Source organism: Labrus bergylta, chromosome 3, assembly GCF_963930695.1.
Source record: "Labrus bergylta chromosome 3, fLabBer1.1, whole genome shotgun sequence".
Lineage (NCBI taxonomy): Eukaryota > Metazoa > Chordata > Actinopteri > Labriformes > Labridae > Labrus > Labrus bergylta.
This window is the reverse complement of record NC_089197.1, coordinates 4,850,507-4,922,595: the sequence shown is the minus strand read 5'-3', so window position 1 is coordinate 4,922,595 and position 72,089 is coordinate 4,850,507.

Genomic DNA, 72,089 nt, shown 5'->3' with positions numbered 1-72,089 from the left:
CTTTGTCCTGTTTGTTAAAACAGGATATATATATACAGTATATATACAAAAAAACAACAACATTTTTTGTACAAGGCCGTAAACATTCTGCTGTAAAATGGACACTCTGACATTGGACAGGCTTAGCCCCAAGTGGTTAGTTGGGGAACTGCAGTTTTTTTCACTTCTGCATTGTCTCCATGTTCAACACTAAAGGATGCTGCTTGGCCTCTGTAATATTTGACTTGGGGTAAGAATCTATTGGCACCTGGCTCAGGGTACCTTGTTGTCATTTTTTGCTGTATGGTTTTGTAAAATTCAAAATCATGTGATGATGAACCATAAATACTCTTGTTGTTTTGAGGCAACAAAAAACAAATCTTTACCAGGACATCTCAAATTAAATATGAGGCTTTTGTCGGTGCATCTCATTGCTCACATGCAGAAGTGAAGGTGGCACGTTGGGTGCTGTAAATCAGAACAGTGAGCTGATCACTGCATATGTCTGTAACTGGGTTTAAATGTGTCTAGCTGTTGTGTTGTGGCCCTGCAACGCATCCTGTGTGATAATAGACCTGGCAGCCGACAGGGCAAGGAAGGGGGGTGGCAGGAGGATTTTGTGAGGACGGGTGGGGGCATCGACGGGACACTGTGCGTGTGTGGCATATACATATTCACTTGGGTGCATATACATGTTTATATGCAAGCGTGTGGTTGTGTGTGTGTGTGTGTGTGTGTGTGTGTGTGTGTGACTGGGCTCGTCGGTTACCAGGGAAATGGATGTGTTGGCCTCATCAGAGAGTCTCCAGCTGGTGGAGAGGCTTCGGAAGCGGCGCCTTGGCAGCCACCCGGTCAGGGGGGAGTTTGCATCTGTGCTGCCTTGGCACTGGACGGCATTGTGGTTGTGGTGGATGGAGGTAGATGGAGTGTGTGTGTGTTAATTTGTATGTCTGTGTGTGTGTGTGTGTGTGTGTGTGTGTGTGTGCACTTTGTATTGTGTTAAAGGTTGAGGGGGGGCAGAGGGCCATCCCTTTTCACCTCATGACAACCTCTCACCTCATCCTGCACACACACACAAACACACACACACCGAGAACACACACTAACACACACCGAGAACACACTCACAAAAACACACACAAACACACTTTACTCTTAATAATCACAACTAACTCTTGCATTACATGCAATGATGTTTTTGGCCACTTGGGGGCAGCAGAAATAAGTTGCAAACACAACATTCACATGTTTCCTTTTATAGTTGATATGGGGAATTCGTAAATGGTTAATGGGTTGTATAGTCCGGTCTTAGACTTCTGGCACACATTCCATATTCATCCACTCACATCAAATTCATACACTGATGGCAGATGATCCAATGCTAAATGCTAAATGCTATCCGGTAGTCACCAATCCCATTCATGGACATTCACACACTGATTTCGCTAATTTGGGATTCACTGTCTTGCCACAGGACACTTCCACATGAAGACAGTAGGAGCTGAGATTGAACAACCTTTCGGTTAAAACAACATTATAGAAAAATTTGGTTTTGTGCGCTTTGGCGCCACCAGAGCGTCTGCACTGTCATTACACATAGAGAGAAAAGGAAACTGCACCATTGGGGCCTGATCGCGGGGGCCTGAAGGATTGCGCTGCTTTTACAGGCACTAAACCTGCAGTGCAAATGACAGAAATCGATAGCATGGAATCCACAAAGAGAGAAATGCACACAAACTTTAAAGGCTTTATTTGCAATTTTTTGATCCAGCAGATGTCGCCCTTGAGCACCAGAATAAAACTAAAACAACTCACAGTGCATTGTTGTGTTAGCATGCTAATGCTAGCGATCTTTATTATGCTGGTATCTTCACACTGCATGTAAATTTACCTGAAATGAGCGTGATCTAGAAACACAGTTAAGCAGTGAGTACAGTATGTTATTCTTCTTTTCTCTAGTCCCTCAATTAAACAACTTTTATACACGAGGGGAGGAGTCAGCCGGCCATCCCGGCGATGTAAACAAACTGAAGATAGGACTCTGAAAACTCTGAAAACATCACAGACAGTGGGACTCGGGTGTTACACCCATTGTAGACAGTCATGACTCACAGAGTTATTTTCAGAGGATATACTTGATTTATATTACATTTAAGAGTGAAAAATCACATAGAAAGCCTTTAAACTTAAAAAGTTAGCCCAAATGATCAGTAAATCAAGGGGGCGGGACATGACAGCTGTCACTCATTTATAGATGGAAGTGAATGGAAGAGGAGGTTTAGCCCTGCTGGCCCATTCATGCAAGTTGTCCCTGTTCATGACGTAACCTGCACTTATTATTTTTTGTTCATGCCTTTAGAGACTCGCACCATGAAGACAAAAGACAGGAGAAGACAGCGTTAGACAAGATTTTGTTCTTTTACATTTACTCTGTTACCCTATATTCTCCTCTTTTCTCCCTGGCGCCACCGCTCAATCTGGCCTCCCTTACTTTTTTTTCCACCTTTGTTTTCCTCTCCTTCTCTCCATTTTTCAATCTTTCGCTTCACCCTCATTTATCCTTCTTTCCCCTCTGTCTGTCTACTCTCTTTCTGCTCTTTTCAGCCTCCTCTCATGGTAACTAGCTATGTGTTAACTATACTTACCCGCCTATACTTACCTTCGTACTTACCTACAACACGATTTTTTTAAGTCTATTCGAATCCCCCACATGCTCCTCTCTATGTATTTCAGAAGAATATCTTACTTCTTGCTCATTCATCCCTGACCCAGCTGTTCCTTTCCGACGACGACGACTGTCGATTATATGTTTTTTTTCCACCACATGTGCTGTGGATTAGCCGGCCTGATGACAGCGATGATAGCAGGAAGTTGTCTGGGATCAGCGTTTGTGCGGGATACGGCTGTAGCGGTTTGGACGGGCCACGTATGACAGGGTGAAACACAAGCCGCCAGGAAATGAGCCTCAACAGGATTGGCTGACCTCAGACCCAAAACTGCTCTGCTTTGTTGTTATGGTGTGAGGCGTGTGTGCGAATGTGTGATTGTTTCCCCTTAAGTGTATCTACGAGGGGTAGAAATTAAACCTGGGTGTCTTTATATAATTTAAGATAGGGAGGTTGTTTGCTCCAGATGATCTATCTTTGTTTCTGTACATGTGGGGTTATAAGTAGAGGAAACGCTCGAGTGGAAGAGTTAGGAAAAGGGCATCAGAAAGGCAGCATGTCAGTTTTCTTCAATACACACACACACACACACACAGCATATCATGTACCCTCCCCTTCATCCTGCCACTAACCACTCACCGGCCTGGATCAGACATATTTCAGATTTTCAGTGCACACTTGTTGTATCCAGCTGAGCCCTCTTTGTTTCATGTCGCTGTGGCCACGTTATAAAAAGAGCGTGATAGTCATCATGTGGAAAAGATGAAGGGGAAAGTGGCTGGATCGGGATCAAGAGCTGCGATACACCCTGTCCCTTCAGATCAACATTTAGAAATCACAACCTCTCCTCTCCTCTCCTCTCCTATCCTCTCTTCTCCTCTCTTCTCCTCTCCTCCTCTCCTCTCCTCTCCTCTCCTCTCCTCAGGATGTGTGTGTACAGATTATATGCGTGTCCATATGTGTGTTTCTCTGTGCCTCACACATGTTTCTCAGTAGAAATGCTTTTCATAGTTGCCTTTTTGTGAGAGGTACATGCGTTTAGATCAGAAACAGATAGAAGATGTGAACTATGCAGGCTCGGATATTATACCGCAACACCAATAACTCAACACAGCTGAAGCTTAACGTTTGCATTAGATTTTCTTCTAAAGGCAAGATTGTATGATGGCTTTAAAAAACAATAATGCTCAGATATTTAAATAATGTGTTTGTTGTGAAGTGCTGCTAAAAAATCAAGGAAGGTAAAATCTTGACAACTATTATAGGAATTATTTCAGCATTTGTCAGGAATTAATTTTTTCCAATGATTAAAACTCAATAAAGTTAAATACCTCTGGCTCAAGCTCTGCAATGTATTTAATGCACTATTGTGTGTCAGCAAGGACAGAGACCATAACGAGTTGCATCCCTGTCCCTATACGAGGGGTTAATGTAAGACCATCCTGTAAAACCTCAGACTAGAGCTTTTTGTTTTCCACATATGCACTCCTAAAACTTTCAGGACAGTCGTGTACTGAAGTCTTCCTGGACTGCTTATTCACACATGGAAAGAAACACATGGTTAGAAAGGTGTCCAAGTCTTCCAACGTACCGGTCGGGTATATCATCCGCCAGCTTGTTCACACTCACCATGACTTCACGCAGACATTAAACTAGGAGGCTTGCAGGATTAACTCTAGAAATAGTGGTGGTGAAAAATGTTGTGGTCTGTGTTCACATGTGCAGCTCTCCGAAAAAAAAAAACTCCGGACATTTTCAGGGGTTTTGTGCATGTATGAAAACATTTTTATTTAATACAATGCAATAGGAATGGTGTACAATCTGTGAATATTGGAATACAAATGAATAATCTACACTACAGGAAATCAAAATCTGATCTTTTCTTGACTTGTTTGTCAACCTTGGCTTGTCATTCTTATCATTTTGTTTTACCAGTAGTTGAGTCTGTTTTAACACTTTAGTTGCCAAAGTACAAGAAAAGATCAGATTTGTGTCATCAGAGGAGAGCAGTACAAACAGTTCAGTCTGTGACGCTTTAATCACTTAAAAGGACAAATATCAGCAGAAGGGCATTCTGCATGTATGATCACCACCGTCCAACATTTAACCTGGCTGTTGAGTTGGCCTCACATTCTGCCCGATACCATTTTATACAAAATTCAAAATCATTTAAGTTATTAAACCAGTAGCCTAACAAAATATTTTGGATCAAGTGTCAAATCAAAAATAAGTGCTGTCACATGAAGTTGACTTCAATGTTTTTTAAATGTGTCAAATATAAATATCATATTTGGGTCTGGCAGGGCAGATATCCAATATTAAGGAATCAGAACAGGGTATCAAACTCCCTTTTTCATTCAGTAATATCCCTTTATGATATCATATATCATACTGTACAACACTTGTGGATAAAACTAAGTGAATTAGTAAGTAAGTTTCATGAGATAACCATAGTCACAATGTAGGCCACTGTGCTCTGATTTATTTAGGTCAATGCAGAAGAAGAAGAGGACTGTACATATTTTTAAAATCATGTTTATGTTGAATTACTTTCCTTTCACAGCAATGCTTTACACGATCCACAGCAGGAATACAAAGGACATGATGCATTTGACAGGTTTTTTCTCTTTTGTTAAAAAAAACCAAAAACACTACTTACACATGTAAACGACTAATCAGCAAAGGGATGAAATGTTCTACCTCGTCCACAGGGGGCGCCACAATCATTACAAACAAAAAGTTCCTGACAGGAGCTTTAAAGATCATTCTGAAAGTTTGTGCAGATCGCCTCGATTTTCTGCCTCTAAGGCAACTCGATGCAACTTCACTGCAGGACTTCACGTAACTCACATGAACATTTACACATTCAGAAATACAACCGCCCTGCACATCACTGTCTGATACACTCTTCTCTGTGACTGTGAGCAGAAGAAGTCTGAAAATAGAACTACGACTGCACAATCCTGCATTTCAAATCCATAGAATTATTTGTGAATGCATTTCAGTCTTTCTGTACGGTGGAGCTTTTGTTGCTCACCGGCTAAAAGTGAGCTTCTGTACTGTATGGCACCTTCCGATATTTCAGTGTGTGTCTGTGTGTGTGTGTGTGTGTGTGTGTGTGTGTTGACGGGCTGAGGAGAGAGTTTCTGGTGCTTCCCTTCCATGTTCAACAGCATGTTTGCGTGTCTCAGCTCAGAGCGTCTCTCAGCCTAATCCGTCCTTATCTCCCAGTGCGACAACACAACAAGAGGATCTTTAAAGAAGACATTTCTCTTTTCCACAGCGCTGAGCCGCTCCACTGATACTGTTTTACTGCTGTCTGCTGCCGCCGCCTGTGTGTGTGTGTGTGTGTGTGTGTGTGTGTGTGTGTGTGTGTCTCCTCTTACTGATTCATTTAAGCACATATAATAGTGCCTTTAATTCTGGAACAGCCAAGTGTGATCGTGCAGGCCCGAGCTCGTGCGCGCGGCGTTGATGTGTATGTTGTTGTCATTCCAAAGCTCCTCCAACATCAAACTCAGACTAAAGGTTGTCTGCACGTCTTGACATTAGATAAATGCCTGCTCTGGTTGTACACACAGCTGTACCAATTCTCCGATAGGTCTCTCTCTCTTTCTGTCTCTCCGCTCCTCTCTCTCTCTCTCCGTCCAGGCTGATCTAATGACTCATAGGAATGCATCGAGCCGCTTGTCAGAGATCAATCATCTTCGTCAGGTCGTTCTACCGATTGTTTGAGTAGAAGGCCATTAGAGAGGAGCTGTTTGGAGGTGTTTTGTGAACCTAAGCGGCTCCAAAGGTCAGCGGGAGAGAGAGACAGAGGCAAGAGCGAAACAGACAAAAAAAAAAGAAGCGTGTGTGTGTGTGTGTGTGCGGCCGCTCAAGAGGAGAAGGAGGGGCAGTAGACAGGTGGAGGTATGGAGATAGAAAGACAGGCCTTGTCAGCCTTGTTGCGTGACTCCACTGGCCTTTGTTAGTCTGAATCCTTAAACAGCTCACCGCAAGTACAGAACCTGAGATTAATAATTCCCACGCACCGCCTGACATCCATCCCTGATCTGAAATATGCATGCTGGAGAAAAGAAGAGAGACGAGAGGATGAGGAGGAGAGGTGGTGGTGGTGGAGGGTGGGGGGGGAGGACCAAAAGGGCCCGCTGGATGGAGGCTGGTGAGCCTTTTGGAGGAGCAGCACATTTCTGTTTTATGTGGCCTGTCAATAGCGCCTAATGAGGAAGCCCACCTGTGATTTGCGTTGTGCAGAGAGCAAAAACCCCTGGCCGTAAACTGCTAACACGAGGTGCCATCAACTTTTCAAAAGGTCCTTACCTCCCCGAAACAGACGCGTCGCCTCTTTTGAAATGAAGTTGTGAGACGGTTTAATTTAAAGTTGTTCGCTAACAGGATAGAAGATGTTCCCCTTTTTCTTGATTTTGAAAGAGATGCGGTGTGTGTGATTTCGTCAGCGTGTCTCTCTCTCTGTGTGTGTGTGTGTGTGTGTGTGTGTGTGTGTGTGTGTGTGTTACGCGGTCTGTCCTTTGAAAAGAAATGGACTGGGATTTCAGCAGAAACAACAATTGATGATTAAAAGGTTTTATTGCCAAGCTTTTTCTGCAGAGTTACAAACGTAACGCTGAGGTCATTTGAAGAGCCTGAAAACTTTGCTGCTCACCCGTGTGTAGCTGCAGGAAGTAAAATGCTGCGGCAATCTCATTTTATAACACAGAAGACGCGAGCACGCTTGACACCAGATATGAAGCCTGAATTTCTGTCGAGGTTCGGCTTTTTAAACCTGCTGCTTTACAGTAATCTGACCGCTGAGGTTGAAGTTGTGTTTTAAAACGGGAGCTGATTTAAGGCGGTTTGCGTCGTGCCAGTAATTGGCGGTGCAGACCCGTCTCCTGTCAGAAAGAAACACTTCACAGGAAAACGCTGAATTAAAAATCAGCTGGTTAGCAGCTAATGTAAAGCTATGGTTCCTTGTTGTGAACTGTGAATGTGATGACGATTGTCAAGTTTCAAATGCAAAAGAGAGGGGAGACAGAGAAGAAGGAAAAGTGTCTGCGGCTCATAAAAAGTCTGCTGGCACACAAAAACTGCAAAGTGAAGGTCAGCAACTCATCATTTCTCTGGAATATGAATGCTAAACAAAGTACATGATAAATACACAGCTATGCAATTATCTTATTTCCTTTGGCTGCTGGTTTATTTTCTTAATGCTACTTTAATCTATTTTTTGTTTGTTTATGCATTTCCCCCACTTGTTTTTCATTTTTTGGTTGTTCCTTCTCAGTTCTCACAAAGGGGGAGAGGAAAAAGTAGGGCGCTCACTTTGCAATTACAACTCAACCCCCCGACTACTTCTTTATAAGGCACTGAATTATTTTTTTTAAAACAAACAAACAAAAAAGCGACTTTCAACCGGGGAAGAATATTTAATTGTTTTTTGATTACTTAGGAATGGGCCATGGGAATAGGCCTTTGTAAATATTTAAACAGATTCAGCATGATGCCATATTTCCATTCTGCCATTAATGTTTTTAAATGATTGTTATTGTCATCTGGGTTTGACATTCACAGAGAAAATGATTTACTAAAAACAGAGGGAGCAAACTCAAAAAACACACAGGCGTAGTTTTCTTCTTTCTGTGTCAGTTCAGGCGAGGTTTTTTTTGAAAACGAGATACAGAAGAGGAGCTGAGTGAACGGCAGCTCGTGTTGCCTCCTGCACTTCCTCCGCTCTCCCAGTGGGGGGCAGGAGCGAGCAGGCTGCCCTAACAGAAGGCTGCCACTCAGTGATTATAATTTATGATCCATTTCTATTATAGGTGGGGTGTGCGGAGACAGTTACAGTAATAATTATCTGGACTGAAGTGTTTCCAAGGCAACCAACGTACCCTCCCACCTCTCCTTTACAAGGAGAGGGGGGAATGTGTTTATGTACACACACACACACACACACACACACACACACACACACACACACACACACACACACACACACACACACACACACATACAAACAGTGACTTTGGATCATACTCTCTCGCGGCCTGCCTGAAGAAATCACTGACTTTAACGTTCGGTTTTTAGCTTTTGTTAAAAACCAGCTTGTTTAAGATCACAGAGAGGAGGTTTCTGTTTTGATCCTTCAATAAATGAATCAAAGAAATTAACAACACACAAGTTCTTATCTAATAGATTTGAAGAGAGATTTAAGAACAACAGTGTCTCGACGTACTCGTGTCACCTTTTTTATTTAAATGTTCCCATCTTAAATCCCTCAGTCTGTGCTCCTTGAAGGATAAATCCTCGAGTGTTTTTTTTTATGTAAAGGTCTGTTCATGATTAAATAAGGATTATGTTATTTCCTTAACACAGCCGGAGGAACTTTCATTCAACTCTCCAATCGCTCTTAAATATATACTTTGATTCCCTTGAAAGCGTCTCACACAATGAGTAATTACAAAAGCACGGGGAGAGCTAAGTAGAGGACACAATATAATCACGTGTTATAATTCCAGCTCCGGAGTGCTGTTACAGGGATCTCTGAGTTTAACCTTTCAACCTTGTGGATAGAATGCAAACTAGCTCGATACATACACTAAACCAGCCCCGCATACGTCATAAACCTGAGAATATGATCCCCGTTAAATGGACTATTTAACAACTACTGCATCCACTGAGGTTCAGAGTAACAGAATGGTGACGGGGGTTCATTGAGCTCATGGTTGGGTTCACACAACTTGAATAATAAATCCCTTTTAACACACTACTGGAGATGTGCACGTTTTCTTTTATGCTATTCATTGTCTTTTGTCATTTGCATAAAGGTGACTTTGGTAATGTTGATAAAAAGCTTTATGCCGTTATTTAAAGACAGAATGTGCAACATTTTACACATAAATATAGTAGAGGACAATATATCTCTGTAAATGTGTCTCTGAGTCATGACTGTCTACAATGAGTGAGAAGCTCGAGTCCCACCAGCTGTACTGTTGTTAGAGCTGTGTTTACATCATGTTTCCATGGATGGGACGGCCTTACGTAAAAAGCTGTTTTAGTCAAGAACTACAGAAAAGAAGAATAACATACTCACTGCTTATTTGGATGCTACGTAAGTGTGTTTAGATCTCGGTCATTCTGTGTCAATTGATGTGTGATATGAAGCTACAAGCTAATGTTAGTGTGCTAACATTAGCCTGCTAACGATACGATACGATACACTTTATCATCCCCTTGGGGATATTTGTCTTAGACTCACAGTGCTGCCAAACATTCAGCTGCTTCCACTCTAATCAACAAATAACAACAAAAGAAAACCCACTTCTGCACAGAAACAACCTTGCAGGACACAGCAGTTGCGGCTCAAGCAAAGGACAAATGCGCAAATTGCCACGCGTTGTTAGATTACCGTCCTTTATACTTTGTGATGACTGCCCCAAAGCTTTCATCAGAAGTATTTACAACTGGCACCAAAGTAAACTTAAAAACATGCCCCCTCGTCTCCTTGCTCATCGTCGTTACAGCATGTGAGCAAAGTTGTGCTCTGTCAGAATGAGAGCGCAGGTAGCTTCCCTCAACATTCAGACGCAAAACAAGAACAAACGGCAACTCTTAAGGCGTGTTTGCATCTGAATATCATTAGCAAGAGCTGCTTGGTGAATGACACCTTGAGAAGAAGGAGAGCTTTTAGTGAATGAGGTCTTCAGTGTTTTGTTTAAGTTGCAACTTTTTATACAATTTTAGTTCTGTACACAAGATGCACACAGGATGCTAAAACGAGGCAATTTAACCCGGGAACTGGAAAAAAGCACTTCCCAACCCCACCTCTATTCACCTGTGAAGCCTACTTATACCTGGTAAGCACATCCTTATGGGCAGCTGTGGATCAACGGTAGAGTCGGTCAGTCGTCTCTTAACCAGAAGGTTGGTGGCTCGATACCCAGCTCCTGAACCCTGAAAATAAGAGCTGCTGTGGCGTATGAATGTGTACGAATGGATTGATGGACACTTTCCATAGCAGCCTCTACCATCAGTGTGTGAATGTGTAGGTGGGACCTGCGGGGTGAAAGCGCTTTAAGTAGTCAGAAGACTAGAAAATAAATCTACAAGCTCAAGAAGAAGAAACGTCTTTCAACAATGGAGACTTGCAGTTCCTTTACTGCATCAAGTCAGAATTTTTATGATTTTATTAAGGATTTATTTTTAATCAGGGGCGGCATGTTGTATCTGTTTTTCAGGAGGCTTAAGGACTGACTCATCTCCACCTGTTACTACTGTAGGATGACCTAAAGTTAGGTTAAGACAGCATTTCCAGTACGGCCACGGCTATCAATGGACTTCAGAACTGCTCTCTAGAAACCAATGGGTGATATCACTGTGGCTACGTCCATGTTTTATACAGTCTATGGGGAAAAAAAGTGCAACTGTTTAAACACATTGTTGTGCGTCCTAACAACACCTGTGTTTTATCAGCTTCACCAAAACGAGGGAGAGCAAGTGAGCAGCAGCAGGAGAGGGAGAAATTAAGAGATATGTATAAATAGTGGCTAACAGGCAGGTTGGTGATGGCTCAAATGAGGGGTAATGGGAGCAAATGAAGACAAGGTGAAACCAAATTAAGAAAACAGGACATGATACAGCACGATACAAATCACTGAAGTATACACAATCAAACCAAACATGATGCCAGACAAGAATCACTTAGGTCGAAATGTTTGGATTGGTTTTGTTTTTAAAGATCTAATTGGAAAGATAAAACAAGCAGAGTCGGTGCTGCATTCATAATGTTTGAGGTACATTATAAAGCACTGAGGAACATGGTTGAGATGTAATTAAATAATGAGGTGAATCTTAGTAAAACTAAGACTCATTTTTGGATTAAAAAAAAGAGCTATTGGATTTCAAGCTTTAAGAACGGTCGCTGTATTTGTGCAGCTCATACATGTATTATACATTTTTGTGGTCAATGGGGAGAGATATATGGTCTGAACAGAATGCTAGTCATTATGCATGGCCCAGCCCACATTATCGTATATGTGGGTGTTGGGCTGAGCAGGGCTGGGCAGTTCTCTGAGCAGATTGTGAGGGAGCTGGTAGCGGCTGGCATTAGCACTGCCAGCAGGGGTGAATTAGAAACAGGATCAGTGGCACGGCTTGGCCTCAGGCATCGCGGGGTTAATGCCGCCTGGCCAGACCCTCCCCTCTCCTCCCCACCCCTTCTGCCTCCCATCGTTCTCATACACTAACACACACATACACACACTTTTTTGTCTCCCTCTCACACACACACTGCCCCCTCGAGCCCCCATCCTCCAAGTGTGTATGTCACTGATGGAGGCTCTTGGCTGATGTGACACCAGCGGGCATGCAGATGGATGCTAGACAGCGCACCCCAATGAGAACATGTTGGCACGCATAAACACAAACAAACCAGTGCAAAAGCATGTGCACACGCTCACACACACACTTACACAAACATAATCATATTATATTATATGGTGCCACCACAGTTGGGGTTTTCAATGACTTGTATTGTAGTTATTTTAATGTTTTAACTGTTATACTGAGTTATTTATAATTGTGTTAATAGAGCATCTTATTGCACAAAAACAACAATCCTCCTTAGGCTTTAAGAACAATACATTTTCTAGTCAGGTTTGGAAGCATATGTCATGTGCCAATACTGACCTAAGTCAATATAAGTGTATCTAATACAAAACAAACAGAAGTCACCAATTTACATACACAACTATTTAATCCTCACTATTGTCAAGAACATCTACCCAACCCCACTATCCACCTGAAGGCTCTGACTGATGGGTTTAAGATATCTCTCATTGATACGACGGTGCACTATCGAGAGGAATAAATGCAGATCATCTGACACATGCGGTATTAACGAACACTTGCTTGTGTTCATTGTCAGTGCACTCAGCCAGCCTCAGTTATGGTTTAATGACAGATATAACTCCAGTAGTGCATCCCCTATTTCTGGTTCAGGGGATTTGTTTTTAGTTTGAAGAAGTATCAAGTATCAGGAAGCACAAATATTGCTGAATTTGTACGATATACTGTGAATATTAATGGACGAAGCCTGAATGATTACATCCATCTGTTCCTGCAGGGGGCTCTGTAGGCTCATCGGCAGCAGCCGCCATGCTGGAAATGCTGTCTCAGTCTAACTGTCAGTCAACCTAATGACAGGCTGAGAGCTGGAGCTGAGGCGGGTTTTAAACCTCTTGACCAACCGATACATCGCGCCGACCTGTCAATCATGTCAGCTACGCGCCTATGGATTATTAAAATCAAAATAGAGCGGTTTTTAAAAAATTCACCCCGTACATTGTGTGCCCACGAGAACAATAACAAATCAGACCTGTTTAGTTTTTTGTACCAGGCTGTAAACATGTTCATTTGTTTTAAAAACGATTGTTTTGCTGTCATGTGTAATGGGACTGGTGTTCCTGCAGCCAGCCTCAAGTGGACACTCGACGAACTGCAAGATTTTGCACTTCCACATTGGCTTCATTTTTCAAGTCCGCTTGATATGTTCATGTTTTTGTGGTTTGAATTGATTAATTCCAAAGAGTAATATTCCCAGTACAAATGGTACCATTAGCTAGTACTTGTGTTAAGGTTAAAATCTCAGTCACTGTATACTATTTTCTTCCACTTTCTCGTAATCTTTTTTGGTTCATAAGTTTCTGGATAAGTCATCTTTTTGCCAAAATCAAGATGTTTTGACTTTTCAGTTATGCCACCATGCTCTATTCATTGCACATATAGTGAAGATGTTTGTCTGTGTTTGCTTGCTTTTCTTCACTTCATAGGAGGCATATTAAACGTCAAACGTCATCATTCAGCTTCAAATACATTAACAGCTGTCTCGTGAGTAAATCTGTTTCACATAAGTTTCCATTGAAGCAGTCAAATTGGTAATGCTGAGGGACAAACTTTAACACATTGATAAATGAAACTAACAAAAGGTTTGCAGACATGAATCAAGCTGGCAAGACATTTAGCGTCCTTAAAGGCAGGGTTGGTAATTTTCGAAAACTAGCATGATTTTGAAAGTAGCATTAAAATAGCATTCCTTCAGTGCTCCATTTTTAAGGTTAGCTATAATTGCTATGAATGCTATTTGATATTGTTAATGTTACATGTTAGTGTCTTTGTTGTTGCGTTGGCTAACTTGACCAATTTGATTTTTTATGATCAGCTGTAGCCTGAGTTGAAATATACAAAGAAATAGTCACTTAACATTTGCAAGGCAGAGACTGTCATGGAAAACATGCTGGAACTGACACATCCAGTTTCTATTGCGGAGTTAATTTAACAAGAGTTCAAAACGTCCGTCTTAAAAACCATTATATCTCCACATCGTTCATTCCTTATCCACCTCCTTCCTTCTTTTTCTGCATCCTCCTCTCTCTGTAACTTCCCTTCTCATTTCATCCTCATGTTTCTCTTCTCTGTTGTTAATATGTTTGTTTTTTTGTTTGGGATGTTCTGTACCTTTAAGAGAGCAGTGTGCCAGCTACTCTGGGCCTAATGTCATTACTCTGTACAAACTTGGTGTGACAGAGGCAGGAGGCGCCCACAGATTGATGACATTTTATTGTTATTGCAGCGCCACTATTAAACTGTTCACCACTCCTGCTTCTGCTGCTGAGGGCTCCTACCTATAGCGAGAGAGAGAAAACACAAAAACAGCAAATTGAACACATCGGCAGACTGATACAGAGAAAAAATGATTAATTTAAGTGTAAAATTGCTATTTTGATGTTGTATTTTTCTGTTGTGCATTTCCATACTATCATATTACAATCCTCAGCAAAGATCTGGTGCACATTACATTGCAAAGAGAGAAATATTTAATTTGCGTTGGAGGATGGCTTTTACAAATGGGCTCCTATTTTAAAACATGGTGGTCAGGATTGCTGCTAGAGATGAGGTGTAAATGGTACACTCTGTGCTATTAAAACACAGCAACATAAGTGTCTCTAATGCATAGGCTGCGGTGTGATTGACAGATATAGACGGGGCTGGCTTGGCACTGTAGCTTGGTTTGGCATATAAGGTGCAATAAAAATAAAACCAGTCAGATAATTCTTTCCTATGAGTAATTGAAAGGAAATGTTTGATTTTGTTTTGTCATACAGCCACAGAACTGATTCCCTAAAATAAAATGGTTTTATGTTCTCTAAATGCAGAGATTGATTTGGGTATCTCTTCACTTCTGATCCACTCGTCTGCCCGTGTCGATGCTCGTACATCAACTCTTCCATCCATTCCTTTTAACTCTCTGAGGAGAAACCAGGGACATCTTACACTTCTCCAACCTGACTTCACATTGACCCCCATCTTGTAATTACACAGAGGTTAATTCCCACTCTGTGGATCAACAGAGGAGGAAGGGGATCAGAAAGAGAATACAAAGAAACAGGAGAGAAAGATGTAAAAAAAAAAAAAAAAAAAAAAAAAAAATCTGAGATTCATTTAAACCGAAAAAAGAAGAAAAGAAATCAGTTTTTCTGGATTTTTTTTTAATCAAAGACTATAATCTATAGCAGTGATTCTCAACTGGTGGGTCTGGACCCAAATGTGGGTCGCGAAACCCTTTTCAGTGGGTCACGAATCTGTTCCTGGGAGAAAAAAGAAAGTCAAACAGTCAATGAAGCACCTTTTAAACATGTTTGTTTTGTTCTGTTTCTTTATTGTGTCACATGTTTTGTACCTTCTGAGGTCGATGCGGCACCATTTTTCATTAAATAAATCTGATTGGTTGAAATATTTCAGACATTTGGGTCACGAGTTATCGTGTAGGAGTTGGTGGTGGATCCTGAGGCTAGACCAGTTGAGAACCTCTGTAGTCTACAATATAGGCTGAAGCCAACTCAAAACTTTTAGGCAATCTTCCAGTCAGTTCACAGTTGGGTGGAGCTGGTGTGGAAGCTTATCTTTGAACTGTGTGCCATCCAACATGGATCCATAATGGAGCAAGTCCATTCTGTAATTCTAACAGATAAATAGATCTTCCTTTTCATTACAACATCAGAAGGTGGTTTCATAAGTCAAGCCGAAAAGAAAATGCTTTGTGTTCTTAACATTGGCCAGCAGGGGGCGACTCCTCTGCTTGCAAATTTGATTGTACGTATATATGATAAGATCCATAAATATTGATTCATAATTTTAGTAAAAGTTTTCCATACATTGATGCTCTCAGTGGTTAATTTTACTCTTCTTCAATATAGCATGTTCATCCAGTGAGTTACCGACCAAATTAGGATAAAATTGATGATACAGCAAAGAATGCCACCGCAGATATCTGTCAACAAGGATAGGAGACGAAGCACAATATAGCCATGCAATCCTCCCATTACGGTCACTTTTGGCACCATAAATTATAAGCTTGATCCAAAAGCAACTGGACTTGGATCAAGCACTGAATTTACCATGACCTGGATGAGAACCAACACAGACTTTTGGCACCGTAACAACAACAAGTCAGACAAAGTACCGCACTCTAGGCTCTAAAGTGTTAGTTCACAAAAACAGTTGACAAAGAAAGTGTGACTATGTGGACTTCTTATACAGTCTACGGTTAAAGAAAGGTGCGTTCTTGTTTAAAGTAATACTCACAGATGTATACATTTTCATAAACCAACGTTGGTTTATGTAACGCCAATGATGAATGATGAGAAAAAAGAAACTTCCTTAACATAAGCAACAAATGTAAGTCAGTCCATTTAATCTTTTTTTTCTCTTTGGCATTGGTTGGGGTTCAAGCCAGTGTTTGTCACTTTGCTGTTCAAGCATTCTCAATAAATCACAATGCTGATTGCAGACTAAAAGACTCTTCTCATTTAGGAACTTCCTGTTTGAAAGCCACAGACAGAAACACAGGCCAGTGCTGCAAAAAAAAAGAAAAGAAGAAAGAAATGGTCACATTGCATGGCAAGTTAACCCTTAGAAGGCACCGAACATGACACAAATTATACAATTTCACAGTTTGAGTTTCTTCAGAGTGATTTTCACACCGGCACTGTTGCGAAAAAAAAAATTAACCAAACAACGAGAACATAGCTAATGCTCCTAATTTGATAACTCCACAGCTCCCTCTAGAGGGCAGCTGCCATGTTTTATCCCGCCTCCTCTCCTTGATTGGTTGAATGGCATTTCTGCCTCGGCATCTGGTTGTCACGGTCACCCACAGCCTGACACTGATTCACCACCCTGATCAGAACTGGCACTCAATGACATCATCATTACCCATCAGTCAGCCCCCGCTGTTACAATGAGTGTCCCTCTGTATGCCACTCGTTCAGACGAGCAGTGGGAGGGTTTCACGCACTGATGGAGCCGCAAATGACGAGGTGAGCAAACTATGACCTAAAATATTCATTGTCTTACTGCTAAGGAAAAACAAACAATAAAAACATGATAACAATTCAAACATTTCAGACTTTTATCCACTCAAAAGCTTAAAAAAAACATTGTTTCCTCTCCCATTGAAAAGTAAGGCTTATTCTAAATTAACATAAAATATCAGGTTTTGGTTTTATATTTGATGTTCCACAACATTTATAAGCCTATTTATATATATTTTTAAGAGTAAAATGTCATTATAAACAATGCCACTTCCAATGGATGTTTAACAATGTAAGTTTATATAGTTTTTGGGGTTTTATGAGTCACTTGTCAATTGTTTTTTTTTTTGTGTGTTATTTTTTGGGGGCTTTAAGCCTTCAATGGGCAGGACAGCTGAAGAGAGTCAGAAAATATGGGAGGATAGAATGGGGGATAACTTGCAGCAGAGGGCAAAGGTCACATTCGAAACCCACGGCCAATACGACAAGGACTATAGCCTCCACACATGGGGCGCGCAACATAACTGCTAGGCTATCTGACGTCCCGGGACTTGTCAATTGTAAGAGTATTAGCGACAGGAGATAATGGTCGAAGTGGCCTTTCAAAGGAGAGACGGGTTGGAGGCTATAGGCTACACAACGCTGCTGACTGGGCCATCCGTGTCACTTAATTTAGCTAAATCTAAGTCATTTTTTTATTTTACCACTCTTAGTTTGAAATTCACAGATAACTCTATGACATCATACATACAGCAACAAATTCTGATTGGATTTTTGCCATCACAAAGCAAATATACACATAACACTCACCCTGAATGTTGTTGATAAATATTGCATATACAGTTGCAGTACCATTTTTGTGTTAATTTCTAAGACCTGGAATAGCAGAAGGACAACTACCACCCTAAAGATTTAGGCTAATGTTGCCTCTGAGAAGATGCTGATATGATACAGAAAATGAAAGACATAAAACATAGCACTTCTGGCTATCAATTCAGCGACTGATTTCAGACAAAATATGCTTTTATCCAAACCTTATTTTCTATGCTTTGCACTACTCTCAATCTGCGTCTGACATGAACATCAGATCTCTCTTGTCATACACGCGACCTACACCATGTGTGTTTACCTCTGACGGATCTTTATCTTCACACATTTATCTGCGGTGCTATCCTCTTTATGTTCCTGCATTGTTATTACTGAATATTTGTTGTATTTGCTTCATATAATCTATATCTGTCCTGTTCTTATCTACAATATATTCTTCTCTGTGCTGCTGCAACAACCCAATTTCCTCACAGGGATCATTAAAGTCTGATCTTATCTAATCAAATTTCTGTTTATTTGCTGTGGAAAATGTGAAAGTTTCTGTCGAAAGCTCAGAGCTGTGCTGTGCGCTTCTCACAGAAATTAGCAGCAACTTTCCATTCATTCTGCCGTCTCCAGATAATACTGTCCTGTCCGCTTGTTTCTGTCAGCGGTGAGTGAATAACTGTCAGGTGGGTAATTCTACATGGAGCTTGTATAAATGATGTTGAAAAGTTACAAAGTTTGTGATTGCAGTCTATGAGTGGCATTTATAGGAGAGAGAGAGAGAGTCGGACAAAGAGAGAGAGGCAGAGACAAAGCGAGGTGTAGGCCAGGGACAGACTTGATGGGATTTTAGAAATCTATGAGGCTGATGATGAATGTCTGAAATAGGTTTGTCTGCCTATTGAAAAGCCATTTGTTTTCATTAGCTCCCACTGCTAGGGAAAGTCTGTGGTGGGTGGAGGATGGGTGGCTGAAGCTTCTGGTGAGGAGAGTCATTATGTGATGGACCTTGCTAGCTAAAGGAATTAGCTCAAAGCTGCACTGTTCTCCATACCTTCAGCCTGGTGGAGCTCCAGTGATGTAAAGGTGGAAATAACATGGCTGTCAATATACTGACTTTATGTCCTTGACTTGTCTGGATTCAACTTTGTGCAGCTTATCAGCAAATCCACAGTGAAGTCTGATCTGTATTCTAAAGTCTGAAAACCTGCTTCATCTCTAACCTGAGGTGTGGACTCGGGTCACATGACTTGGACTTGAGTCACATATCGAGTTGGACTCCACTTGACGAAGTCATGAAAGACTTCCAGCTCCACTTGGACTTCATCACCGATGACTTGTGACTTCACTTGGACTTGAGCCTAATGACTCAGAAATACTTTGAGTCACAGAGTTTGACAATGAAAATGGAATCAACTGTAAAATGCAGAATTGTGGGATTTGCCTCAAGATGGCTGTGATTTACTCATTTTTTAAAATGTTTTTTAGAATTGTTATTAAGAATATGCTGAGTTTAAAGCGCGTTAAGGGAACCCGCAACTTCTCGCTTCTGCTCTGCTGCTGTCTGCATGTTGCAGGGGAACACGGCCCGTGATCCATATGGGCCGAGTCTTTATGGTCTGGAAAGCACGTGTTCTGGTCAAACGGTCGTTTGGATTTTTCTCTGTTCACGTCTCATCTCACAGCCTGATGTAGTCTGTGATCTTCTCCACACACAGACTATTCAACAGGGTGAGGAGGGCTGGTCTGGAGACTACGACGTTTAAAAAAAAAAAAAAGGCAAGCAAACTTATTCTTATAATTCCTCAATTTCCTGACCTGATCTAATAAAATGATCCAAACCATTGATATGATCCAAGGGAAAACATCTTTAAACACAGAATCTAAAAAATTAAAATAAAAAAAAAAACAGGAACAAAATAAAACAGACAGTCACATTGGTATTATTTGAATTTACGAAGGAGGATAAATAAAATCATTCTAATAGCATTCATGATTTGTGTAACAGAATTTTACTAAAATGACATTTCATTCGGTAAAGAGAGCTAATGACTTATTTAAGACTTGAAATGTGAAGGTTAGGACTTTTGACTCAACTCGTGACTTGCCTGTCTTTAATTGGGACTTGAGACTTACTTGTGACATGCCGGAAAGGAGCCACAGGTTGGATTTGAACCTGGGCCGCCCGCTTGGAGGACTATGGCCTCCATTCATGGGACGCTGCCCCACCAGCGCCCCAGAGAGCCCCATTTCAACAGAAGAAATGTGTTAACTAAAGCGTGTTGTCTGCTTACATTTTGCAAGTTAAGACGCACTCATAGTTCTGTTTAAGGATTATTATAAATCAAACCGTCTGTTGGATGAAAGCATGTGAGAGTGTGTGATTCTGGGTGTGTGTCTGTGTGTACTAGACTGAACACGTATTAGAGCGTACTTATCAGAAAAGTACTGATAGACCTCCATGAAAGTCTAGTGCCGAAACGTTGCCGATAAATGTTTGTTTGCAAGTTAGAAAGAAAGCGTGAGTTTACCTTTCAGTCTGAGATTTTGGACTGGTCATTCATGTTTTGGAAGGTGTTACGAAAGATATTGGCCTTGCAACATCGTGGTGAGTATTTGATGGTGTAGGACAATAATGCAGTTGTGGTGTGGTAATGATGTTGGCAGTGTGTGTTTAAGAGACAAAGATCAACGTGATGATGTGGCAATAAAACACATTTTCCTTCTTAAATCAAGTCACAGTCTGCTTATGTCTGTTTAAAGAAGTCAGTTTATTCACATCACCATGAAACTCTGCTTCATCATTTTTCAAGGCAAATCTGATGTTGGTCTATTTTAATACATCTGACTTCATTCTTAGGCTTTGTAATCAGCTTTAACCTTAAAATATAACACAAACACTAAAGGTTACATATTGTGCAAAATCCACTTCACCAAGTATTTCTAACACTATGTGTCCCTAGTCTGTCTAAAAAACCCCCAATGATGAGAAAAGTCCATCCACTCCGTCTTCTGCCTGCTCCACTTTTCAGAAAATGTGTGCTCAAACAGGCCGTTTGGAGATGTTCCCTTCATGACATCACAAAGGGCAGTAGCCCCTCCCCCAGGTGGGTGACACTCCCACAGCTAGGTGTTTGTTCTGCCCTCTGAGTCTGCCTTCTCACCGTAAACAATAGGACATGGAGCGAGAAAAGCAGAAACACCCAACCCCTTCCAGAGAGGGGGCGTGGTCAAACACAGCTCATTTACATATTTAAAGGTACAGGCACAGAAACAGCCTGTTCTGAGCAGGCCTGAAATAGAGGGGTTTATAGACATGATCAAATACAGGATCAGAGAGGATTTAGAACAAGAAACTTCACAGACTTTGGGGAGCTCTGAGACTTATTTAACCTGGTAGAAAAGGAGAAGAATATGTGACCTTTAATGCATACCCCTCTCTCAACACATCTACAAATGCATCTATGTAATGATATCCCCATCTGCTGTAGCATGTCCTGTAATATACCCCGATCTTTAAGTATGGAATATGAACAGCTCTGAATTGGTCTTTCTCAGAGTGAAAGTGTTTGTTCATGTAGAGCTGAGAGTAGCCAGAATCAATAAGAGAGAAAAATAAGAAAATGACATGGCTCTCTCCAATGAGGGAAAGATCTAATCTCCGATATCCATTTTCAGCTCAGGGCCGTGCACTAAAGCAGCAACACTGCATCCCAGTTACAGCAGAAAGCATGGATCGAGTGCGGAGCCATATTCATCTTCTTCAACACCGTTCTTGAATGTAAGGCCATGCACCTACAGACTATTTCTAATTTTTTAATTATCTAATTGCTTTCATATATGCAATTTATAAGCTCTTCGTTTTTTCTACATAATGAGGGGATGGAATTTGACTTCTTGTGATTGTGGATTTACATTTGACATAAAGTCGCATTCCTTTTTCTAATGTAGCTCTCACTTAGACGTGATGACAATTTAATACCCGCCAAATATAGTAGTCGTACTTTAAGTATTTCATTTTAATTTGCTTACTATAACATTTGTGCTGCTCCTTTTTCTCAAAGCTGAATATCAGAGATGAATATTGGAGTGTTAGCTGGCCTAGTGCACTCGCCACATTCACAAACATTGACATGCATGTATTAAAACCATAGAACATTCCAGGCCGAGACTTTTGCTTGCCGTTTGGTTTTCTTTTTTTCTCTCTCAGCTGCTTCTCTCCTCCCTCTCTTCCTCCTTCATCCTTTCCTTCTGAAGGAGAAGCAGGCTTTGTAGTTTCTGTCTGCTCTTATCGGTCCTGGCATGAAGCACTTGCCTCTGCCACTGTCCTCATGTTCTCTGCAAGCTCCCACTTTTGTGTTGCCTAATGAACTCTGACCAAAATTAGACATACTCTTCAACTTTTAAACTGAAGGAGCCCCTTCAATGGTTCCTTTGTGAAGTGCTGCCACCGCTGTGAAGGGAGTGTGTGTGCGTGTGTGCATGTGTGTGTGTGTGTGTGTGTGTGTGTGTGTGTGTGTGTGTGTGTGTGTGTGTGTGTGTGTGTGTGTGTGTGTCAAAAAGTAGTGGAATGCTGCACTGTTTTATGTAAGACATGAGGAATTTAGACTTCGACTTCACTTAGCTCCGAGGCAAAATGGAGTATGTTGTCATCTTCCTCCCTCTTGTCTGTCCACACACACACACACACACACACACAATCAGTGAGTTTGAACATGTCGTCTTACAAATAACAACAACAACAAAAACCGCTCAATTAATTACTATAAAGGCTTATATTTGCTTATTTTTTTCATTGGCTCATGCAGACTTTTAGGTCAGGCATTCACTGCACACGTAGGCCATTTCTGGTTATGATGAAAATGCACATTTCATTTAATGCATTTGTTTTGCACACTCATCTGCTTTTGAATTAATTAAGTTTCTAAATTTGCAGCATGCTTTTCCTAATGTACGTTGTTTTGGACATTGCAGGTCAGGTCACACAACTGATATTAAAGTCAGGCCTAAGTCCTGAGAGCATCATTGTCATTACCCTCTCTTGATCCAGGGTTTGGTTTGATTATTCTGGGCTTTCAAAGGAACATGGTGTTAGACACAGTGAGCTCATTGGAGGAGGTGCTACTCCCTCTGTAGATAAAATGTTGATTTAAATGAATATAATTGAAATGTGAATTCATTTCAAAAGATTTACACATCAAATAGTTATTATAGCTCACCCAATACATGGTATTATTTTTACAATATTACAAACTGTGTACTGGCAAAATTGGAGACACCCTGTTTGTGTCTGCCAACAGAAACTAACTCCTGTATTGATGCACTTATTCATCCTTAATATGCTTACATTTCCACGGTCTTTCATTTCCAGTCTTTTAAAAAGTGGGGAGGATGCAAAATAATAAAGAGGGAGGAGGAGGAGGAGGAGAAAAAAGGGGAAAGGAGGGAGAGGATGAGGATTATAAATCAAGGTAAACGGTGGCTGTTTAACCCCTGCTATGATGTCATTTCCAACAGAGCAGTGACACACTGGGGCCTCTCCTCTCCTCTCCTCTCCTCTCCTCTCTCTCCTCTCCTCTCCTCTCCTCTCCTCTCCTCTCCTCTCCTCTCTCTTCTCTCCTCTCCTCTCCTCTCCTCTCCATACATATTACTGAACTCTTCCTGTAAATAAATGTGTCTGATTTTTCTTTGAGCTGCCTTCCCTTTGAATATGTTTTTTTAAACTCTGAATTGAACAACCAATCAGGGTTAGTCTGCACATAACTTTCCAATCACAGTGACTATGTCCAAACTACTACTATTTCTCTCTGTCTCTCTGTCACTCTCTCTCCTTACCCCTGTGGTTCTTAGAGCACAGCGGCTGGGCAGTACATACTTTATGCTTTCTTAGGATGTTTATTGATCGGGTGTCAGTGTTTCTGTTGTCTATGTCCGACATAAGCTGAGTTTGCAGAGATGATGGGTGGTGTGCCTGTTTGGTGTCATTTGGTGGGAGGGCCTTTGCGAGGTGAGACGAGAAAGCAGAGGGAGAGGTTGAATGGGTTTTCCATTGAAATGATTATTTAGCTTACTGCTACTTTAAAGGAGTGTTGGGTTTTTTACAGGCTAATGCATGACATCACCGCTTCTTAAAAATGTGTTCATGTAGATATGTTGTGAAGTATTGCAATAAAATGCATTTACATAACTTTTATCAAGTGTGAGGAATGTGTCCAGGTGTTAAATAAAGAGACAATAAGGTGATCAAGCATAAGAAAAAGTATGCATTTTGCACATTTTCAGTGTCTGTGGGATGAAGTCTTTCTGCAGCTCATCCGCCATTCAGGTAGTAACAGAGGCATAAGGAGGGCAAGACAGGGGCAATGCATAACCTCAGAGACAGCAGGGTGGATAAGCGGCAGGGTGTGTGTGCATATCTGAGCGTGTGTGTTTATGTGAAGCTCCCGATGCTCGTTCACAGGTTGTATTTCTCTTGCTGCAGTGGCACCGTAACACAATGTAAAATCAAACAGTTGTGCACCAATATCACACCTAACAGATGCAATGTATCAGTACAAAGGCGTTAACAGACACAAGTGGTGTTATGTTTCTATATGCATCTTCTGAAAAATATATAAAACAGACATTATTTATAGCTTTATGCCCCCCCAAAAAAGGGACGACTTGTTGATGACTCATCAGTCTTGAGAAAGGAAACACAAAGTTCTTTTCATCAGGAGCATTACCTCATGACTCCACCTGTCCGCTTTACATTTACACTTCCAGGCCTGTCAACCATCTGGCAGCAGAAAACAGTTTTTAAAAGTAAAGGCATCGCCTCAATGGCTTCTCCCTGCATGAAGTCTTCACAAACCTTCTACAGAGAGAGAAGGAAGGCAGGAGGGAAGGAGGGGAGGAGACAAGGGAGTGAGGAGGCCCATTGAGACTTGATTAGTATGTCAGCGTGTGCATGTGTCCTAGTGGAAGACTGATGTGTACTTGAGATGGTATGTGCCTTGCCCCCAGGTCAATGACATTTAAAACACCCGAGAGTGTAAAAAAAGAGGGAAGCTGTTTTGGGATGTGTGAGTGTGTGTGTGTGTGTGTGTGTGTGTGTGTGTGTGTGTGTGTGTGTGTGTGTGTGTGTGTGTGTGTGTGTATTTCTGTAGACCTTTTCATGCTGGAGGCCACACTGTGCCTCTGTTTTGTAACAGTATTAAAAGGTTGCATAAGGTGATAAGCATTTGGGTACTATAACCAAGGGACAAACAGTCAATACATTAACATGACTGAATATAAATCGTCCTGTTGGATTTAAGATCACATTAATAACAACAGCCACTTTTTGAAGGACCCACCTCAGAAGACCAGATGTAATCACAGCACAGATGGGATTAACAAGAGCAATAAATGATGTTTGTGTAATATTTATTTTACAGCATTTTATAGTGTTACACATAGTGTTCAATGTTTTGTTCCTACATGTCAGCGAATGTTCTCTATTTTCTATTGAAGTGAGTTTAAAGTGAGCATTTGGCTGCATTTATCTCAGGTTGAACATCTGCCACATTAACAGCATCATCACCTGCTCATCGTTCAGCTGCTGCTCTTTCTTACTTTCTTTCTTTCTCTCTCCAAGAGTTGTTTTGGCTTCTATAAAAAAATTTGTGCATCCTTTATTTGTCTTTTCGTGTTTTCTGTGTGGATCGTTCATCCTCCTGGTTGACGCAAAAATTAACTTTCGAAAAATAGGGGTATTTGCTTAAATAGAATTGAATGACAGTGGTCTTCAACTGGTGGGTCGGGACCCAAAAGTGGTTTTTGCGGAGCCGTCTTTATTGGGTCGCCAATGTGTGACTGGACAAAAAAAGTGTCAAAAAGTATGTTACATGCTTTTTCAACATGTTTGTTTTGTTTCATTAAATATAATATATAATAATATAATATAATATAAATATAAAAGTTTGATCCCCAGCTCCTGCAGACACGAATCCTATGTGTCCTTGGGCAAGACACTCAACTAGTATTTGCTTCCAGAATAAGTGTGAATGGTTAAGTGTGACCTGCGGTGTCAAAGAGGAGTCAGAAGACTAGAAAAGCACTAAACAAGCTTAAGTCCATTTACCATTTAGTAACGTCTGAATTTCCAAACTGCAGAAAATATCAGAAAGTTGGGTTGCATTTTTCATGAAGTCGTTGGTGTGGGGTCCTGTGGTTGGACCAGTTGGACCAGTTAAGAACCACTGGTCTAAATGAATTGATTTGTTAAACACAATCCACAGTGTAGATTAGTAAAGGATGTTTTTTTGACTCTATAACCATGGCAACTGTGGATTGCCCATTGTTTTAGCATGTTAGCATGCTAACATTTAGTTATTGGTCACATTTTATTTTGACCTAGTGATAACTGATTTGAAGAATTTAATGCAGAAAGTTTGTTTAAACGTATATCTTACAAGAAGATTTTTCATTTTAAGTATTCAAAGTGAAGTTTGGGCGACATTAAGAGGTTGTGAAGGTTTTCAGGGACATTGATTTAAGACCTTTCTTGTTTTGTTTTTTTAACTGCAAACCAAAGTTTTTTTTTAAGCTTTGTTCATCAATGTTTTTAAATTCTACATGTCAGACGCTTCTTATTATTCTTTGTCCACGCAAAGACTTTGGCTTTCCTCTCTTTTGAATTCTTTGCATGAACATCTTATTATGTCATTTATTTAGTTATTAGTCAGTGTGCAAATGTTTCTCATGTAAACAACATGGTTTTAGAGTTTTGTTTGCTTGTTATTTTCTTCATAATTAGTAGAAAGATGTGACTCATTCTGCCACAAATTTTGATATTGATGTTTGAGGAAAAAAATCTCATATTACTGGAGAGGCTTTCTGAACAAATGGAGATGCACTGATGTTCTGGCAACCCTTTGTACGGCTTCTATTTGGGATAGCGTGTTTGACTTTTTCCGGGAATTTTCTTGAGCTTATTAATGCTTTGCAGGTTTTTTCATTATGAGAAAGAGTAAGAAAGTAAATCTGTCGAGTGGCTCACTCCTCAGAGGATTCTAAACTTTATATAAAACCTTAATTTTCATTGTTTATTTGGTTGTCTTTCACTCTTAATCTCTGTCATTCTGTCTCTCCACAGAAGGATACTACTATCACCGCTGCCAGGGGCACAGGAAACACACAAACACACACACAGTGTGGACAACATACACAGGCCGCTGCTACACACATTCCCTGGCTGGGCTTGATGAATGGGCCTAGTTTAAATTATTTTGTGCAGATCTCATTTAGGCCCTTGAAGAAGAGATCCAGCCTGTTTATTCATTTCACATTTGCACCCGGGCTTCAATATCTCTGTCTATGCCTGCAAAGAATTTACCCTTCGCCCATCCAAGAGGGGGGGGGGCAGCCTGTAAAAGAAGAAGACAGAAAGAGACAGAGAGACAGGGAGGGAGAGAGAAAAAAGCAATTTACACAATGTACATAAAATGATGCGCTCAGAGTTTGATAACCTGCATAAATTATAGAGTATAATTAAATATTATACCCAGTGAATCACCAAGGAGAGAGGATGGTGGGAGAAGAGACAAGAGGATAAAAGCAGGGAGTGGGGAAGGAGAGAGATGGAGTCAGGAAGAGGGAGAGAAAAAAACCAAAAGATTCTGAAGAGGGGAGGAAGAGGAGGGAGCTTTGATGCTATGGTTTGGATCTCATAATTGTTTTTATTGATTATATCTTAAGGTGAAATAGTTTTAAGAGTGATAAGAAGAGGGAGTGAGGTGAGCGAGAAGGGCAGATGGAGTTTCTGTGAAAGCAATGTCTCCTTTATTTATTAAAAAAAAAAAAAAGTCAAGCAGCTTTTTGGCATTGTCAGAAGGCCTCAGTTGTGGCCCATATAAATTAAATGGAATATTAAAAATTTAAATTGTTTGGCAAAGGGTAGGCGTGGAGGGCGTCTCTGGTGAGCGCGCAATTGACCCAAAAATATATTCAAATTAGCATAGCTAAACAGTATCTGCACTCTATGGAAGAAGAGGGGGGGGGGGGGGGGGGGGGATTCAAGCAAGTTCATGAATGTGAGCAGAGGAACATGGACACATTTGTTCTTTCTCTTGTTCTTCTTTGACCCACAAGAGAGAGAGAGAGAAAGAAGGAGAGATAAGAAAACGGCGTTAGAGAAAGAGCCTTGAGTAGAACAGCTGTCGTTATTCTGAGTGTGGAATCAAGCCGGGTGGAGACAGAAACTTCATCCACGCTATAGATCCTCTATGAGGCTGAACGCTGGTGTGTCTGAGCTGAATCCATACAAACATGCTCACATAATTATTTAAGGTTGTTTAAATACGTTTAAAAAATTGGTGATTGATTGATCGACTTTGGCAGCGCTTATATGCAGATGTTTTGCAGATTTAATGCTTTTAGTTTTCACTGTGTTAACATGCAGACACGTATAATTAGCTCTTTCTGGTATCACCTCAGATTTTGTTAATTTACATTCAAATATCTAAATTCATTAAAAAGTGACGAAACCTGTGTGTTATATATTTTTTGTTGTTGTTGAGTATTTACATTACCTCAAATATTTCCAACAGTTATCAAAGCCAGATAAATCCTAATTTTATATTTGTAAGGGGGCGTGTCTTGTTGAGGCGGGCGCCATGACAGACACGACATGTATATCGTTGCCAAGGAAACGTTACGTCAAAGACCGTTGCATAAGGAAGCGTGAGCTGCTACTCAAAACTGCCGTCCTGTTGTTGTTTGTGCTGTTGTGATAAAAACGTCATGTTAATTATACTCGGATACTTTAGCTCGTTGGTCAACATGTTCTCTTCCTCAGGTCGGCTTCACCCGTTCATCTTGACAACAGTCAAGATGGAGTTCGTTTTCATTGTGGGTGGGGGCAGAGAAACTGACTCCCATGATTCCCCGCTAGCCTCGACGTCATCGTTTGTTGTTGTTTTGATTGACAGCCCCCTGGTGGTGGAATTGACAAACTTAGCGTTTAAAACTTGCTGTTTATGCAGACGTTTCCACTTTTTGCAGCAGGTCTTTACTGTAATTTGAAGTGTGTCCGTAGTTGTATTTGTAGTAGTTGACCTTTGAGTGTTTTTTGGGGGAATTTGCATTGTGTCTAACTTTGCTGCATTTTTCCCACAATGCACTTCCAAGCACTAAAAACACCAAAAAAACTTGCCAGTTGTAATGACCTCCATACAAAATAAATCCTCCAAAAACAGCAGTGGAAGGGTTCCTTAGATCATCTTTAAACATTCATTTGGTGAAATGTTGAATATATGGACCTGTTTGGGCTTTAAAAAGATATTAAAAAAGAAGATAAGTGCAGAGGGGAAATGTCTCATCAAGGACAGAACTTGAGTGAATAGTTACTTTTCCATCACATCTCCCCACGGGGGGAAAATACAGATTTACTCTTACACATACAAATATCATCAAAGAGGCTGGAGTTCAAAGAGAACTGTTCTTAAATGATGGCTGCTTTAAATCTACACGACATGTGATGGTTGACAACAAACAGAGAGATGACAGCACGGGACCAGTGCGCGCTGAGCAAACCAGTCTTAAGCTTCCCAGTAAAAAAAAAAAAAGAAGCATCTAACGAGCACTCCATCTCTGTCTCTCTCCTCCTCTCGCCCATTGTTTATTCAAATTTTTCAGACGGGGTACTTTTTCCAGTTCAGCACCTTCACCAGTTTTGTGAGAGAACGGCATTATGCCTGTGTTATTATGCAATTCATCACCAATAATAGATTTGTTTACGGGGGCCCCCGTCTCTCGCTTGCTCTCAGCACTGCATTTTCAAAATAATAATAATAATACATAGTGTATAATGACGGTAATGGTACGAAGGCTTTGATAATAGATGTGCTGGGAGGGATAAGGGAGCCTTGATCAGCCTGGGTCTCAGCTCAATTGTCTTCAAAGCACTGTTTAATGTAGAATAGGCATCCTGGGAGATTGTCTCGAAACCAAGAAAAAGGTGGGTGTACGGATAAGAGAAATGAACGCACCGATGGGAGAGTGCACGCGCACACACGCGCCACACTCACACAGCGCGCTGGCTGGCACACACACGCAGACACACACGCTTACATTCTCAAATAAGCTCTCACACAAACACCCACTGGTGCATCTCTCCTCAGAGGGCTCTCTGGTGTAAACGTGTTAAAACTCTCCCTTGGTCTTTGGCTTCTGCTGAATAAATCTGTGTTTTAGTCTTCACTTTAGCACTTTAAACTCGGGGTATTTCCAGCATGTTTTTCTCCCTGCCTCCTCCCGGGCTTTAAATGAGATCTCAAGCTGCCAACCGATGTAGCCGCACTCGTTTTCAGAGTGTGCCGCGCTACATGTAGGTGAGAATGTTTCACTACTTTCCATGGGGAAAGTGAATTTTAAACACTTTAGATTTAATATTCAAACAACAACACAGTTGGATAATATTTTGTTTAAATTTCATCTGCTCAATTCTTTGACCGCAGAAAAATGAAGACATCGGGCCACACTTTGATGACGAGTGATTTGGGGCTTGTCTCCCTTTGTGGTACGCTTGTAGGAACAAGCTGTATTGACCAATTATGTGTCAGCAGGCTGTGGTGTCTGCAGGAAGAACAGTCCATATGGAGAGCAGGCGGAAGACAATCTGCGGTGCAGGCTCCCCTCGGCGGTATTCTCACGATTATTTATTTATCTCTATAAACAGATATCTGCATGAAAGTGCACGTATCAATCCATTCTAAACCCTTTCATACAATAATGCAAAAAATCAGCTTGAAAGCCGAGCAGCGTTTCCATTGCCTGACTATTTGATCCGTATCAGAAATTGTAGATCTGACTTCATTTGCCAAACACTTGGAAGTTGTTTTCTTCTTCTCTTAGCGTTAAAAAACAGAAAGATTCCAGTTCTTAAGAGGCCATGATGACTTTACAAACTCAACATTACACACAGGTCTGATTTCAAATCTACAAAAATAGCAACTCCTTCCCAGGCCGTCAGTTCATGACAACAATCATTAGAAAGCTACGAGTCTTGGGATTCTTACACCTTAAGATCCAAACCAACACAGCGGCCACAATCTACGCATCTGTCAGACCATCGAGGAACGAGCAAATCTTTATGATTCATTTTCACCGACTGAAGGTCTACTGAGCTCGTCCAGTCAGACTATTCCAACGAAAATGTTCTTGCTGCATCAACGAGGTTCCCCATGGTACAAGTAAAAGTTTAGCACAACCATAAAGATCAGCAGACACTTCTGTCTCTGTTCCCAATTTTCAACTGTCTTCTCTGTACTAACTCATGCTCTCTGACCTTTCGAATGACGCCTCATTTGACCAATTATAATATTCCATTCTCTGTTCCTATGGATACTATAGCCAATGAGAGCCTGAGTAGAAAAAGAGACTTTCTTTCTCTCCCCTCCATGGTGGGCATTACACACAATTCAGATGTGTCTTGTCTCCTTGGGGAGTCATGAGCAAATCAGATCAGCTGACGAAAATGACGTTAACTTACACCTAAATAACCACAAGTGAAATGTTTAGATAATCATCTTTCAAATCCAAATGAATTAAAAGAGTAAAGCAGATACATAACTATTAATGGAAGTGTGCCCAGCTCTGCTTATTATTTACTTTTGAACTGACTCCACGAGAAACAGAGGAGCGGGCATTACTTTGAGGAATGTAAAAGACAAGGAACTGCTGCATGGAAAAGAAAGTCTTGGCTGGAAGTCGCTCAATGCCAAAAGGCTACATTGGAATAACTTAGACATTGGCATCCATTCCCAGAGGCATTTAACGACATCAAGGATGGACGATAATTGCCGCTGGGTTAAGACATTGCAAACCAATGTAATGGATCAAAAATCTAAAATAGAACAAACTGAGTTGAAGTATATGCGTTCATTTTGTATATTCTGTTATCACAATACAATTCAGAACTTCTGAATTTACAGGAACATGCTCAGTGAGACATTTCTACATTGCACATGCTCAACGAGAGGAAAAAAAACTCATGCATGCACAGAAAAGAGGAGCAGAGAAAAGGAGGGCAGGTATGTCCTATTATGACATGTGATAGGAAATCAGACACACACACACACACACACATGCACACACCATATGCCGCCAGGTGTGGCTGTCACCCTCCCCTGCCCTGTGCACCACTATAATCAATTAAACAGGAGAGTTTCATCATCAAATATCCAAATGATGATTGCTTACTTTACCTAATCTCCTAATGCCAGTGACCTCTAAATGCGTGGAGGGTAATCATGTTTTTCCTGCTTGTTGCTGTCCTCGTGCATGTGTGTGCTTCAAACGGCCTGGATGGGTGCAGGTTGCCTGCTGTATTTTGGAAAAACACTGGGGAATGCTGAAGCACTGCAGAATGCCTCTTGTAATCAAATTTCTTTATGTGTGTTGGTGTGTGTGTGTGTGTGTGTGCTCTTTTTTCTGCTGTTTGTGATTGGCGTTGAATGCAAAGTGACTGTCAGTGATCCTCATGAATGCCGAAGTAGCTCATTGACTGTGAACTGGGTCTTGTTAGCAGTTGGGTAAGCAGGAATAGAAATATAAGCACTTAGAGACTATTTACTCATGCCGACTGCCTTCCCCTGGCTTTTTGAAGGTAAAGAGGAGTGTTTTGTGTGCGTCTGTGTGTTTTCGTATGTGTCTGTCTCTTTGCATGTGAATAAGGGAGCAAGAGGAAGAAAGGGATGCAGATGGAAATGTACCGAGATGACAGAGTGATAGTTGTGGTGGTGTTAAGTTTGTGCCTTTTGATCAGTGGTCTCCTACCTTAAAAACAGACTTTAAAAAAAAAAACAAAAAGGCATGCCATCTTGACTGGCTTCTCATTGAGAGTTAAAACAAATGTTTTAAAAGGGTTCTGAAATGTGGTGATTTTTAATTTGCTGCACAGATATGTAACCTAAATACTCATCCTAACACAGTGCTTATATGTATTATTGGAAATGGGATATATTGGAAATGTTATGCCTTTTTTTTATTTAACCTTTATTTAACCAGGAAAGAAACTCATTGAGATTAAAAATCTCTTTTTCAAGAGTGTCCTGGCCAAGACAGGCAGCAAAACATCAACAGAGTTTCACACGGACGACGAGCAGCCGAGCTTTCAAATACAAAATACATTAGACATTAAAAGACACAAATAACAAATCCGAAAAGCAAATGTTTGTTAAAAATCATCCACAAATACATCAAGAAGAACATCTACAGCCAGATGTATCCGCCTCCAAGTCATTTAACTTCCTCTTAAAATCATCCAACGAGAGAAGTTCATTAAGTTTCAGCTCTTTTTGTAATAATTGTAGAGAAAGGACAGAGTCAGAAATCAGGGACATAGAGAGAGGGGAATGACACGGACTCAAACCCAGACATCCCGCCTCGATGACTACTGAGCAAGTGTTTTCTTAAATTTAGACCAGTTGATTATAAGTTAAATTTGCATTTAATCGCCAGGGAAATTAGCAGCATCATGGGAGCATCCCTAGTTTTTTCTGAAGTTTGCCCCACTGAGTCGATGAGCGCGAGACTAAACTGATCTTCACATGTGCTTCTGTGGCTTCAAGTGACCCAATTGGCCTTAGAGTCACTGGGAAAATGTTGAATAACACACTTAAAGGAAGAATGTGCAACGTTTTGATCCAGTAGATGTCGCCCTTGAGCACCAGCATGAAATCAAAACAAACTGCTGTTTGGCGACACTCCCGCTATTCTGAATCCTCCGCTCTCCCTCAGCGACACACCTCCAACCCGTCTACACTCGTGTTTGCACAAAGGAGTTATCAAATTGGAATGCACATTAAATAAGAGCTAAAGGCAAGCGGCGGATAAAATTGTCCTTGTCTCGATCTGCATTGTTGTGTTAGCACGCTAATGTTAGCACACTTTGGTTAGCTCGTAGCTTCATATCGCACATAAATTGACACAGAATGACCGAGATCTAAAGACACTTACATGACATCCAAATAAGCAGTGAGCATGTTCTACTTCTTTTCTCTAGTCCTTGACTTAAACAGCTTTAAACACGAGGTCGTCCCGTCCTTGTAAACACGACTCAGACAACATCACAGACAGACGGACTTGCGCGTCACACTCACTGCAGACAGTCATGACTCGTAGAGACATTTACAGATGATATACTTGATTTCTGCTGTATTCTTCTGCTGATTTCTTCCTTTTAAGAGACTGTAGCTCTATTGCTTTATACTTGCAGGTGGAATTCTATTCAAATAGTAGTCGCTGAGTTTGAAGATATTTCCTTTCAGCGAAGGACCAGATCATCATCACGTCTGACTTTGATCATGATTCAGTGCCTTAAACAGTATATTGAAATAGAAAAGTAGTTTATCAGCATTTATAGGAAGTCAACAACTGATTATCAAACCAGAAATAAAAAGAAAGAAAGAAAGAAAGAACAATTAGTGATACTGGTTTCATTCATTGTTAGAGCAAGCGCCCCACATACAGACGCTACAGTCCAGGTTCCACTCCTGAACTCGACTCTTTGATGCCTTTCTCTCTCCTCCCCACATATCCTGTCTCTGCTCAGCTGATCTACCAATAAAGGCAAAAAGAACAGAAAAAAACATACAATTTAATAATATTTTAATAATGTTTATTATTAGTTTTCACATTCAAAAGTGGGGAGAGAATTGTTCTTGTCCATTTTAATTTTAACGTCGGCTCTGCAGCAACATCATCGAGTCCCCGGCCTGCTGCTCCAGATGTTATCATAACACAGATGACTCAGCAGAAATACATCGCTCACTTACACTTTAAGTCCTACACCTCCATAGAGTAACTTAAGGTCATACATTGACAAGTTAAGTCAAATGGTCACAGACGGTTCAGTTTGTGGAGAGAAGCATCTGCTCTGTCTCTCTCTCTGAGCGCCTTCAAAGAATCTGAGCACAAATGACTATTGAGAGCTAATCCCTCCTAATAAGCACACAAATGAGCGTTTGTTAAATCAACAATACCTAAAATATGGCACAGGAGAAGGAGGTTAGGGTGGATGAGGTGCTGAATGAGGCAGTGATTGTACAGCATGATAGAAACAGCTGTTGCTTTGCCTGAACTAACGCTATGTGTCATTTCCTCGCAGAGCTTCAAAGTGGTTTCATCTTCAGACGCCATAAAAATGTGCTTTAAATTAGGTCACAGTGAAGAACAATCACAACTCAAAAGCAGACAATTCTTAAAAGACTGGAGCTTTGAGTTGTTCCCTTTTTCTCTAACTGTTATCTAAAAGGATATAAAACATATTCATCATAGATCATTTAAATGAGGCTTTGTAAGGCTGAGCAGACATTATTCTCGCCTTTTTGTCAAAGTAAATAAAGGAACATGCTGACATGCATATCAGGACTTACATAAAGCAGTTACCTGGTTTTATAATGCCTGACATACAGCACACAATTTTCAAACCTAAGTGGTAATGTTAACACCAGAGAACACAGGATCAATTTTAGAAACACCTTTCAAACATGCAAAGCACTCCTGAAAATGTCGAGACATTGTGTGAGTGCATGTGTGACCACACATATCTGCATCCATCCATCCATCCATCCTGACATGGGGCGGACTTTCCTTTGCGACTCCACACTGAAGATCCTCTGTGAAGTCCAGGTGAGCCCATGTGTGAACACAGCAGGTAATGTTGGAACGTTCATGGTGAGCGGAGATTCTCTATATTGTACTCTTTACTGCTCTGCCTCAGTTATCTGTATGTTTTCTACCATTGTGTTGAAACATTGGGTCCGTTTGAACAGTCCTTGATGGTGAGGAACGATCCTAATTGAGTGAAATGACCCGGAAGTATTTAAGTGTCAGCCATGATGAGAGCTGTTTGAATCCTCTAAATGGCAGGCAAAGGAGCTGAACTGCTTCCTTAATGATCTCCTTTAGCGCAGGTTATACTGGAGCATCCTTTACGAAAAGAGAAAGGAAAACATGACCAACATCCATTTGCAACAACTTTATTGAAAGTGACACACCTCTCGACCGTTCTTGACAAAAAGCGCTAACACCCCATTCAAAGCTACAGACACAGAAACAGCATGCTCTGAGAAGAGTTGATTCAGAACAAGAAATTTCACAGACATGTTTTGGTGAGCGCTGAGACTTATTTAAACTTGTTGGATAATAATATGGGACCTTTACATTTTGTAGTGATCCTAACCGGGACATGTTTCTCAAGTCGTATAAGGGCTTTCGACGCAATCTCTTGCTGTGTTTGACATGTGCGAAACATCGAGTCCTCAGTGTCCTGAAATTGTCTAGAAATGTTCAGGATCTCATGTCCAAAAGGGTCTGGAGCAACGATTCAAGGAACCTGTGAACTTGTTGTGTTGAGTTAGAGATAGAGTTTCAACATCCAGCGAGTAACAGTTCCTGTTTGGATTGTTTTTATTTTCTGTGTGCGATTTCTGCTGGCTGTTCTTTTTTTAATACTACAGGATGTGGGGCGCTGGATAGCCTATAGGGGCTATGTCGTGCATCCCCATGGTTATGTTGTGCGCCCCCATGTACGGAGGCTACAGTCCTCATCACAGTGACTGTGGGTTCAAGTCCGACCTCGACCCTTTGCTGCATGCTGTCAGGGAATCTGCTCCGACAGACCTTGAATCATTGCTGAAATGCAAATTAAAGCCCAAAATCTGTCCAATTTATCTCAAGCCCTCAGTCAGCCTTGAACAGTAGCGGAATATTTTATGCGATGTGTAGTAAACAATTTGATGTGCAGAAAATGTCTATCTCAAACTTTAAGCTGTGGATTCAAACATCCGGCTACTTTGGGGCTTCTTTGGGGCTTCAGACTCTGATTTTCAGAGTGAGCTGAGTTAATGGCATGGGTTAGATACGATGTGTTTAAAAAAGCAAGTTTAGCTCTCTCAATCCTGACAGCAATTAAGTCTCCTCCTCGCGCTGTATACAATTCTTTGTTACAACACTGCTGGGTTTTGTCATTCAGAGTCATAAAGGCTTTTGACATCCTTTTCCAGTTCGAATGAAGCACCGTGTACAGAGAGAGGAAGAGAAATGGAGAGTGAATTGTACCAGTGAATGTGTGTGTGTGTGTGTGTGTGTGTGTGTGTGTGTGTGAACGTGTGTGAACGTGTTAGTGAATATAAGTGTTTTTTTTTCTGTCTAAGTGAGTTCGTAGGGTGAAGTGGGTTATGGAGGCAAGAAAGAGAAAAAGAATCCTTTTATGCATTGTCAAATGTTTCCCTTTAGAAATTCAACACTCTTTTCAATATTGAGTGTAAAAAGAATGTGCTCAAGACTTTACCCTGCCCGCTCAGAATTAGTTGGAGGACCATTTTTAGTCGTAAATTATGCACAGAAACAAAGGGGTAGTCTCTTTTTTTGTTCCCTCGGCGTACGAGCCAGAGCTAACGCCTTTTAAAAAATCTTTAAAATTGTCCATTCAACTCAAAGTTACTGAGTGTAGCAAAAATGTCGAAGACATAAAGTCGGGGGAAGATTGAATAAAATAATGCGGGGGGACAGATTAGTCATGGAGTTGAGCCCACACGCTCTTTCAGCCGCCGCACAATGCCACTTTTTATAAGCGGCCCCCATCTTCACAAAGGCTGCGTTCAATATATCGAGGATGATACATGGTCAGACGTGTAATCTCTCTTTGATTCTCTGCTCTCATTCATCCCACAACCTTTTCAGCCCTGACACTGATGAGCTACTGGGCTCGATCACACACACACACACACACACACACCACACACACACACACACACATACTGTCAGACATGCACGCTCTCAAGACGTGCAAATGCAGATGTTCATGTGTGTCTGTACTTTTGCACTTAAGAATGTTAATGCACATGGAATCACATGCTTATACACACTCACACACACACTCTCACACACACTCTCACACACACACACACACACACAGGCATCACTTCCTGGTTTAAGAGTTCATTACAGCCCCAGTCTGTCCTGGCATCTCTATTTCAGCTCCACAGTCTCTCTGCGGTCGTATTGACCACAACATTCAGGTGGTGTGTGTGTGCCGCTTTGTTGTAGATAATGGCACACAGTGTGATGTTAGCGGGCAGAGGAGTCATGGAGGTTCAGAACTATAAAACCATATTGGATTTTTCATATCGTGAAAATGTTAAGGTTTGGCCTTCTTGGCAAAATAACTCTGGAGCGTCCACTCGGCTCCACCTGTGTGTGAGCTACGTTTTACTGTTGATGTGTCGGGGATGTTCTCATCCTTCATTCTTATAAACTTTCACATGTGTGTAGTGCAGTGTGTCCGCACCGTTTTCCTAAGTGTGTCGATGAATGTCACCAAAGAAAGATGAGGAGGAATATCAGTCTGGTGTTGGGGAAAAGGAAGAAGAGGACAAAAGAAGACACTGGTAGATACAGAAGATAATGATAAATATAATCAATAACTGAATACTGCGAGTCAAAGGGGGAGAGACTAATAACTTGACTTACATTATTTCGTATGTTCTTTCACGAGCTTAAATAGCAGAGCAGCCCTGTAGGGCAGTGGTTCTCAACTGGTGGGTCGGGACCCAAATGTAGGTCGCGGAACCCTTTTCAGTGGGTCGCGAATGTGTGCCTTGAGGAAAAAGAAGTCAAACAGTCAATGAAGCACATTTGACACAATAAAGAAACAGAACAAAACAAACATGTTTACATGTTTGTTTTGTTCTGTTTCTTTATTGTGTCACATGTTTCGTACCTTCTGAAGTCGACGCTGCACAATTTTTCATGAAATAAATCTGATTGGTTGAAAAATATCAGACATTTAAGATTCCCACAACGGGGAAATTTACATTGTTCCAGCAGCAAAGATTGCAAACAAAAAGTGAACACAGTACAATTTAAATAAAAAAAAAAATTAAAAAGAAAAATTAAAAAATGTACAAAAAATAGATCGATACCACAATATAGATTCTGAAAAATAGATCAGCTGAGCTGTAATTTTGACAAACATACTGGGTCGCAGGTTATCGTGTAGGAGTTGGTGGTGGGTCCTGAGGCTAGACCAGTTGAGAACCTCTGCTGTAGTCAGAGTGGGGGTACAAGCAGACATGATACTGATGGTGGCTGCTTGACCCCTTGTGGATTTTTACCTTTAGATCCCCAACAGACTCTACAACTTTAACACTTTATCAAGCACTTAAAACAATTTTTTAGCGTATTGGCATTAGAATGGGATCTCTTCACAGCCAGTGTGGACAGGAGGAATGATTACAGAAAGCAGTGACCTTCTCAGTGTACATGTGAGCATGTGAGTATTGTGTTAAAGCATACTTGGAAAAAAAAAATCATCTGTTAAAATGAGGCTCTTGTTTCTAATGACTTTCACACATAATTACTATACATTTGTTATTTAGTTTTCCCTCTGTCTCTCTCTCTTTCTATCCATCTCTGTCTCTCTCTCTCTCACCATCCCTCCCTCTTTCCTTTTTTACACCAGTAGCACCTGGACCTGCACTATTCATCATGCGGATGACTCGGAACATGAATTAGTTTTCTTTTTTTTTTACGTTGGAAGATGAGAGGGCCAGATGGCATAAAATTAAAAAAAGGGCTGGAAATAAAAAAAAGAGAGGAAAGCACGGATGGAGGGAGGGAGGAAAGGAGTTAAGGAAGGAGGGGTTGAGAAGAGGACGACATAATTCAGTGTTTTTTTTTTTATTGTCCCACTGTATGCTCTTCTGTTCTTTACTCTCTGTCGTCCGTGTTATCGTAGAGGGCACATGGTAGTGTTGGATTAAAGTCTTGGATTTTTTTTTTTTCACGCCATTACGCTCTGCATTAGAGCTTTTCACATGACCTCCATTGTCGTTTCTTTATACTTCAAACAAGAAAATTGTGAAACTCTAATTAGTCCGTATAATTGAGGGCGGATGAAGCGCTGCCAATCAGAGCTCGTCTCATGCAAGGTGGAGTGGTTTTTGTTCACTGGCGGTCTTTTCATGGTGGCCCGGCGTCTCCTCTTCTTCTCTTTCTCTCCGTCTTTCCGTCCGTCTCTTCCCTGCTCTCTCTTTAGCTTTGTGCTCGTCTCTTTTATGGAAAGCAGAGAAAAGGCTCTACTCGAGATGGGCCGGGAGGTGAGGGTTGCGTTATTAGAGCATCAATTGTGGCCAATTACAGTTTGGTTGTGGGAGACCAAGCAGCGCGCCGCAGCCACCGGCAGGCCTCGACACCTCAGCAGCTCCTTGTTTTCACCACACATATCAACAATGCACTCTCTGCTGCAGCTGTTTGTTTGCTCAGCTACTGTATTTGTCCTTATCTGTATTCAGCTGAATGAAAATACAGGTTGTTTCTTTCTTTATCCTGTTCTATCACGCTGAGCACACAGAGAAAAGCGTGCTCTGTGACAACAGGCTGCTTCTGTGGAGTAATGAAGACACACTGAGCGGTGAGGCTGACGTTTGTTCAGGATGCAAAGGCATGCTGGGAAATATGAGATTTGGAAATAGCTTCCATGCCTGAAGCCTTAACACAGAATTAAGAAAAATCTAATTGTAATATTTGTTGTCTTTTAGGATGCATTCACACCTTAGCCGTTTGCATTCCAGACCAAACAAGGGAAGTGAAACAAAAAGCAGTGCATTGTGGGATGAATTTGGCCGTCTGTAAACAATGTCAAATAGGTCTGCCAAGCGTGGCTTAAGTTAGCATTGCTAACAACACCAGCTTTCCTATAAGGAGTACTGACTCTAGCTAAGTTCAATAATAAGGGTGTAATGATACGTTTATACAACGATATGATAAATATCATTTTCCATGGTTCCCATATGAATCGAGAACGATATTTGGCTCATCTCGAACAATATGATACATTTCAATGACTGCAATTCAAACTTTTCTTTTTTGCCGACAATTCAATCAGTGTGACTGTGAAATAAATACCTGGATACTGGACAGTGAAGGTGAGGACTCCTAAAAGTCTTCCTTGTAAGGGAATCAGGGATAAATTAATAATTGATATAAACAGGAAAGAAAAGAATGAATTACAAACACATGATAATTTCATTATTTTAAAACAGTAAAGTACAACTTCAAGACCCGCTGATTCAGGTTCTTCTTTCTGTTTGGCTGAAGGAACAGCCAGACAGTGAGTCATTTGGAGCAGAAATATGATCAAAAATGCATTTCAAAATATATTCATGTTTCACAGTTCATATTCATACAAAACAACATTTGGTTAATATCACATACTATAACACACCTGTGGTCTCTTCCTGTAATCCTGACAGCTCGAGGCCTGAGCTTTGGAAATAAGATTGTGTGAACTGTGAAATATCTGCCCTGTAATACTGCACACACAAAATGAGAGGAGAAGAGGAGAAGAGCTGGGAGAGGACAAATAAGAAGAGAGGGAACAGAAGAAGAGAGGAGAGGTACCTGCAGGAACACTGCTGCCTCGAGAACAAGTGTGCGTAGTCACATTCTCTGTCCTCTTTTGCCAGGTGGGGCGATTCAATGCTGAAGCTGTAGAGAGTATTGCATTGCACAACTAAAATGACGCCTTGCCTTGTTAATTGAAGTTGACTAGACATAGCAAGTTACTTTTTCATGCAACAACAAAGCCATCAGATACTTTAATGTGTGGTATTTTACAAATGAATACAGTGTAATAACATAAGTCAAAAATGAATTAGCTATGTTGAGAGCATATTGGGTTGCCTCTGCAGAGTTTCAGTATCATCGGCCATCACCGTCTTAATCTCTGCAACACAGGGTGAGTCGTCGTCGCATGGCTAAAGGTGTTTCAGCTGCAACGGCGAATGACTCATCAAGATCATAAACTTTTTTGCCATAAAGTATCATAAAGTTTTCACACGCTGGGACCTCAACTATGGTTTGAAAATCTCTGGGGCGCCTGGCCCTCCTCCCTGCTTTGTCAAAGTGCACCACATGACTAGATATTGTTGCTTTAAAGGTCCTGACACACCAAGGAGATCGGTCGTCGCCCTAGTCTTTGCGGTGTGTCCAGTTCTGTCGCTATACCGGTCAGCCCCAGTGTTGAATTGGCTTGAGCCGTCGCCGGCAAGGTTTTGGGTAGGAATCTCTCTTATTGGCTGTTCAGCTAAGCTAAACAGGAGAGACAGTGCACGGAAAGAAATACGGAAGCGCCTCTTCTATTCTTGTTCCACTAGTAAAAGACCAAGGCCTGACAACGCCAGTGCCATCCTCAACTATTTATCAGACATTATTCTCCATTAGAAGTCCCTATATCACGAGTCTTGAGCGACAGCGGTGAGAAAATTGTCAACGGTTTATTTATCCGCGTTCTTCCTCCTCCTTTTCCGGTTTCCCTTTTTTATGAACGACGATTACAGACTACAGCCGTCTGCTGACATGGACTGTTATTGCCTTTCATGCATGCACACAACGTACGTGGTGGTTGGCTGTAGTCTTTGCGGTTTGTTCTATTGCAACTTTTTGGCCAAGACTGCTTGGTGTGTCAGGGCCTTAAAAGAGAAAGCAAAATTTAAATAAAACAAAAAAAATGACAAATGAGGTATTGTCAATAATTACTAGCCAGAGGAGGGTCAGCATGACCCCTTTAAGGAAAGGTCAGTTGTAGTCCTGGTACGGAAGTTAGGCTTTACATGGCTGCAGGCAGTTTGCACGTCATTATGTAAGCTAAAAGACAACATGTGGCAAATGGACTGGTGCACTATAAAGAGAAGTTTACCAGCCCTTTATTTATTTTAGCTATACTTCAGCACACTGCATGTTCCTGACAGTTAATACTAAACACCTGATCAAAAGGGTTAGCTCAATGTCCCAAGTTAAGGGAACATTTCCGGAGGAATCCTATACTGCATGTCAATCATAAAGTTGTATTTTGTCTTCTGTAGCTTCAGTGGGATCGTTTTGAAAACCTTAGAAAAAACCCTAATCTCGACTTTGACATGGAGAAAGGAAGCATTACAAATTAAATTTGTGGGTTTGTGGGAGACGCTGAAGTCCAGACACACCTTCAAGATTGAACAGGAATCTCTTGCTCTCCAGGTTTAGTCTTTTTCTTTTGCAGTATTATTATCTCCCGCTTGGCAGGAGATCAGAGAAATTCTTATTTTTTAGCTAAATAAAGCAAAATCAGGAAAAAGGAAATACATAATAACTTAATTGTCAGGAAATGTTTTTGATCAAATGTATGCAGTTTCATAAACAAAAATCTACGTATGTGACTTTATAACCCCATAACTAGAAACACTTAGGACAAAGTTATGAGTTTCCCCGCTGGGGATCAATAAAGTTTTCTAATCTAATCTAAAAGGTTATTATTCAAAATACAACACTTAGTGGTAAAGTCAACTCTCCACTACAGGAGCAAGGGGGCATGATAGTGGGGGACAGTGGGACTGACTACCCAGGCCCCCAATGGAGGAAGGGGCATTCATCGTAACTTAAAATGTAAATCTTTATTTTTTGTTCAGTTCAGATTTCTCTCTGAGTCATAACTGTCAGAGTAAAAAGAAAACTGTACAGATAAATGAACATGATGTTTAACTTCAAATGCCTAAAAGATGCAAATATTACAGAGTTAAATCAATGACGATTGTTTATTTTAAACTGTAAGAGTTTTAAGGATGTCCCACAAAGTTTGAGTTATTTAAAGTCAGGGTACCAGAATTTAAACCTTTGATATGCCTTAAGTAAAAATCTAACGATATCAACGGCAACACAAGTAGAAGTCCAGGGCACCCAACATCGGGTAAACTCTTGTTTTTTTATAATTAAAAATGGCAGGAAATCTCCTGCACACTGTCTTAATATAATGTTTCAAAATGTAACCAGTGCTTTCACCTGGATCTCAAATAAACTTAAAAACACACAAAACAGATAGATGAGAATAAAATGCATCACAAAACCTTGTTGTGTGTGTGTGGCTGGGGATAGGCCTGTGGATAGAGTCATAAATCAGGGAGAGAGAAAGTGGCGAATGACATGTGGTAAAGGTGCCACAGGTCAGATTTGAACCTGGGCCACCCGCTGGGAGGACTATTGGGGCGCACACACTAACCACTATGCTACCTGTGCCCCCATGCACAACATATTTTAAAAGAGACTTTAATATTCACTTATCATGAGTAGGGTCGACATGAATGCTCAATTCAATGGACAAGAGGGCAAAGTTGGAGAGGAGCGAGGGGCTCTCTACCGCCCCTGATGGCAGAGATCATCCGCTGTACAATGCAACATGTCATAAAACCCACAAAACACACACAAACACACACACGTGTGGAGGTGCTGGTGCGAGTGTCAGGCGGCTACTGTCACACTATCAATCATGGTTACGAGGCCAGCGCTTCCCCACTACGTTAACTTCATGACCTCTGGACCCAATCTCAATTAAATTTCTGATGAATCTATGATTCATGTACGGTCTCCTGTCAGCGGCCTGTCATTCAACACATCCTGACGAGAAACCGAGCCCCTGTTTTTTTATTTTTATTTTTGGGAACCGGATGCAAATAAAGCAATAGCTGAGGGATTCAAGAGAAGACAGGAGAGGGAGAAGAAAGAGGGAGAATAGAGGGGATGAAAACATCAAGGAAATGACTGCGGGGAGGTTGAGTGTGTTCGCTGCACACCAAAGGGGGTTAAGACAGGGTTTGGCTGGCGAAGACAAGCCAACAGAGACACACAGCGCTAAATCTAAAAAGTTTCTCAGGCATTGTTTAGAATCCCTAACAAGGGGGACTGTGAACAACAAGGAACATAATTTAGATTTTCTTCCCCCTCCTCTGTTTTCCTTTTCCATGTACCCAGGCACATAAATAGCTATCTTAACAACTTGATGCTATTTTGAATAGGGGCTGCATCTCCCTGTGGATTTCAGTGAGTGAGGCAATTTGCCGGCGAACAGGTGCATTTTTAATGCTTTCATACAATTAAAACAGAATCTACCTTCCTTCTCCTTTCCCTGTTTTCAGAGGCGCCCTCCTTTCATACTTAGGTTGAATTGATTTAGTTTGTCTAATTAAACTCAGAATAAGATGTTAATTACCCAACAAGGTCACCTCTCCCTACCACCAAATTTACCGTTGGTATCCTTTTTTCAACTGTATTTTCTTCAAGGATTCAAAGGGAAAGTAGAAGAATGGTGTTAATTGGCTATATGCAGTGTCCCATTTTTTAAATTTGAACGCCTTTTTTCCCCAGAACTTTCCCTTTCCTGGGTCTTTTTAAAGCTTTGAAAATGGGGATTCATTGTGCCATTGTTCCTTTCTCTCTTGTCCTCCACTCAGAAACGATGCGTCAACTCATCACAATATGGCCTTTGTCTACATTTACAAAGTTTTCATACTCCTTGTGGAGGAAGAGAGGAGGACTCATGGCACAGTGGTTTGTGTTGAGAGGGAGCATGGATCCCAGATATGCTGCAAAGTCATTTTCCCTACTGTAAAGGCCCAATGTTTTAACCCAAAGGACTTTAGGTTTAATTCCATATTGCCTTCATTTAACCCCTGATGGGAAAATCAGGTTAATATTGTTATAAGCTCTATTCAAACTGCCCTTTCAAGGCATGATATGTACACAATGTGATGTCTCGCCCTCTCTTAGAATGTCATGAATGCCTCCATGATGGGGGGGAGAACAAAGTGATCCCACCTCTGTTCTGCCATCGTGGTAGTAACAGAGGGCGTTACAGGGGCGAGACCGGATCGCCAAAGCCAGCTGGGAGCTCAGCACTGAATGTGTGAAGATCCACAAATGCATACACAGATCTGCAAATGTGTAGAGCGAGGCAGGAGTCTGCTGTCTGCTTACATGTGAATTCTGCAACACCTCTGCGGAAAATCCACAAATGTGTAACATGATCCTTAAATGTCTGTGGTGAGGGTTTGTTTTGAGTTCAGTGGCTTGTTCCTGCTCAGTTTAATTTGCTGGTCACTTAAATCGGAGATTTGTTTCAATCAAATCAGAACCCCTCAAGGATAAATACAATTTCTCCATTTATTTAAATACATGCTAATTGCACAATTTGTGTAATAAAGAGTGGCTCCGCTAGCCTCTTAACTATCCAGCAACCAGACCAATCTCCATTTCCATGAGTTGGTTGTCTCTCTTTGGCGTATGCATGTGTATGAATGGATTAGTTCTGATGGTCACTTTACACAGCAACCTCGACCATCACTGTGTGAATGTGTATGTGTGACCTGCGGTGTGAAAGCGCTTCAACAAGTCTGAAGACTAGAAAAGAGCTATAAGATATAAGATTCTTCACTTATTTCTTCAGGTTTTTTGCTCTGGTACTTTTGGCAGGAGAAACAGAAGTAAGAACACTCTAACAGCAGGAGCAGCAAAAAGAAGTAAAAGGTCAAATAATAAAAAAACACCTTTTCAAAAAAAAAAGCTAAAAGATTATTTAAAGGTCACATATTATTCTCCTTTTCAATAAGTTCAAATAAGTCTCAGAGCTCCTCAAAACATGTGTGTGAAGTGTCTTGTTCTAAATCCACTCTGATCCTGTATTTGATCATGTCTATAAACCCCTCTATTTCAGCCCTGCTCAGAACAGGCTGTTTCTGTGCCTGTACCTTTAAATATGTAAATGAGCTGTGTCTGACCACGTCCCCTCTCTGGAAGGGCTTGGGTGTACTCGGTGCTTTCTCGCTCCATGTCCTATTGTTTACGGTGAGAAGGCAGACTCAGAGGGCAGAATAAACACCTAGCTGTGGGAGTGTCACCCACCTGGGGGAGGGGCTACTGCCCTTTGTGATGTCATGAAGGGAAAAACTCCAAACAGCCTGTTTGAGCACACATTTTCTGAAAAGTGGAGCAGGCAAAAGACGGAGAGGATGGACTTTTCTCATCATTGGGGGGTTTGTAGACGCACTAGAGACACATGTTAGAGTTAGAGGAACATGTTGAAGTGTATATATATTTGTATAATAAAGGACCTTTAAGGTCAAATTAAACAGAGCCATGACTGAGTGGTATACACACAGTTCAACATTTGCTGAGCATTAAAAGTCTCCAAACACTGGGGTGCCTGTAGCCTAGTGGTGTGCGCACCCCCTGTACAGAGGCTAGTGCTCTCCAAGCAGGTGGCCCAGGTTCAAATCCGACCTGAGGCTCCTTCCCCAAATGCCATTCCCGTCTTTTTCTTTCCCAGATTTCTGATTGTATCCACTGTCCTATCTCTACATAAAGGCATATTAAGCCCAAAAAGAAACCTTAAAAAAATAAAAATAAAAAGTTGCCGAACACAACCCGAATTTTGCACTTTTTTTGAAAGACTTGTGACGAGGATAAGGAAGAAGAAAAAACAGGAAGAAGAAGAAGCGAAAACAGCAGAGAAAGGAGAAAAGATGGAAGTTCAGGGACAATGGGGGGAGGAGGAGGAGGAGGGGGAAGGAGGAGGTAAATTAGGTGTGTAATGTGAGGTTGATATGAAGTGATTGAGTGTGGTGACCTCCTGTCAGGAAGCTGCCTGCTCTTCGACAAACCTTCCTCCTTACTGACGCTCAGAAAAAAACTTCCTCCTCTTTTCCACCTTCTTTTCACTGGAACTATTAACCTGATGAGAGATTTTGTGGAAAAGAAGTGCAGGAATAGCTCAGCAATAAGAACCAAAATCACCACAAATTAAAAAAAAAAAAGGATCTTGTGGAATTTTGGTCCTTGTACAATCAGAACAGTTGAGTATATTAAGATAAGAGATCTGCTATCTGCAGATCACACATCTCTTTGACTTCTTTTCTTCCCTGTAAGCATCATTCTGTCTCTCTCTCTCTCTCTGTCCTCTCTCTTCATCCCGGCCCTGCCTCTCCTTCCTCCCCCTCTCGCCTCCCCTGTCCCTCCTGTCTCAGCCCTTGTGTGTCGTGTGCGCCTCCCCTTTGCCAGCGAAGAGAGGAACAGAATGACAATTATCTAAAACACAATTAAAAAGTCTTAATCTGATTATTTTTTACTGGATAAAGCAGTCGTGTGACATTGAAAGGTGTTTAGGAATAGCCATGCATGCCCTTGTTACTACAAAGATTAAAAATAGGGTGTGTGTGTGTGTGTGTGTGTGTGTGTGTGTGTGTGTGTGTGTGTGTGTGTGTGTGTCTCTCTCTCAAAGTACCAGAACTGTCTAGAACTCTAGATTAACTATAAGGTTTTCAAAAACACTACTGTCTTTCATTTTTAATCTCTACATTTTGCATATGTCTGAATTGACATTGTCTGTTATTTTCCACATCCTTCACTTGAATAGAAGAAAATAAGCACGATCTAAAAGTTACATACAAGCATCTCCTTGACTTTCAAAGATCCTGTCACTCAGTGGAAACACATGGTAATCTGCCTGAGATAGATTATGATCATATTCTTAGAAATGCTGATTTATTTTAAAGTATTATACTCGACACAATGCTGCTGTTTGAACAGGACAACAAGATCAATGTATTCATGAGACGGGCCTTGTCGTCACTACTGTATGAAATCAGTGGGGGCATTAAACTGGACTGTTCCAATAACACTGGGGTGTCTACAAGAAGGGCCCGATCTACCTCTACTTCCTGGGGAGTAGTGCTGATGCTCTAGGATGTTCTACGAGTCTACGTGCGGTGGCCAGTGCTTTCCAGTTTGCTGTTGTGTGCTGGGGCAGCAGGCTGAGGGTTACAGACACCAACAGATTCAACGAGCTGATCTGTGATGTTGTGGGTGTGGAGCTGGACTCAGATGGTGATGTCAGAGAGGAGGATGGTGACTAAAGCTTCACATGTGCACTCCTGAAAATGTGTAGAGTCCTTGAATTCCTCCTCAGCTGGTCGTTCACACATGCACCTCACAGTGGGAGGAGAAGACATGATGTGAAAAAAAGGATGTGGAAGTGTCAGATGAAAAAACTGCACTATACAACGCTGTAATGAGAATATTTGCCTTTAAATCCACGCTAGTAGGGCGACAGAAACACTAATTAACAAAAGAGCAAAGAAGAACATACTAGCAAACAGAAATCATAATGCAGCTGTTGAATTACCTGGATCAGTTTTCATGTATGCAGTCTATGGTCGTTCATTGATCGCAGGGCTCAAACATCACCCCCCCCCCCACATGAGCGAGGTGAATTCTTCTGATTATATCCTGCTGTGTTCACACATCAGCTCACTCTTTCTGCGGAAAAATACCAAGGCAGGAGAAACTCCAGATAAAGCCAGGGTAAAACAAAATGTGTCTGTATGCTTTCAAATATGCAGCTAACCCTTAAAACTTCAAGAGTTTTTCAAAAGTGTTGTGAAACTAAAAGTCCGAGGTCATCTTGGACAATGATAACCATCAACTCCACGAACATGCTAGTCAGACACAGGAGCACATTCAGCGCAAGACTGATTACCCCACAATGCACCACAGAGTGCCACAGGAAGTCATTCCTGCCTGTGGCCATCTTTACAACTCCTCGCTCTGAGTGTCAAACACTCAGTCTGACCCGAGACTATTTCACATTTGACATCCGTACAATCCTCCATTATTCATTATTTATTTATTTTCTCTGTAGGACAGAATAAAACCAAGGCGGGGACAAAACGCTGCACGCAGGGACCCTGTGATACACGCACGACGGAGGAGGAAAGATGGAGCGACACAATTTGTCATGAACTGGACATACACACTTTTGATTGACATTGTGTAACTTGTATGTCATTAACCATTTTAACAATGTTCAAAGTTAAGTTTAGTAGTAATTCGCTGCAGGTGTAGACGCTAATAGTTAACTATCAGCGGCACTAATTAATGGTTCATACATGTGTCCACATAGTTGCAGATTTTGCCTGAAAACACTGACACACACACGATGTTTGTCATAAACTGGACTTATACACTTTTGGCTGGAAATTGTGTCACTTTTTGTCATCAACCAAATGCCCCAGACTCAAACATGTTCTGTTTGTGTTGGTGAGTGTAAGCAAGGTCAGGTCCAGTCGTAAATCTAGTCTGACCTCCAGCACCCTGCAGCTCAGGTCACACTTTTCTCCTTTCCTTCCTTGTTTCTCTCCGTGTCTCTACTTCCTCTCTTTTATCTATTACTGCATCTTTCCTCTTTTTCATTCTCCCCCGCTATCGTTTTCACTGTTTCTCTCTCGTTTTCTTTGCGCTCAACCCCCCCCAGCTCCCTACCCCCCCTGCCCCCCCCTCCTTTTGTATTTATTGCTGTATTTATTTCTGCTGAAAAGCCAGTCTAGTTCATTTGCTAGTCGGCCGGGCAGAGCAGGGCTCCTATTCTTAGGCTTTTATTAACATCATGGACTGCACAACAACAGCTACAGAATCTATTATTCATTAAGTGTAACCAATATAAAATTTAAAACAGTCTGGGCTTTTTTTGTTGAATTATGTAAGGTCAGCATAATTTTCTGCCTATTACTAATATCTATATCATCTTTTCCTTAGTCAGCTCTATTTAAATATGCAATCATTTACAGCTTTTGACTATATGTGTGCGCACACCCAATTTTCAATATTCCTCTAGTAGACTTTTTATGCTGACATCAATGGCAAGCTATTAAAGACAGTATTTCATTATTGGTTCCTCTTCCCCAGTGGTTATTTACAATCCCATATATACTAAGCACTGATATTAAAGGAGACCATTTTAATGAGGTGCTATCTGCCATGGCAATATGTCTTTCTCCGAATGAGATTGTGTTTAAAGATTTTATCAAGAAATGGCTGTTCGGCAGGGTTATGTTTTGTCCATGAAATATGCATTTCATATCTCTTTCATTTCATTAACATAATTTAATTTGTGCTTTGCATTCTGTGCATAATACATATTTGATTTACAAAACAAATATTTCCATTAGAAAATGAATTTCATGCACGCAAAAGGCAGAACTGAAAGATGTATTGTAAGGAAATAAGAAAAAAAAGGAATTGTATTATCTTTGACTCATGGAAAGAAAAAAAAACCTCGGCACGGAGAAATACACTCAATAGATTTTCCTCCTGTGTGTGTGTGCATGCAGCAATGCGTGCATGTGTGTGTAGACAGTATGTAAATGTGCATTATAGAAGCAATGACAGCTGAGGCTATATTGCATAAAGTTTAGAGCAATATAACTCAGATTGATTTACATGGCTTGCATGGGGCTTTTCTCCCTGATGTGAAGTGCACCATTGCACTTAACATCACAAGAAGCAAACAGACCCATTTTGAATCTTGATTTTGTGTCACTACTTTTAAGAGTGTAAGCAGTCTGTGCGGAGAATATAACGCGTCCCACCGTATGAGCGGCCGTACATCAAAAGGCTTTCATTCTCCGTCTCCAAGGTATGTGCCGTGCATCTCTTTCAAAGTGGCCATCTTTTATGCCTCTACTTAAGAGATGTTTAGCTCCTTTTCCTCTTCCTTTAGCCACCAGTGGGAAAAGCCCTTTGGTATGATAAATTATGAAGTCGCCCCCCCCCCCCTCCTCTTGGTTTCCCATTCCCTTTTTTTTTCCCATGGAACGCTGCTAGTTTTAATTAAAGCACTTCACCTTGCTTGTTTAAAGGCTATCACGGGCCTCATGATAACTTTGAGAGAGTGCGAGCGAGAGGGAGAGGGAGCACAGGGCTTTGGATAACACAAAGCGTTTAAAAATGGCCCTGGCGTGTTCATATTAATTTGGCTTATCTCTAAGAATAAAAAAAAAAAAAAAAAATCCAGGTAGAAGTGAGACAGATCCAGGGATTTAATGAGCTCAAAATGTAAAAAGCAATGTCAAAACACTTTTTTTCCCCGGGTAACTTTCTTTCCTCTCTTAGGGAACGGGGGAGAGGGGGAGGGGGGGGGGAGGGGGGCAGTAAGATCAGTGTTTCAGGGGTAACTAGTATTAGCAGGGATTTCAGGCTTGTTTGACACGCTGCGTCGAAGGAATGGCTTAAAAAAAAGACAGCAGCAAGGTAGACGTGGTACGAGGAAGGAGAATGAGAGGGAGTGGGTGAGACAGGAGGAGGCTAATACCTGGGCTTCACTCCGCTTTGTCGCCCCACTGATAGGAGGACGCTCAGAGGATAGAACCGCTCCTCACCCTAATCGCTCTTTTCTATCCCCATCTCGCTCTCTATCATTGACTGACTTTCTTCCTCTGCCTTGGAGGAAGAAAGTCCCCCCCCCCATCTCTCTCTCTTTCCGACTATTTCAAACACACCTGCCCACCCATATCCTCCCTCTGAGGTGCTTGCAGGCCCCGGATAGCAGGAGTTAAGCGTTTGTATAAGTCTGTGACAGGTGCAGGCAAGTTGATGGCAGGTGGGGATGGATGGGGGTGTGCGGGGGTTGTACAGGAGTTAAAGGGAGGTGATAGCATCACATTTCTCCGTCTCTCCCCCTCGTTTTTAAGGCTGGGTGAGTGTCTCAGGATGACTCTTTTAGCATAAGCCTCTTCTGAACTGTAGTTTTAGTACTTAACACCCCACTCTTCAAACCAAATCCCCAATGAGAGGCTTTGAGATTGGAGTTTAAAAAGGAGGAAAAAGGTTCTTGATATCCTAATATGTAACATCGCAGGTTTGATCCTAGCTGTAAGAGTGCAGGAGGGCCTTACTTATTAAGCATGCACACAGGGTGCGTTGCGCACAGAGCCTGTTATTGTATTGATTTTCCTGATATAGAGTGAAACCTCATTTGTTTCAGTGCACAGTGCAAATATGTTTTATTCTCGTTTTGCCTCATATAAATCATGCAACATGCATTCTTCCTGCTGTTCAGTTCTCCTGATAAGGCTCTTGTTTGTCAGCGCGGTAAGAGATCTTAGTCTATCTGTTTTGCTGCAGTGGTGCATCACTTGACTACAGCGTCTCCGATAGTATTCGTCACCTCCACATGTAACTTAATATCACTAAATGTGGATGACTTTTTTAAATTACGATCCCCGATTAAGACTGAGCATCATCTTAGGATAGAAAACACTTAAGTCATCAATCAGAAGCAAGTTAAAGGAGAGTGTTAAACCAGAAGTATGAGAATATCATTCAGGAAGACAAGAAAGATAACAGTAACCCAACGATTACATTTGCAGTCTTCTCTCGTCACAGACTTTTTTACAGGTACACGGTACCCGGTTTGTTTTTTTGAAAGAGGGGTGTTATGAGGATCTTGTCTACATTAAGTCAGTGTGTTAGAGATACAAGTATTTTAGTCTATGTGACCAGTGTTTGGTTTGACAAAAATGTATTTAAAATGCATTTGGATTTTATAGTTTGACCATAGGCTGTAAATATAAATGGCCTGAGTGACGTCAGCCATCTGTTCCTGCAGGAGGCTCCTGAGGCTCATCGGCAGCAGCCGCCATGATGGAAATGCTGTCTCAGCCTAACTTTCAGTCGACCTAACGACAGGCTGAGAGCTGGAGCTGAGGCGGGTTTTAAGCCTCTTAATGAGCCATTTGCGTCCACCTGTCAATCATGTCAGCTACGCGTCTAACTATGAATAACACGTATCGTTCATGAAATCAAACCGGAGCCGTTTAGAAAAATTCACGCCCCGTACAGTGTGTGCCAGTGATGACAATAACTAATCAGACCTAATTAGGTTTTTGTACCAGGCTGTAAACTGTAAATGTCTGCTGTAAAAACTGCTTTGTGTCTGCATGTGTCTGTGACTTCTGGGGTTCCTGCAGCCAGCCTCAAGTGGACACTCGACAAACTGCAGGATTTTGCACTTCCACATTGGCTTCACATTTCAGAACTGGAGGTTGCATCTTGAGTTTGACCCATGTCCTGTCTGGAGGAGAGGTTTATGACTATTCTGCAGCCAGCCAGTAGGGGGAGCTCTAAATAATCTGGCTTCACTTGAGGCGAGGTATTCCGATGTCCATTCTTTGTACAGTCTATGACTGGGAAGAAGTTAAATGAAAGCAGTTTGTCAAATAACAAGTGACACCCGGGGACAAAAAAGTACAACACATCGCAGCATTTCATCTTTTCCACTCTGAGTTACAGGAAAATGGAAGAAATATTTAGTGTTATGTCAACATGGTTTTTTTTTTTGGGGGGGGGGGGGGGGGCAGGTCTGTGTTCTGCTATTTCGTGGCAATTACTGAGGTCTGAAAAATTTGACAAAAATGAAGATTGGAAAGAGTGTAATTGAGTTTTCAAATAAAGATGAGAGACAACTGTTTCACTGTACGTCTGAGGAAGAGCTTAGCTGAATTCCCCTCCAAAAGTTTTACGGATTTACAGCTTTCTGATCGAGACTACAGCACCTGTGAATCTGTAGCTCTAGCGGTGTAGATTTAATTCGCAGACCTAACCAGCTGTAGATCTGTGCTGTGCGGCTACAGACACCACAGCCCGCCAGCAGAATATAGGCTAGTAGACGGAAGTAGCTTCTCAGACAACAACACATAACAAACATGTCCCCCTTCCTCAAACAAACATGTCCCCGTCTACACATTATCACCTTAGCCTGAACAAAACGCCTCTCTTTGCTCTCGCCGGCTTCCATGAGCACAGGTACCTCAGCTTGTTTGTTAACATCAACACCAAAGAGAGGGAGAAAAAGGAGAGAGGGGGGAAAAAAAAAATCAATCTAATACTGCAGAACTATCAGATCATATGAAATTATGGATTCTTGGTCTGAGCATTCAGCCCTTGTCTGCCGAGCTGTGCAAATCAATTCAAACAGACACAAAGAGCAAACACACGGCGAACACCACAATAGGAAATTGAAGCGAGCGGAGCCTCCCTTTTTAAAATATGCCGCTACATATTTGTTTTGTGGATTACCATTCTGAAATGAAATTTGAACAGTTACTTAAAATAATATGCAAAAGATATTTCTTGCTTTTTTTTTTATCATTCCTCTCCTCCCTCCCCCCCCCCGCCCCCCCACACCCGTCCCCTTGTTTGTTGGAGGAGAGGGGAGCGATGGTAGAGGCCACAATGTAAACAGACACACAGAGCTGCTATGATGCTGATTATGTTTCCAAAACATATTTCGGGGGCCTTATCCCCATTGCGGGGAGTTGACTATTTATCCTTTTTTTGTGTGTTTCCTTATTGTTCTGCTGCCTCTGAAACATTTATGACAGTATCTGAGGCGCTGTCAAAGGCGGCGGCTGATGTTGGGTGTAAGCTTTTTCAAGGAGAAAAAAATATGTGTCATGTTAGGTGCAGGCCACAATCACAGACATCAGCCTGTTTTAAAGGCAGCGCTGCTCCCCAGGTGGGATTCTGTCGTGTGTGAGTAATACTCCGAGTAAATATTGTGAATCGCTCGCTTTAATGTAAGAATTCTTCGATGTGGCCTCATTTTCAGCTCCAGTGTTTTTCAGCCATTTTTAAACAGTTTTCTCTCTGTACAGGATGTTATATCAGATTGAGGTCCTTTAATTGTATTTCATCTTTGGTGGCACCTGAGCAGAATATGTAATAGAAAAGCTGTTTGGAATGAAATCAAAATCACGCACCCACTCAATACACTCGCTCAATTGAAGTGTTTTTTCTTTTTTTTTTCTTAATGCAGTATCACGTTGCAAAGAGAACAATAGGCCCCTTGGATAATGTTCCACTGAGCTATCTTTACACTCCTTTAAACCTTCACCTTGTTTTATCTCGTCCTCCTGTCTCTGTACCTCTACTCTTCCTGGTGGATGTTGACCCTCCAACATCCATTATTGGGTTTGACGTTATTTTGCAAACCAATAATAGATGTTCAGTAAGTCAGTCGATCATTATTTGTATAGTGCAAATTCATATCAAGTGTTATCTGGAGATGCTTTACAAAAGAGCATATGTGATATGCAGGAAGGACTTCTCCTTTGTATTCCTCTCGTTCCTGTTGTCCACACTTCCTTGCCGCTGAGGTGGAGTCTGAGCAGGACGTGCATGACTTAGGTCGGCGGTGGTTGTGGGGACGACACAGTCTGATGGTAGTGGCTGGGCCTCAGAGACGTCTGGTGCTAGTAGTGCCAGATCACCTTGCTGAAGTTTGGGGGAGCTCCGTCTACTCGAGAGTCTGGCTTCTGCTGCCGGGACAAGGCCTCATGGTCCATAGCAGCAGGCCGTCCTCACCAATCCTGAGGAACCTACATGTTGTTGTGACTACTTCCACCTCTTACCTTAGGCCTATACATGGGGAAAACTTCATCTAATGATTAACAACAGGACAGGAACATCAAATCAAAAGTAACTGCAGCAAATAAAAAAGGCTCAAAGCTCACCAACCAAAAGTCACTGAATCTCTAACTGTTTACATTTTTCATCTTCTTTTAATAAACCTAAGAACTCAAAGTATGAGAAATATTTATCTCTTTTTTGGAACATGTATCCACTGCCTAAACTATCGTCTCCATCTTCCCTTTCATTGTGTGATGAAGAATGGAAAAGTGTTAGTGGGTAGGCGCAGTTGATAAAAGCATCGGCTGAGGTGTAGCAGGCCACTTGAATAATGTAAACACTGAGAATCAGGGTGAGGATTATGCTGTGGATTTAAAGGGCACTATTTTGACAGCGTTGAGTGAGCTGTCAAATGCATAGTGATTCAGGGGCGTGTCCTACTACATTTTATTAAGTGCTAAGTGAGGTGTAGGGCGCAAAGAGGTTGGAATTAAGTCGCTTGATTATACATACGATGTGTTAGGGGAGTAACATGAATCAAAACAATCAGAGAGCCAGCTTTCATTCCTTACCCTGAGATAGAACAGTCCACCTTTGTGCCTGACCACACCTCATTTGAAGACCAATACACCGCTGGCATTAATGAGGCCTTAAGTTCCTTTGCTTTTTAATCAGTTCAATCTATTTAATCAATGTGAGCACTGGGCTAAAAAATATGCAACTGTGTCAGGGGGGAAACAAGAAAGACACCTGCGCTGTGCCCCAAGACGCTCTGTGCCAGGTGTAGTGAAGTTCAGATACTATATTTATCTGCTGTTACACTGAGTTTTATCCCATGCATAGGTTTGAGGCCAAAAGTTATTCTGGGGAAAAAAAAGTATTTTATTGACTTGCTCTGCAGGAATTTATAAGAAAGCTGAGGAACATAACCTTCAGAGGGATGGAACTGCCTAAACTGAGAGTTTGGGTATGGTCTTGGAGCACATGAAATATTTAATGTTGAAATAATACAGAAACGAGACAGCAGAACCTGTGGCTGCATACTATGCTATGTGTTTTTAATGGAAGAATGTGCAACTTTTTGATCCGGTAGATGTTGCCCTTGAGCATCAACATGAACCCAAAACAAACTGCTGTTCTGAAGCCTCCACTCTCCTCCAGAGACAAACCACCAACCCCTCTCCACTCAAGTTAACACAAAGAACTTATCAATTAGAATGCACCATAATTAAAGGGATACTTCACCCATTTACATTAAAGGTCCCATATTATGCTTTTTCTGGTTTTATATGCCCTTTAGTGCGTTTTCCAAATGTCCTGTGCATGTTTAGATACATACATGTGCAAAAATTCAAAGTCCGCGGAAATGCGGCTTCTCCTACGTCCTCCTGTTAGCTGTAGCATTAGCCGCATGTAACGCTCGGTTCTAGCCCCTCTTGATAAAAATGTGTCAGTCGGATGTCATAGTCAGTGTGACATCACTGATCTAAGCCCATTGGCTCGTTGTGGCAAGCCCTGCAGCTCATGCTGCACGCCTGTTAACTTCTGTAGCACGCCCACGATATGCCGTAGCCTGCGGTAGCACAGTAGTGCTAAGGTGCTAATGTTTATGCTCCCCTCGGAGCCAAAGTGGCTGCATTCCCAATATGGTAAAAGGGGCGGGACATTTCCGAGAACCGTGCTGAGCAACCGACCAATTACGGCAGAGCCGACAGGCCGACCAATCAGATCAGACTTGGCACACGTGGGGACTCTGAACATGGGCACTTCAGAGCCTTAGAGAGAGAGTCAGAAGAGAGCCAGTGCATGGAGCGGCAGTACATGAAAACAGACACTTTTTGATAACTTTAGCTATTGTGAACATACTTTAGTAGGTACATAGATTAAATATACGAACCCCAAAAAGGGCATAATATGACCTCTTTAAGCTTTGTATCATTAGAAACCTGGTAGTATTTTGAATGGTTGTGCATCCCACCCTCTTTATATTTCTAAGTCTGAAAAGGAGCTTCCAGCGACGCAGTATAACGATTTTTGCGTCACTGGAAGCTGTTGCGGTTAGCCAGGTGAAACTACAACGCTAGTTCCTCATATTTTCGACCACTGAAGCTACTAAGCTAATAAAGTATTTCTGATTCTGAACTGGAGGACCTTAGTGGGAGTGACCTGTGGTGCTGTGCATTCTGGGATTTGGTGTCTTTCATCAACATGAGCCAAAAAGACACTTTCTGCCTTTTCACGGCCAAGAAGGCACCAACTTCAAAATTTATTTCACATTTCTACAACATATATGACCCAATGTCAATACAGATTCATGTTTCAACGGGTGAAGTATCCCTTTAAGCACCCTGCTGGGTTGGTGGATGGATGCACTAGATGGTTTTGTATTTGTCATAGCAGCTGGTCTAGTATGTGAAGTGGGGTTGGGTAAGATGATAGCCTGGGTCACCTAAAGGTTGGGTGAGTTGGCTTCTAGTGTATTCATATTTATTCCAATTTTACTTTTTTTCACAGTAGTACCAGACCCATTAGGTGCTGCCTCTCCCTAACAACAAAAACAAACAGAAAATGTTTGCTCTATTTAAACTAATGAACACTTCTTCACAAATAAAGCTTTCTCCTTTCTCACCGCTGTGTTGATTCTAAACTGAATTTGTTATATTTGGCTCGTGTGACAGCGAGAACACTAACGGTAGATTACTTGGAGTTTATACCAGATCGACAGCTGAAAATAGTTCTCAGCAAATGCACAATTACTCCTGTTTGAGTGACGTTTGGTAAAAACTACAGTGCCCATCTGTAGCTTATTATTTGTTTAATGTGCAGGGAACACTTAAATCCGAGCGACACATGGAGCAGGCACGAGTGGGAGCACTCCAGGGAGACAAATGTCTGAGTCTTATGTATTTTTTGAAACCATTTTTCTTTCATAGTCTTTTCTTATAATATCTGTGTAAATACTCTTTTTTTTTGGGATGCTCTGTCTGCTTTTATTGGTGTCAAAACGACAGCTCGTCTGTTCAAATAATGCACCTGTGTCCCCTGGCTCTGCTATATTCTGTGAACTGCTTCTGAAGAGGAAGCCTTTGGTGGCATCGTTACGAGGGTGCCTGCTCTTTACAGTGTCTCCTTTTGTACATGTGCAAAGTAAAAAAAAAAGTTGCACTATGACTCTTTCTACATTTGTATTTTTAGTGCTCAGCACACCGGGAGCTGAGAGTAAAATACTTTTTAGCTTTAACAAGTGTTTCACTTCAAGTGCAGGTAGTCTCAAAGCTGCAGCGCCATAAAGGAAGCTGTCAGGTAAGTATAATCACCGCGTGGAGGCTTTCATATGGAGGGAGGCAGAGAGGGTAAGGTAAGAGCATGTCAAATTGATGGGGCTGTTTGAGCTGATTTCATGGCTGTGTGAGCTTTGTTCAACCTGTTACTATTGATGCTGAACTTTTTAACTCTCTGAAGACCCCATTAATTTAAACACAGTCTGGATACAAAGAGCAAACCTGATTTAAATTAAAAACACATAACACAGAATTATAATTACAAAATATCCTGCTGTTGAGTGGCAATACACTGACGGAGAACTTGTCTCCTTGTGTTTAGCGCCGTCTGTGATTCAAACCGATTTGATAAAGGATTTATTAACGGGAGATTAAAGCTTTGACCTGGCTTCACCTCAACACTTTGTTATGAACAGTGTAATATTTCAGAGTACATACTGTTCATTCAGTGTCCTGGCTCTTTCTTTCAAATAAAATTCAAGGACAGTCATAGTAGATTCTCTTAATCGAGCATAATCTGTTTTTCATTGTCAAGTGGTTCAGGTTCAGTGACATCAAGACAAATGTAAAGATTGGGTGTCCCATACAACACAAACGACAGCAAGAAGTTTTATAATGTTAATGCAAGATACATTTTACCTACCCATGTATGACTCAGTATAAATACTGATCATATAACAATATATATGGCTGCATCCCATTAATCCAGCCATCCAGATTTACCTAACAATTCACTTTTTTTGTCTACATCTGTAAATTTTGCAATTACTGTACATAGCACAGAATTACTGTACATAGCACAGACTCTTGCACTTTCTGCTTATTTGCACTTCTGGTGAGATGCCAAACCTCATTTCGTTACTCTATACTTGTATATGTGTAATGACAATAAAGTTGAATCTCATCTCATCTCATCTCATATAAGTCAGTTTAGTTGATGTAGTATCTGTATCTTAAGTTGGCTACAAACTGGTAGATTTTAGGCCCTGTTTGACCCCCTACATGGGGGGGCAGACCGGGAAGCGTCACCAACTGGATTTTCCTTCATTTTCAACTTACTTCCAGCTCGAGCTACAAATTGTTAAAAGTCACCCCTAAACGTCTCCTCAGCCAGGATTTAACTTTGTAACTTTAACTTGTATTTTTTTCTCTCTTGCTTCAAGGAGAATACTCCGCTGATGCCATCGATCCTCCCTCATATTTGTTTTTCTTCTGAAAAGGTGTGTTGTCTCGTGGTCTGGCTTAAGTGTCTAGTGTGTGCGATCTGAGTAAATTTAATGTTAAAGATTATTTGAAACTGTCCTTATGTCTGTTTAATCCTTTTGAAAATGCTTTGTTAAGAAATAAAAACTTTTATTTTCTACAATTAATGATTGTTAAAAGATTTCATTTAAAGATAAGTAAAATGTTTGGGTCGAGCACCCAGGTGGTTTAGTGTCATACATGATAACACACAGCCACCTGTGTTGCTATGGGGTCTGTGTTTGTATTTGGCTTACTGTGCAGTAACAATAAGATGTGCAGATATTAAGTTAAATGGTAAATAGACTGCAGTTATAGGGCAGTTTTCTAGGCTTTCAACCTCTTAAAGCACTTTTACACTACATGTCACATTCATCCATTCACACACACATTCGTACACTGATGCCATGGGATGCTAATTTTGCTATCTGTGAGCACAGTTCAAAAAACTGTTCCCACAGTTTACAAATTGTATGCAAAGTTTAGAAACCCCTGCATGCAGATGGCAAATCCATGCACACGGTTTTGTAAATCATAGAAACAGATTTTTGTTTGCAGCTGCAGTAACTTGGGGATCAGTGCCTTGCCCAAGGACACTTAATCATGTAGACTGCAGGAATCAGGTATTAAACTGCCATTGAGGACCTGCTCTTTCACCGAACCCCTGCAGTCGAAGAGTTGCAATTTCCAGGAAAAAAACAGTGAAGTGAAGAGTTTTGGATTGCTAGTTTTATTGTAAATGTGTGACACTGAGTTTTGCTGGTTATTTCTCAGAAATGCATGATTTTATTATCAGAGAAAATAAAAAGTCAAGGTACTTTCTTGGACATTTATGACTTTATTCTTCTAAATTGGAATATCCTTTTTTATTTCTGAATATTAACCCCCTGGTATATTCTCAGTAGCCCTAATAAAAACATCAGTGGTCAAATAAGAGTGAAGAAATCTTACAAAGTACAAACTCTCACTTTGTCCAACCAGAGCGTGGCCCCCCAAAATACTTGCACAGCCCAAGTCATTTCTTTCACCTTTTCAATTTGAAGACATGAGTGTTTCATCATTGGAGTACAGCATAAAAAAACACTATTAACCGCGTCTCTCCTGATTACCTTTGTGTGAATGCAACATCTTGAACATCAGTCTTAACCCTTAGATCCCAACAAAGCAAACTCGACATATGTCTTTTGTCGTGCTGTTTTTGCTTTCACTTCTTCCTTGTTTTGCCCCTCACCCAACCTACAGTCTACCCCCACCCGCTCCCCGCCGTAAGAGCTCTGAAGGGCACCCAGGTGCCCAAGAGGTCGCTGTAATGAGCGCTAATGAGCCAATTGACAACCTCAGTGCAGGCTGATTGGTGCTGCAGGCTCTCACCATGTGCTTTACAGAGCACTTCCTGGCAAAGGCCGGCAGCCTGCTGGATCTCTGCCCTGCCGTGCCCTCCATATGAGCCTCATGTGCTTACAAGAGAGAGGGTAGTGAGTCTTTGATGGGGAAACTATGAGGGTCACTCTTCTTTAGCTAGGCATGTTAATATCTTAGAGGTTTTAAAGGCAAGGTTTCCATTTGGTTTCTTTTGTGAACATCTTGTTTAAATGAGCAACATCATTTATATTACAGAGGCAATGCTAAGGAATTAAAACATCTCCACACTGTTGTCATCATTTTCATTTATTAAAAACACAGCAGGATGGCCTAGAGGTTATGTAGCCTCGACACAAGTAGCCTACTGAGGCTGCAGTCTCCAAAGAGTACGGCCCGGGTTCCTCTCCGACCCTCAGCACTTCCTGCTCTCTCATGCCAGTTTCCTTATCCACTGTCCTATCATCTATAATAAAAGCATAAACAAGTCCTGAATCAAACATGGAAACATGGTTGACTGATATCTTTTGATTTTATTTGTTGAATTCGTTGTTGTAAATGACTAACATTTTTATGCCGGTTTTCAGTAACATAGGTAACCAACTAACCGTTCAAACAAACAAACAAAACAATCATTTGTTAATTGTTTGGATTGGTGCCAACCTGGCCACAGGCAAGATCTGAATAGCCAATCACATCACATCAGCTCATCTCTTCCTTTTTAACCCCTCACAGTGACAGCAGCAGAAAGAAAAATTAGGTTAGTCCGAGAAGGCTTTCTGATGAACATTCTTTAGGGGTAAAATTATAAGGCGATATAAAATGATTGACAATACAGCAGGAGCCTATATGTGAGTACATCTCTGCAATGTTGTCCAACTATACTCCTTATATTTTGTATAGGGCAGATCATTTTAAATTTACACTTGTGGAGAGAGTTAAAGTCCTGGGAGTGTTTACCTGGTGGGGGCAAAGTTTCTTTTTGTGCTTCAGCATTTACTGCGCACATTCCAGATGTTGATTATCAAAGGAACTCTGGTTGTGAGCATATGATGCTGTACAAATAACTTTGACTTTCAAATGTTTGTAAGAACTTTTTATGGTCAAAAGACAGAGACTTTGCTTGTACCCTCATGTTATGTTGCTGCCCTTCCCATAGGGAACTCTGTTGATCTCCAGAAGACGTCATTGGTACATTTCTCTGAGCGTTTAAAGGTAGAGTCAGTAGAAAGGTTCTTTGCAGCTTTTAAATACAACATTCAAATTTGGGCCCCTCCTCCTGGGCTCAGGACTACCAGAAGTGAACACTCATTGCAGGGATAGTGTGCAAGTTTACTGCTTGTACCTACACTGTTAGCTACTGCACGCTAGCACAAGCTAACCCCCAGTAATTGGAACCTGCCTGTCCAACAGAAAGCAAGCCAACTCCATGTAAAAGCCTACCAAAGGTTCACCCTCATTTTGGGAACAAGCTTTATCCGTGTGGTGTTTTAGCCTCGCTATATCATCATATTTTCTCTTCTTCACTGCTTTGCTGCGTAAACCATATTCACCGGTTTTGAATTGATGGCTGAATTGTATCCACTCCCAAAATCACTGTGCTGTCATTGGCTGGGGGAAACCATAGATTAATGGACAAAGCCTGATGGCGTCACCCATCTGTTACCGCTGGGGGCACCAGACTTTGGTTCCCCCGCAGGTGAGAACGAGATCTGAAACAGGCAGTTAATTGTGGGTTGAATTTGGCCCTTTGTAAAAGATTTCAAATAGGTTTGTCGAGCTTGGCTAATGTTAGCATTGCTAACAGCAGCATTAAGTCCTCCTTGGATCTTAATGTCCACATGCCTCTGCTTAATGTGGTGACTCATTGCACTGAACAATATACCAGTTTCAGTGTTTCCCCTAGGTCCCCAACAATATAATGGTAGGAGAAACACTGAGTTTAACCTGATAAAGCCTACAGATTACTTTATCTCCCCTGCATAGATCAAAATCTGCCAACCTGCACCATGCTATGCCATTCTTCACCTGTCCTGTTGTTTCCTTCTGGGTCATAGTGCTGCATTAGGCCGGATTGCAGTGACCACTGACCGGAGCCATATCTCCAAATAGTGGCAACGGTACATTACATTTGACAGGTTTTGGTGCGCTTGACAAAGTACAGTGTGAAAGCAAACCGAACCAAATGAAAAGGTAGGTGATGGTTAAGCCCCTCTATAACTTACTTTGACTTCAATTTGATTTGTAATGTACCATGCATAAAAAAAAACATTGTTATACCCAAAAGAGCATCAGGGTTTCAAATGAATCAATACTTTTGTGTGAGTTTTGGCTTCAAAAAATAAATAAAAATCAAGTTTAGAAGTCAAGAACTATATTTCCGGCTTTTTCTTTTGAGCTCCTTGCAGGATGACTCCTGGTTTGGAATAAAACTTTCATAAAACCGGTTACATGTGTGGGGAAAAAAAAGAAACACGAGTTATGCTTCAACAGGTACGCTGACCAGGACAATCCCTCAACAAACTTTATGTATTCCCTGAAGAACCTCAAGCATAGAATCCACTTTATTAGCGCTCATCAACGTGGCGAGTTATGTTCTCTGAATTTGATCGCCCGATGATGTCCCACTGTAGTGCTTGTCAGAAGAGGGATACTCCTCTCTCTCTCTCTCTCTCTCTCTCTCTTTCTCTCCTCTCCTCCTGTCCTTCCTGTCATCTCCGTGGCAGCAGGAGACATCTGGACGACTGTCACGGTTGACACGGTTGGTTGACGAGCACTGACAAATCCCCACGGACCCCAGAAAACAGGAGGCGAGGACTCTCATTGGTGATGATGGACTGTGTGTGTGTGTGTGTGTGTGTGTGTAGGCTGATAGAGGTGTATGCTATTGTTGCTTGCAAGATGATGGTAAGATTAATAGCCTCTGTTACAAGAATTGAAATCATTTTTATGTAAATGATCCAGAATGTTTGGACACCATATTTCAAACTTATTTAGTTTTACTAGTGGAGTTTGAGTGTTTCACCTTGAGAAGTGGTTTCCATGGTTTCCAGGACCACTGTCACCACTGAAGGAACCCATGATTCATAACAATTTGTTCAGAGTTTCCCTGATTTGATCAAGGATAACACACAACAGCAAGGTGTGATGCACAACAAATCACCTGTACCCAATATTTTCTTCCTCACCTCACATAGCGATGGGGTATTGATGCGTTGATGCACATCATGCTGGGCTAAAGCATCAAAAAAGCACAAAATTTGCTCTCCAGGCTGGTACATATTTTTGGAGTAAGCCCAGCTGCTCCTAAGGCCAACATGTTCTAAGATGCCCAAAGTCAATATTCACCCCTCTGTAATCAATTTTTCTAGAAAAAAAAAAAAAAACATGGGTAGAACTGAGCATGCCTGGTAGAGGCTGTAATTTTGTAAAAGCTGCTGTGGATGGATTATATGGTAACCTATGTGGTTCCTCTGGTTAGAGGTGTTTTTTGAAACTGTCATGGCTCTCTCAAGAACAAACGATGTACTGCAGACACAGTCTCTGACTAAGCTCAAACACATCTTTGGTAATTCCATTTGCACCAATTGCTGGTTGACTGAAATAAATGCTAAACCTGTTATATCTGAAATAAGCTTATGTTGGTTGACATCGTGGCCCGGCCATTTTCATTCATTTTTAACCATTCATCTGTTATACTGCCCTGATGACTTCTTCAGTCTCTTGTTGCATCCTGATGTGACAGTGACAATGGATGTAGCCTCTTGGTTTCAAGGAGAAGACCACTAGGAAATTTATTTTTATTTCTTTCAAGGGTTACAAAAAGAAGTCTGTGTATGTAATGCTACTTAAAGTGACCCTACCTCTGAATTGATTCATTGCCTTGGTAGAATTTTCATCAGAAACTGACCCAGTAGGGCGCCCGACATCAGAGCAAAACCACGTCAGAGACGGAACGCAGAGATGAGAACCAGTACTGGAGTACTCGTCATTACTCGTGTAACCTTTCATAACTTGCGCAGCTGTCAACGTCTTATTTAAAGTTTCATTAAGTCAACTCAGTGTGCTTTACATGAGTTACTGAAATTTCCAGGTTTCACTTTTGCTGAATATTCTTGGCAAGAAAAAAAAAAAACATCACACAGAGGTATAACAACTTTATTTAACATATGCAACCCGTATTACAGCAGCAACAACAACACCTGATTTACAGCAGCTATGGAAACTCTCAGGGGACATATTACTCCAAAAGGGGAGTGCATGTAACAAACACCCTGTCAGCCGTGAGCAGACATGGTGTTTATTATATAGTCAGTGATCTATTTACTTTGTACTTTGACATAAAGATGACAATAGCGTGCCTATCATAAAAATACTGGTTCGAGCCTGCCAATAACGAAACTGGTGACTGGTGATATGATCCCCTTAAGTTTTGTTTAAGGAGAAAACTTCCACAAGCTGATAGCGTTTATCAAGCCACCATCACGCCCAGCAACCGCTACTTAACATGTTTGAGGAAAGAGTAGCACAATTGAGGACTCGAAATGGACAGAGTCACATATTACTGTAAGTTACCGTAAAGCTCTGATTATCAGTTTCTCTCTGGTTAACATAATGGTATGCAGGAGATTTTTCTTTTGAAGGGTGAAAACAGAGGTGCTGTGCTTTTGTACTGTTGACGATTTGACCAGCCAAGTTTGGATCGTCTCGTAAATACAACAAAGCTTTCAGTTTTTTTTTCCTCTAAATAATTAGACAGTTTTTGTCGTACAGACATGCGGTACTGATAAGCGGCACTACATGGTGGGCCACCTGCAGGTCCATGTCCAATATATCTTTTGTTACGGTATAAATATATATAGTACTCGTAAGTATTCGAATTATGAAATTACTGTAAATGCTTATCCCTCACCAGATTATAGTTTGTAATAAACAGAGCGTTAAGGATTAATTTATCTGACGCCCAGCCACCATCATCGGGCTGTGTTGTCACCACAAACACCGCCATCCTCATCCTATGCCTACCACTTGACTTGAAACAGGGGCATGATTTGCAAATCAGCCTTTGTGAAAGGAGTTTTTAGCAGGAATGTTGAATGTTTTCTCAGGCTATATCCCCCTGACTACAACATTGTTTATCAATATAGAGTTTATGATGTAATCCAAAATCTAATTCATCATTATTGTGAAGTGTGTATTATTGCAATAAGAAGATGATTTCACTATTCAAGTTAAAAGCAGAGAGATATAAAGGCTAAAGTAAGACACTGAATTGGGATGATAACTGTATAAACAGTACATCATTATAATTGTCCTCCGTGTCCCTCTTCAGTTTATGCATCCCCCAAATGAAATCTATTCAAACAACATCTTTTTAAATAAAATATTGCAATCCACAGTTTTTTTTTGGTCTCCAGTTATGTTCTGTTGTTCGGAGCAATTTGTTAAATTTGCAGATATATATTTTTATAGTCTGACTCGATGAGAATAATGTGAATTTAGAAAAATAAAGTGGGAGAGGTAGAGCCACATTAAGTGGATGTGAATCAAAACCCCCTCCCTCGTGGCTTTCCTGAAATACGGCTCAAAGACAACACCGTTTGTCATTTATAGCCGCGGGCACAGAGTAATGCTGTATAAAGTTGCATTGTAATGACATATAGAAACAGTGATTACAGCCTAATTCAATTGCTCCCTAATCTCATTTCCATAATGGCCTTTATTTGGAACCTCAATTTATTGTTTTCCCAGAAATCATTACACAATTTAGCTCTTAAATCCACTTTCAATATGCGTGGCCACTGTTACAGGCAGTCATACATACAAACCACATACACCGTCATTAAGAACGCTATAAGGAAGTGTGAACATACAATATAGACAGAGACACACAGCAAAAGCTCACCACAAGTAGAGATACACACACACACACACACACACACACTGATGGCATTATGGTAATGGATAGGCGGGCCCAGCTGGTATATCTGGTGGCAGCAGTGTGAGAAAAGAGGAGGGTTATAATGTGCAAATATTAATGATCCCGGGTTTGGGACTCTGGACACGCATGCATCGTGTGTGTGTGTGTGTGTGTGTGTGTGTGTGTGTGTGTGTGTGTGTGTGTGTGTGTGTGTGTGTGTGTGTGTGTGTGTGTGTGAGTGAGTTAATGTGCACGCGCATGTGTGTGGTCAAGTGCCAGAGGGTGGGATCCAACAGCCTGGATTTAATCACTGGGACCCCTCTCCATAAGATGACTATCATGATCTGCCAGCTTCACTGAGCTCCTCTGATATGTCGATCCCTGGTGACACAGCTCGATCTGGGCTGCGACGTTTGGCCAAGTCACCAAGATCACCATAAGTCCATGGCAGGCATCGGACCAACCCTGGTCTTAGTGCTCGAACGCTGCCTGTAACCCCGTACAAAGCTTTAGTTCAAATAACCCTCAGTCCCTGCGCGGGGGCTGATCTGCTCTTCAAAAGGGGTGTGTGTCGGGGATTTCAGAAACTCTGGGATGAAAGATTGTCTTGGTACTCTTCTTTTTTTTCATTTTTTTTCAGCGTCTTTGTGCATGACAGAGCTTGGTGTATGATATCTGCTGTGCAATTTCTACATGGATAACCTGCTCTCTCTCCCTCCCAGCGAGGCACTACGAGGAGCAATCATGCAAGACTGATTCCTGTGCTTTCTTAAGAGGATATATAATACAGTTCACCTCTGCATACTACTGCTGCTGAGAACCTTTTGAAAAAAAGACTCTCCAACCGCTGCCACCAAGGAGGATCATGTTTTATAGAAAAGAGTAAAATCAAGCGGAACAAAACGAAAAAAGAAGAGAATAAAATAGAAAAAGGTTTGCTGCAGTATCAAGAGCTTATCTTTTACATACACCTGTAGGACTGCTGTGATAGAAAGATTTCCATAAAAGAATCAAAGCCAGATGATAAATCACTGGTGTGTTAACTGATGATAATATGAACCATTGAAGTCAAAGCTCTAATCATCTGTCTCTTTACATGACAGCTGAAGTCAACAACAGACCTGGGAAAGGCCCTCAGCAAACCCTTTTGGGGGACACACTCTTATTGTGTCTTCTCACAGGTGAACATGCACAAGTGTTGTATTTGAGTCTGCCTTCCAACAAGAAGTTGCATCAACCATTCAGCTGGTTTGATGCTTCTGGGATTCTCAAATTGATTTAAAAAACTTGCATTTAAAGAAAAGTTGCACATGTGTCATCACCACTGATGCACAGAACAGCTATCCTTCGAGAGCTGCAGACTTTATTTGCAGAATAATCTGAATGTGAAAGTCCTGAAATGATCCACATCCAAAAGATAAATAAAGGTGACATTATGTGTTGTCTGTCCCCAGCAGAAGCATACACCAGGGGTCTCCAAACTTAGTAATACCAAGGACCCCCATACTGTATAGCATTAGCCTCTGGCAGGGACCCCACTACTGCAAAAAGTCTTTACATTTCTGTACATTACATTGGCAAATATCAAAAATATCTTTCTTTATTTTAACACCAAATAAGAATCGTGTTATTCATTCATTCATTTCTTCTTTATAGACAGTTGTTTATATTTTCTCTCTTCTTAATCAGCAGCAGAAGTTACAGTAAACATATTTTTGGTCTTATTCATTCATTACATTCTTTTTCTTTTTAGAAATGTTTCCACTTGGGGAAGGTAGCTAGTTTTACGCTGTGCAGCGACTTAATGATAAATCAGCATCACTGATTGCGTTTGCTTGATTCTGATTGGCTTCAGTGCTGTGCGTTATTTTTTCAATTGAAAGATTTGCGTTGAAAACGAACACATAGATTTCTATATGCAGTGATTAATAACAGTCAAAATGCATATAATAGAATGGGACTCTTATAGCCTGGTGGTTATGGTGCACCCCATGTTTGGAGGCTAAACTCCTCAATGCAGCAGCCTTGGGTTCTTATCCAACATCATGCCCTTTGCTGCATGTCATCCCCTATCCTCCCCTCACAACATTTCCTGTCTCTGTTAAGCTGTCCCATCTAATGAAGGCAAAAAGGCCCAAAAATAACATTAAAAAAAGACATACAGTACATTAAAATGTCATAGTTCCCCACATTGAAAAACACTTGCATAAACTGTATAGATTAAGTCCACTGTACCTCATTGGTTCAAAATGAAAAACAATTTAGACATACCTTAACCCTGTAGTCTCTTTAAATACCAGCAGGGTGCAACTCGCTTCGAGCAGATGAGCGTACTTCACTTATTTGAAAGAGGTCTCAATCTCTAGTTTCAAGTTGTTTTCCCATTCAGAGTATAGTAAAGAAATCAGAGTATGCTTTAGGGCAAGAGCTCATGATTGACAAGTTGCTTCCTCCTGGAAAGAGTCAAAGCAATATATATCCACCTTCTCTTTCAAACCCTGTCACGTCTTACTAAATAAAAACAAACAATGTGAAGGCTGCTTTAAATGTTTGTTCAAAAAAGCCAGTCCATTTATCGTACACTGCAAAAACCTCAAATCTATGCAGGTGTATTTCTCCAATTCCTTGTCAAAAAGATCTTATTATACGTGTAATTACTTGAAATAAGTGATATAATAAATATAATAATATATAAAGCTTGCTTGACCAGAAACCCAGCAACCATTATAATTTTCATGTTCTAATCTGGCCTGAGATCGACACAGTTAAAGCAAACCGCAGCACTGATTTGGTGTCATCGTGTCATGCGGGTATCGTTGCCATAGCAACATGCTGGCTTGTTTACACAGATTACTCATAAATGGTCCTTGAAAATTGGTCATTTTTACATTTGGCTGTAGGTAAAAGTGTTTAAACAAACAAACATGATGCAGTGTATGATCAGCTGTTCCTTACACACACACACACACACACACACACACACACACACACACACACACACACACACACACACACAGTCAGCTGCACCATACACCGCTGTGTTCAACATTAACATAGTTAGCTTAGTTTACATTAGCACATTAGCAGCTTTTGGTAGCCAGCTAACATCCCCTACAGGAAACAAAACAAAACGTTACAACAACTGGCTTGACACATGACACATTTTCTCGTGAGCTGATGAACTCAACTGTAACCGCTGTAGCTTAAAACTAGATACATAATCTAACCAGGGTGGGGTATTTTTAGATGTCGTGGAGGAAGAGAATAGCATCTACTGTGGATGGCTTCGGAGCTAAATCTACGTTCGTTGTTGGCGCTGATTGCTGAAATAGCCAGAATACCCAGAGCAGGTAACCCCCGCCGCAGGTAAGTAACTTCATGAAAGAATGTGTCTGATGTCCTCCATCCTAATCACATAAATATTCACAGACAGAATGTGCTACATACAGACAAACAAACCGCAGCACTGAACAGGACAGAGTTGGCACACAAAGAAAGTAGGTCCATCATATTTATGTGTTTTTACGCTATAATGTCTGTAAAGATAAATGTACACAAGCCCATCCTAACATTCTTTTTGTATGTTCCTTCAATGAAATGCTGGAGCAGCTTCAGTCAATCAAACTTTATTTATATAGCACCTTTCAGACAAATTCAATTGCAGTTCAAAGTGCTTTACGAGTTAAGAGTGCAGAAAAGTTATTGACGAAAAAGTAGTTTATAAAATCATTGATAAAATCATTGAGAGACTAATGCACACCAATAAGACTTTAAAAAATATGTCTAAAAATGAAAAAATAAAATACGACACATAAAAGCAATAAGATATTAAAATTAATACATAGGAGAAGAATATTTAGAATTGTTGTAGGATAAAAAAGACAATACAAGAATAGCTTGTTTGGTGCAGAAGACTAAACAACCAGATGAAGCGTCTTGGTAAGTGCATGCGTCATATCTTCCTAGATCTGTGGTATATTTTTCGGCTTATGATGAAAAAGGTCAACCCTACATTGATGTGACTGACGTCAAACTGATAAACAGGCAGAGAATGACAAATACAAAACAGCTATATCGTGATTTTCAAGTGTCATGTGGACCCTGTAAATCATCCAGATCTTATGTATAAAAACACAACACACAGCAAACTGTGACGTTCAATAAACACAAACCAAGGTAAAATAGAGAGTTCACATTGTCCCCCAGTATATTTGATCAGAGATGGTAACAATTAAACGTCCTGGCACACACACACACACACACACACACACACACACACAGCACAGTGTCACAGACTCAGGCGCCGCTTGGCCACCAGACGTGGGCCCACTGTTGCCGCCGATTGGTTGGAGTTCTGTCAGATAGCCAAGCTCTAATGGAAACG